This window comes from Perca fluviatilis, chromosome 15, assembly GCF_010015445.1.
Source record: "Perca fluviatilis chromosome 15, GENO_Pfluv_1.0, whole genome shotgun sequence".
NCBI lineage: Eukaryota > Metazoa > Chordata > Actinopteri > Perciformes > Percidae > Perca > Perca fluviatilis.
Window position 1 is genome coordinate 4474000 of NC_053126.1, and position 71041 is coordinate 4545040.

General features: G+C 41.4%; 5 protein-coding genes across 9 annotated transcripts in view; 2 read left to right on the top strand and 3 right to left on the bottom strand.

Moving 5' to 3' along the window:
• The first annotated feature begins 2168 nt into the window (after positions 1-2168).
• On the top strand, positions 2169-19547 carry zgc:65811 (uncharacterized protein LOC393524 homolog). Of its 2 annotated transcripts, none has more exons than XM_039824500.1 (9): positions 2169-2309; positions 2584-2696; positions 4364-4469; positions 4596-4693; positions 11704-11778; positions 11888-11989; positions 12394-12489; positions 12604-12687; positions 18265-19547. In XM_039824500.1, the coding sequence occupies exons 2-9, from the start codon at positions 2631-2633 to the stop codon at positions 18352-18354; spliced, it is 717 nt and encodes a 238-aa protein (XP_039680434.1). In that variant the 5' UTR covers positions 2169-2309; positions 2584-2630; the 3' UTR covers positions 18355-19547. The 2 variants fall into 2 exon arrangements, with proteins under 2 accessions (XP_039680434.1, XP_039680433.1); XM_039824499.1 differs by lacking the exon at positions 18265-19547 and adding an exon at positions 16668-17380.
• Positions 19548-19584: 37 nt separating this feature from the next.
• LOC120574253 lies at positions 19585-31528 on the bottom strand. 2 transcript variants are annotated; one of them, XM_039824497.1, is made up of 14 exons: positions 30984-31528; positions 29861-30124; positions 29284-29402; positions 27746-27929; positions 26950-27068; positions 24571-26386; positions 24200-24310; positions 23771-23946; positions 23489-23583; positions 22075-22205; positions 20954-21134; positions 20380-20533; positions 20086-20197; positions 19585-19635 (listed from the first exon to the last, which is right to left on the bottom strand). In XM_039824497.1, exons 1-13 carry the CDS (start codon positions 31471-31473, stop codon positions 20090-20092), a joined length of 3948 nt encoding a protein of 1315 aa, XP_039680431.1. In that variant the 5' UTR covers positions 31474-31528; the 3' UTR covers positions 19585-19635; positions 20086-20089. The 2 variants fall into 2 exon arrangements, with proteins under 2 accessions (XP_039680431.1, XP_039680432.1); XM_039824498.1 differs by having other exon boundaries at positions 19590-19635; positions 20128-20197.
• Positions 31529-44693: 13165 nt separating this feature from the next.
• LOC120575146 (epithelial membrane protein 2-like) lies at positions 44694-52267 on the top strand. The gene is made up of 5 exons (XM_039825794.1): positions 44694-44836; positions 46854-46941; positions 48149-48257; positions 49447-49587; positions 50804-52267. The coding sequence occupies exons 2-5, from the start codon at positions 46864-46866 to the stop codon at positions 50962-50964; spliced, it is 489 nt and encodes a 162-aa protein (XP_039681728.1). The 5' UTR covers positions 44694-44836; positions 46854-46863; the 3' UTR covers positions 50965-52267.
• Positions 52268-54452: 2185 nt separating this feature from the next.
• Positions 54453-65717, bottom strand: LOC120573943 (germ cell-specific gene 1-like protein). 2 transcript variants are annotated; one of them, XM_039823857.1, is made up of 6 exons: positions 65562-65717; positions 64645-64968; positions 58066-58113; positions 57780-57944; positions 57233-57344; positions 54453-55108 (listed from the first exon to the last, which is right to left on the bottom strand). In XM_039823857.1, exons 2-6 carry the CDS (start codon positions 64937-64939, stop codon positions 54643-54645), a joined length of 1086 nt encoding a protein of 361 aa, XP_039679791.1. In that variant the 5' UTR covers positions 64940-64968; positions 65562-65717; the 3' UTR covers positions 54453-54642. The 2 variants fall into 2 exon arrangements, with proteins under 2 accessions (XP_039679791.1, XP_039679792.1); XM_039823858.1 differs by lacking the exon at positions 65562-65717 and having other exon boundaries at positions 64645-65361.
• Positions 65718-68290: 2573 nt separating this feature from the next.
• tcf20 (transcription factor 20) overlaps positions 68291-71041 on the bottom strand; it is an 18155-nt gene continuing 15404 nt past the window's right edge. For both annotated transcript variants that reach the window (XM_039824328.1, XM_039824327.1), the window contains exon 6: positions 68291-69945. Coding sequence is in view for 1 of the 2 variants with exons in the window: in XM_039824327.1 (XP_039680261.1) it covers positions 69941-69945 (5 nt within the window). In the remaining variant the exon portion in view is untranslated. The remainder of the gene's footprint in view (positions 69946-71041) is intronic.

Consider the following 71041-nt stretch of genomic DNA (forward strand, 5'->3'; position numbering starts at 1 on the left):
GGAAGGTTTTTTTCACAGAACCGTATAAAAATTACGGAGCCCCCCTGGTCCCACTTTGTCAAAAAAATTAATTATAACTATCTTGTGGCCACGAGATACTATCTTGTGGCCTCAAGATAACTATCTTGTGGCCACGAGATAATTCTTCTTCATATTTTATAGCCTATATTTATACTTTTTACATGTATATATGTCACAAAGTGGAGCCAGGCAGCCACAGTTTTCTTATGTTGTATATAGTGTGGTGTTTCGGGTGTTTTATTTTGTATATAGTGTGGTGTTTTGGTTTGCCTGGCACAGAACGGAAGACTCCTCTCAGTGCACCTGAGGCAGATCTCATCAGGAGCATAGGCGCCGATACCGTGGGTGCTCTGGAGCTCGAGCACCCACGGAAAATACTGAGCACCCACGTGTGCCAGACTGCCAGTAGGCTACATTCATTTAAAATTAAACTTTGCAGTTGGTGCTTAGTGGATTGATTCTTAATTTCTGATCAGATTTTCTATTTTTGCCCAAATCGCACTCGCACAACGCCAACGCGCCGATCCTCCAAACATCCACAGCTGTCCTCCGGCTCCGGCTCCGCTGTCCTGCCCGTCTATCTGTGCTCCGTCCCCAACGTTTCTTTTTCGCTCTCTATCCGCTCCTCTTTCCTCCTTGTGTCTCAGCCATTCATAATACAAAATAAAACACCCGAAACACCACACTATATACAACATAAGAAAACTCTGGCTGCCTGGCTCCACTTTGTGACATATATACATGTAAAAAGTATAAATATAGGCTATAAAATATGAAGAAGAATTATCTCGTGGCCACGAGATAGTTATAATTAATTTTTTTTGACAAAGTGGGACCAGGGGGGCTCCGTAGTTTTCAGATAATAGGAAATAGAACAGAAATAAAGTACAATACACAATTTATTTCTTACAGCAACAAGTGCTCTACAGTAAATTCAATATGTTTCTACTTCTAATCTGGCCTGAAAAACAAAGTACACAGTTGCCATTCAATGTCTTTTTAAAGTATATCCATTTTCCAAATGAAAAGGCAGCGATTTGCAGAACAGGCAGCAAAGTGAGGTCTAGAGGGGGGGGGGGGGGGCCACCCCGGGCCCCCCCTCTAGACCCGCCCCTGGAGCAAAGTAGATAGAGGGGGAGGTAGAGATTGCACACATTTCCTGTCCTTTATTTCCTTTCTATGTTCTCAGGGTTTACGTTTCACATTGCCCAGGGTCTAAACTCTCCATTACTCTGTTGATACACTTCTTCAGGATAAAGAATGTGAATGGGCTACAATGTTGATTTGGCCCTGCATTTGTCTATGAATTCATTTGATATTTGCGTCACATCAAATCATCAAAAAAATCGTACTCAGCCTTTAACATTCCGTAGCTCTCATTTCCTTAAGTATTTTTTTTTTCATTATTCTTTACTGTATAATAGAGATACAATCAAAGCACAATGTGTTTGTACATTTGTCAAAAAAAGTGTTGACAGCTTTGAGGTAGAGACAATATATATAACAAAACATAACAAATAAACAGCTCCCTCACTCTGACATCTCTCCATTAGTGCATGTATAGGTTCTGAGCATGTGTGTGTAATTCAGACCTGTGTGTAATGTGTGTAATAACAACAGAGTGAAAACATTGGAATTTCCCCCTGCGGGATTAATAAAGTATAAATTATTATTATTATTATAAAGAAAATAAAGATACTGGGGGTCTTTTTTAGTCAAGTAGGGAATGTAAGTCCAACAAATAAAAGAGTCTCTTCGCGTTTTCCTTTGTCATGCATTGAAGAGATGTAGCAAAGCTCATTTTTCCAGCCGTTGATGTGGGGTGTGACCTTTAAATACTTCTGAACTATATGAATACAATGTTCAAGTTATTTATCAAGAACTCTAAATTCTTATCCTTTAAAAATATTCCAGCTTGAATTGACAGCAGTATACCTTGAGATTGAAGCCAGCGTTGAAAAGAGTCACTAATGGGGTCACCTCAGTTCCTTAAGTTTCATTCTTCCTTTCAAAAAAAAAAACCAAAAAACACAACCCCCCCCCCCCTTCCCCTCCCCCCTTTTTTCCCCCCCCCCCCTGGCCCCCCCGCCGCCTGCTCATAGGTGTTAGCTCATGTCAGTCACGCCTCTCAGCCAATGAAAGACCGAGCGAGGTCAAAGTGGCGGCCACGTGACGCACATTGTGGCTGTTAAAAGAGCACGCAGCAAACGTGTACCTGTAGATGTTTTTCTTCCCACTAGGAGCTTGAGGAGAGAGAGAGAGACCGCGAAAACCTTCAACAAATCCAGGTATTTCTTTTCGTTCGGAGTTAATGTCGTGTGTAGCATGGCTGCCATATTACTCAATGATTTAGGTCTATTTAAAAGAAGAGCGCTGTTAAGGTGTTTAAACGTATTACCAAATTGTTCAATACGACATTTACATATACTTATAACCCTAAGAAGTTTTAGTAGGCTACATGCGTTTGTATATGTATATATATTTTTACAATATCGCGTCAGAAATGATGAGGTAATTGTTTTTTTTTTTTTGTGTTTTTTTACCGTGTGCACACCTTTACAGACCTCCCCAAGTAACGTTACACGCAGCAAAACATCCCAGTTTTCATCATGGCGCTGGATGGATGTGGCCTCTTCTGCAAGTATACCCTCTTCATTTTCAACGCTATCTTTGCGGTAAGTCTGCCAAATCACCACATAGTTTGGAAACACACACACACACACACCTACATTCCTCCTTGTGTGTGCATATTGCGGGGGGTATTGTAAGTTCCCATGAAAAAAAAAAATAAAGGAAGATGGAGGTTTGTCTGTTGGCTCCTATTAGGTTTCGTTTCTGCTGAATACCAACTAAGGCTAGGGCCACTTTCATTTATTGGAATAAACAACACCTGTCAGTGCTTAAAGATTTACTTCCTACTTTCTAACAATACACTACCCTGTCTCTACGGTCTTAATAACCAACAAGATTTATTATTTTTATAAATAAATGTTTCTTTTTTTCCAGCCATCTGTAATCCACAACAATCAATGCACTAATAACAAGCAACAGACAAAACATAACATTGTTGCTTTTACTTCCACACACCAAACAAAAAATGAACAGACGAATCCGACCTGTGACGATTTCCTGCACGTCTCCCCCCCCCTCTCCCCTTTCTCACCTAGCTGTCCTGTCCATTAAAGATGGAAAAGCCCAAAAAATTATCTTAAAAACAAAACTGTGTGTGTATATGTGTGTGTGTGTGTGTGTGTGTGTGTGTGTGTGTGTGTGTGGTGTGTGTGTATATACTATACATATACACAATATATATATATATATATATATATATATATAATCTATCTCTAACTAACTAGAGTCCGGATCGGACTGAATTTTTCTGTCCGAGCCCGGCCCACGTCCGACAGGTATTAAGAAATTCGTGTCCTACCCCTCATACTAATGACACATGTAGACGCTGCGTTTTTGTGTGGAAAGCTTTTATTAAGCAACTGTAGGAAGGCATTCGGAAATGTCAACAGATGAGGGCATCAGCTCACACGGGGCAACAAGCCCATGTTAATAAACTGTTAAAATGTTCAACGTGTTAACCTCCCCTGCTCGCTTCGTTTCCGACCGTGATCAGAAAACCAGGGGAGACTCGTTACCTCCAGGGCCGACATTATAAAATTAATAACGTTGGGCAACGTGAGCAAAACTTCAACTTATTCCACCAACTCTGCTCTGGTCACATCTACAACACGTCTGCTTCCTCTCTCTCTCTCTCTCTCTTCTGCCCACTTTCCACACACACTGAGCTCTCTTAAAGGAGCCACAGCACCATTTTACAACAAATGCCTTATCACGCTGATGTGACCGAGCCCGACCCGAACCCGACCATAATTTCTAAATATCTGCCCGGCCCGTCGGGCTCGGGTCGGGTATCAATGCCATAATACATACATGCATACATACAAGAAACAAACGGGACCGAAAAGGTGGACCCTTTTTTAGATGAAAGGAAACCAAAAGAGAGATGGCATTTATTCACCCTCTGTTTTAACTTGCTCTTTTGTGCTTTTCATGTGCTGTCTTGTCAAGTGTTTCATTGTGTTTCAGTGTATTTTGGTTGTTTGCCAGGTGTTTACCTAAGTGTCCCACAGCTGGTTTCATTCTGTGACTTTGTTCTCTTAAAGGATATTTTTGTGCCCCGACATGCCCCCTGTGCTTATACACAGTGTGAATAAAAAGTCATGTTCAGCTGTCCGCCCCGAAAATATTACATCTGACCACAACCATGTACAGATTTGACGTGAAACCATGTTGTGAGAAATGTGGCTTCATTTTGATTTGTGTTTGTCAGTTGGTGGGCTTTGCCTTTTTGGGTCTCGGCTTGTGGCTGAGGCTCAGCGACAGCACCAGAGGCATCTTTCAAATCGAGGACTTCAACTCAAGTGCATTTGTTATCGGTCAGTACATAAGTTACGCACATTTGTGTCATTTCTCCCCAAAACAATGCATGAAGATTGGACTTGATTAATACATATTTCATCACAGATCTGTGTCTCTCTCTTCATTTTTATTTTATTTATCAGCTGTGACTGTACTGATTGCTCTGGGCTCAGTGATGCTGATTGTGGTGGTGTTTGGAGACTACGGTGCCTGCAATGAGAAAAGATGTGCTCTGCAAGTGGTAAGACCATCTACTTCTTTGTAGTTTCCTGTTGTGTAATTGCAATAGCCTGCCTTTCACAATGTACAGTACTGTCATTTAACGGAAGTGCAAATCTAACTTCGTGATTATCTGAAAAACCTTAAGCTAAAATCTTTGATTTGTGGAAATGGCTAATATTTAGTTTTGCCTGTTATGTCAAACAGCAAATGTGACATACTACCTCAGGATAACTTTGACATAATCACAGTGCGCCAGTGCTCTCTCAGTTCTGCGTAAGGCAACAAGGCCCATGCTTTTATTTAAGTTTTGTCGGCCTGCATGCATGCAAAGTCTGAAGAGTGGGGCTGTGTGATATGACAATATAGAAACCTTAATGTGAAATATTGCGTTATGGTAATGTTTACGTAACTTGGTTGACTTATTACATTCTGATTCTTGCACAGACATGAAAATCATTCACCTTTCGGCGAAATTCGCCGTTTTGAAACCAAAATAGGTGACCTACGTGAATTGTGTAGATTCGATGAGAAAATGTTTAAGGGGGGAGGGGGGGTAAAAGCTGATTTGTAAAAGCTATCTGAAGCCCAAACTGCCTTGACAAAGCTGTCTGTTTGGAATTAGCATGGCAGGTATTTAAACATAACAGCCTTGTCCCAGAGTCTAGACATCTAGCTATATGAAAAAATAAACAATGCTACATTTTTAATAAATGTAAATGAAGCAGCTAATATCAACATGGACAAAATCATGAATGTACTAATTCGCTTTTTTGATGATGACCTGGCACAAGTAGTAAAGTTTAGTTTTCACAATGATTCATTGTAGGATTATGATATTGCAATATGTAAATCCACATTGACAATTTATTCAACATATGGTTGGAAGAAGTAAAAATTGATCCAAAACTTTTTAGTTCTTAAAAATTATGACTTTTATTATTGTGTAATTTCAGAAGGACTTTAACTGTTTTGCCAGTCAAATTAACTTTAATGAGTGCATATTGAAATATTACACTGTTGGTTGGCAAAAAATACATCTCAAAATGCATCAGATTGATGCTTTAAAATGTGGAATATTTAAAATTTTCTTCCGGGGGAGCATGCCTCCGGACCCCCCTAGAGGGGTAATATCTTTCTCACCTTTTTCACCCCTGACCCATTTTCATGCCTGCTTGCAGGTTACCTTCATTTCACACAAGTTCTTAATAAAATGAGAAAATACTTATCGCTTTCTCATTTGTAGTATTTAAAGGTGCTCTAAGCGATGTCACTAATTTTTTTAGGCTACATGTTTTGTCACATACAGCAAACCTCTCCTGACTATCTGCTAGCTGCCTGTCCCCTGAACACACTGTTTAAAAAAAATAAAAAATAAAAAAAATAAACCCGCGGTCTCTGGCTCCACAAACCGCAATAAAAACAAACTGGCCAACCTGCACCACCAAACATAACAAACAATGTTCCAGCCAATAACTGACAAGAAGGATTTTGGGGTTTGGGGGGTTAGTGCAAGGAAGCACAGAAGGGAGGGGGAGGGGACTGTATGAGAAGGAGGGAGGGGCGAGCTAGCCTCCGTTTTTGTTTGAAAATACTTTGACCTTCAACAAGAAGTAACGTCACCCAACGTCGCTTAGAGCACCTTAATTCACACAGGAGTTAACGATATGGTTAATTCATATAGAATCTTTATTTATTAAATTACAAGAAAACATGCTGTATCGTTATCGAGATATGAAATGATGTATGTCGGGATAGAAGATTTTGGCCATATCACTTGACTGCTATTCTCACCCTGCCTCCTCACCAACAGACCGGTTAAATGTCAGACAGTCAAAGATTTATTAGTACGCATGTGAGGCTAAGATATGTAGCAGTGATTAATAGGCACTGGTCAGTGGAAGTGACGTGGGTGAGTTGATCAGCCCTGGGATGTTTACGGGCAGCTCAGAAGACCGAAACATGAAACCTGGCTGAAAGCAGACTGAGCACAACAAACCACACAAACCCATATGTGAATCCCTTTCTTTTAAAATCAAGAGCCAGGGAAAACCAAGAGCTGATAAGACTACTTCATCAAATGTGAACCTTAGATGGCTTTATCTTACAAAGATCGGACACAAACTCATTACAGGTCCTATATAAAGTTTTATGGTTGTTATTCAGAGAGATTATAACTTTTTCAAAGAACCCACAAGTAAACCATAAATAACTGAGGTGGAGCTCTTTTAAGAAGACGGTACACTGCTTTCTTTAAAAGTGGTTACACACCAACCAGACGGCCGACCCTCGGCAGAAAAGCCAGTGGAAATGATCAGTCGGGTCCCCGAGGTCCAAAAAACTGCCTCGGGACTGAGGCGACACCGACTTGAGAAACGTAATACGTCTCCATAGCAGCAGGCGGTGCTACTCTGTATTGTTGCCCAAGAAATGACAACCGGCAGCTGGTTGGACGAACGCGTCACATGGGTTTGTTTTCTCCGGAAAGTCAAAGCCAGACTGTCACGGCGGCTCGTTCAGAATACGATCTCATATTGTACTAAAATAGTTCACCGAAACGTGTTTCTGAAAACATTTTAAACGAGAAATAGGCCGTGCAGTTGCTGAATCGGTCTTCATTTCAGCTCAACAAAGGTCAGTTTAAAAGATTTTCGTCAGATTTTGAGAGACTCTAGTCACCTCATTCCGCTCCCCATTTCCGGGTGAGTCCCGACTGCCCTGCCTCCAACTGAACATGTCAGGTCGGCGGCCAAAATGAACGCCGACATCCCCCCAGACTGACGACGGCACGGGACACACCGAACAGACTCGAGTCACTGACCTCGCCACACTGTCCAACGGCCGATAATCGGCCCCGTGTGTCCCGGGCTTTAGAGACACAGGACTATTTTTCATTCAAGGCCAAGTGTTAAGAGTTATCTAATAGATAACACCAGCTGAACATCTGAACACACATTTCTGTTAGAAAGTGTCTGTTGCCTGTTGTAGTTTGTTGTGCTGAGAACACTTGTTTGCTTTTCCAACTTAAATTGATACTTAAACTTGACTGTAAACTAGAGATGCACCGATAGAGCGGCCGGTGACCGGAATTGGCCGGTTTTCGCGTACTCGGCCATGACCGGCGACCGGCAGGTCAGTCTGACATATGCCGATTTCATGCCGGTCAACGCTACAATTAACTGACAACAGAAGTTCTACGAGTTACAGTTCTCAAGGACGCAAGCACACACGGACGCCACAGCACAGTCACTTTTTCCTTTCTCTCAACTTTACCATTTGCAATATGCAACACCTGCAAGGAAAAAGTAGGGCGTGGAGGGACAACACCAAAAACCACAATCATTTTTAGTTGGACATTGGATGTGAAAAGAAGGAAATGGTTCTAACATTGCACTTTAGATGTATGTGAATTTCCCAAACCAGGAGTAATTTATATAGTTCTATTTTATAGTGATCCATTATCTGTTCAAAAAATTTTCTATGTTCTATTAAAGAAAAGATAGAAAATAAATATAAAATATTTGTGTGTGCTGTAAAGTGGTTAGAAAAAATGAAATGTGAATCGGCTAAAATCGGTATCGGCTGGCCTAACTCAAAGAAAATCGTAATCTGCCTAGAAAGTTGTAATCGGTGCATCTCTACTGTAAATACAAGGTTCAGTGCCCATGCTTTTTTTTCAGGCAAAGGGTTAAAGTAATATGAAGGTATTTTAATTGTTGTGGTACCACTTAATCGCTCTACTTTCTGCTTAAAGGGATATTTCACCGTTGGAAAGACGAATATATTTTTAAATTGGGTCACTTATGTAGTAGAAATGTGAAAAAATTATAGAAATTGGTTCCTTCTAGGCCGAGATAAGCCAGAAAATGTGTTTCTGGCTCATATGGATGAAAGACACCAAATCCCAGAATGCACTTGCTTCGCTGCTAGACTCCACCCCCAAGCCACGCCTACTGTTTACAGACAGTGAGGCAGCATTCAACTCAACTCAAGTGTGTTTTATTGTCATTTCAACCATATACACGAAACAACGTTTCACCATGGCTCAAGTGGTGTTACACATTTAAAATGTATAAAAACGACATTATATAAAAACGACTTACGAAACAGGCTACATTTAGTGCACACACATATGCTCTGTAAAGCATACCTGTCAAGTTTTGGATTTGAAAATAAGGGAAATTTTTCGGCGCCCACCGCGAGCAGTCCCACCACCCCAACCAGGCTCCAGTATCCCTTACATTTTAAGACCGGTGTACAAGCTAAAATCACCACTTGATGCAGAATGCTGAAAACATTTACAATTTATAACATTGCTTGTCTTTACATTTACATTTTATTTTCATTCCACACATTCTTTTCATTTCATATTGCTTTTCTTTTACAGTTTTTCTTTTCATTTCACATAACATTTCTTAATCTTTTAGTGAGTTATTGTACAAATTTGTTGCAGACTTTGCATTCTTTAAGACTGTTTTGGAAGGAGTGTATTTGTGGGCTGGGCCAGAGTGGTTCATTTTACATGAGAGTAGAGCACAGACAGTTCTGTGGTCTAACGTCATTCTCTGTAACAATCTTTTCGTACCATGCTAAACATCCTTTCTCAACTTACATTGCTATGGGGAATGCATAGTAAAGCCTTCAGAAGTTTTGGCAGCGCACCGTCCCTGTCGTAGCGTCCATCATCCGTCTGGTTTTTTTTCCCCGCGTTGTCACTCATCTGACCTCACACACTAACCTCACGACAAATGCCACCTACAGTACCTGTAGTAGGCTACTGCCTACTGCAGGTGGCAGTTATCGCGAGGCTAGTGACAGAGCTCAGATTGGGAATGTTTTTTTTTGTTTTTTTTACTCCGCTCGGGCCCGGGCTATTATTATTTTTTAATAACGCAGGTTAAAATACGGGAGATTTACGGGAAAATACTAATACGGGAGGACGGCGGGAAAGAAGGGTAAAATACGGGACTTTCCGGCCAAAACGGGATAATTGACAGGTATGCTGTAAAGTTCGGCTAACGCATACTAGTATTAGCACTTGGTGGACTGTAAACACGATTAATAAACACAGTCGTAAATTTGCGTGGAATTTAGAATGGTCGGCATTTAATAGGCCTGTAGCGATGCGTCAACGTCAAAATTTTGCATCAGCGCTTCGGAACAGCTCACCACACACACGTGGGAGACCAAAACATTGCAGAATGGAGAACGAAACAGCAACCTCCTCACATAATTCCCAACAAAGCCCTGCAAAAAGCCCCAATAAAAGAAAAAGTCCTAAAAAAACCGCTCGCCTAAATCATCGAAGGTATGGGAATACTTCAAATTTAGTCCCAAGCGTAAAAGGTGTCGTTATTTGCGCTCTTTGCCAAATGGAGTTGGCATACCACACCAGCACAACAGCAATGTAGGAGCATCTGAAACAGAGGCACCCCATTTTCACTCGTGAAGGAGACAATAACAAGTAATACTAACGTTCTCCGATCTGTACCAATGTATCCCGGTGGTACACATGTGCGGTAGTTTGAATGCACATAATTGTTGTAAAAGTTTTCTGTTGAAAAGACGGAGCCTGTTAGCGATGCTTCAAGATGGCTGACCCTCGTTTTGCCTCGGGAATACTCGGGGAAAGACGACAGTCCAACCCCCTATGGGCGGGTTGAAAGAATGTGGAAGTAGCTCCTAGTACTGGCTGTAGTCCATAGCCTCTGGGCAAAAAATCTTCCGATGACGCAAAAATCGTCGTTTTACGTCATCGGAAGATTTTTTTTCCAGACCCACAATACAGAGATCTCTCGTCTCAGGGGGACATGAGTGAGGGAAGCAAAAATACTACGGTGTTTCTACTGATACAAAGCTTAATGCTAAATCGGTGAAGTATCCCTTTAAAATGATTGCATTCTTGTGCTTTTAACATCACTATAACTTCACTTGCTAAAACCTGCAGACACATATTCTCCAGAATTGCAGCCACAAAGTATTGAAACTGTCTGTTTCCTGTTCCTGTCCACAGCACGTCGGGTCTGATTTGGCACTTGTTTTCATTCATTCGCCTTTCTGAAAATTGAAAAAACAAGATTTATGTTCGTATGTGCAAAGACTGAGTCTAGTGCGCAACATTGTATCCCCGACAATGTGGCTATAATAATCAATTAAGCAGTGGGGTTAAATTATGTTGCAAAATCAAACCCTCACACATAAGTATCTGTGATTATGTCCTCTGATCTCCTGATTCATGGTATTGTCCAGTTATACGTTTCAGGAGAAGACCCATGAAACGTTTATCTCCGTCTCATCGCAGTGTTCTTGTAGAAGAAGTTCAGAGGCCTTTTTAAGATCGCCACCAATCTTTTGTATTCAGATCAAATATTCAGACTGGTCTCATGAAGTGGCATATGTATGACACGCCAATTCGTATGCCATTATTGGCGTGTTATCAAGACGCATACTCACTTTTTAGCTTGTTTATCAACGCTGTTTGTTGGCCTCTATTGACTTACATTAGCTCACGATTGCGTGTGAATTTATGGAAGTAGTACGAAAGGGCGAAAATCTGGGAGGTTTGTCAGGATGGTGGATGGGTCAAACACAGGACTTACACCCAGGAGAACGGGGATCATGTCCTGCGTGTCACGTTTCCTAAACTCAACCGTTGCTTTCTTCTTTTAATAAAGCCAACCCATCTGCTGTATACGGCGCTCAAAATGTGTACAGATAACACGCCACTTGTCTTTAGAAAGTGGTGTGTATGTTTATGTCCGCTGTATGCAGCGTAGACAAACACGCGGATAGCTCAAAATGCATACAGATAAAACACCACTTGGCTTAAGAAAGTGGGCGTGTATGTTTACGCAAAGTCATGATGTCATGTTGAAAATATTTTATACGTATTTTTACAAATGTTCAGCATTCTTCCTACCGGTTGAAACAAAAACAAGCATTTGCACATCCTTGTTTAGATGCACATGCATAGTAGTTGGAGAAAAGTGTTATGTTTGCTAATTAGCTTTATTTACTTTTTTTTTTCTTCAGTTCTCCGCCCTTCTGACCATTCTGGCAATGGCTGAAATTGCTATTGGAGTGGTTGCTTATTCCAGTAAGGAACGGGTAAGAGGCAAATGGAAAAGAAGGGACACACAAACATATGATGAAAAAATAGTCAAATCATAAATCAGTAAATACCCTGTATTTATGATCATAACATTGTTTTATTAAGGTTGGACTGCACATTGTGGAGTTCTACGGTAGCCTGTATGCTCTGTATTTGAGTAGCGGAGACCCAGTCATTGGTGCCACTCTCACATTCATCCACAAAATGGTAATCACAAACTTTATTTCCTTACTTCCAGTTTGATAAAAAGCACAGTTCAACTATTAACTTTGTTTGTCTAAATGTCTTTTTGAACTTGGTGCTTTGCAACTTGTGTTGCCTCCTAACATGGACTCCTGAAGTGTTCAATGTTAAATAACTAAAAGACACTTAAGAAATCATGTGAATAAATTGTGTAAAATACAGTATTTAAATGAAGACACATTACTAGAGTAACTTGTATTATTTCCTATTGCTTTATTTATATATTTTAGACAATTTGACATAATTCATAGTATGTCATGATTACCAACTTTTAGGGCTCCACATTTATGATGTAATGTGAAATATCCAACATGAACATCGGTTGATTGGAGTGTTCCTAATTCTCCCTTCATCTCCGTCCTCTGTAGCTTCATTGCTGTGGAGTGACCGGCGTCGTGGTGATAGAGTTGGCCAAAAACACCTGTCCCAAAGCAGATGGGTTTTGGGAGCAGATCAAGCAGCCTGTGAGTTGGTGCCAAGAAAACTGAGCGGTTTGAATATACTTGTAGACTCTGGGTTAGCTCCAGTATAGAGGGCGCTAGCCGCTAACATCTTCTCCTGTCTTGGTCTTCCTACAGAATTGTCCTCTGATCATCGCAGATGTCTTTAACAGTAAAGCAGCACTGGTGATGGGCATCTTTGTCGGAACGGGAGTTCTTTTGGTAAGCAAATGAGTTGCATGCTGCACATTTCTACACTGAACCCTCGTGTTGTCTTCCCGTAGAACCTGTAACTTTTAGTTTTTCTGGGTCAAAATTTAAAGTTAAAACCTCCAGACACTTTTCCCAATCTATTTTTATGGACAATTTTGTTGTAGTTTTGACTTTTTTTTTTTTAAGCTTTCTCCAAAAATTTGTCACTTTTTGACGTTTTCTCACTTTTCCCAAAGTTCTTTGTCTTCTTTTTGCGTTTCCTTTGACTTTTTTTTTTTTTCAGTGTTCTTTAATGATGAAAGAATTCTTCAAATGTTATCAAATTAAACACCCAAATTCAAGGAAAATAGCGAACTGATCAGTTATTGAACTTGTGAAGAGCGTTATAGGGAACCATTCACATCATTTTTCTTCTTATATAGAAACTTTTTGAAAATGGGTCAAATTTGACCCCGAGGACAACAGGAGGGTTAAATGGTGTTAATATTTTGGCTGTAATAGGCTGGTGAACGAAAAACGAGTTTTCAAGATTATTGACCAAACAAAATAATGAATTTGCATACACCAATGGCTCATTGTTTTGGTTTTTTTTATAATAAAATCAAAGTGTTATATTAGTAATATTACAAAACAGTTAAATAGAACTAATACATATTAGGGCTGTCCCCAACGATTATTTGTCATTAATTAATCTAAAAAAAATTTTCCGTTAGTCGATTTATCCTAACGCTTAATTTGCAAATTATTGTAAAGATTTTTCATCTGAACTGAATCAGTATTTTTACTTAAGTACATAAAACTTCTAACTGCTATGACATGGATTTATTTCATCACTGGAGTAATGTGTAGTTGAGACAATCACTGGCAGATGTATTTTTGCATCACTCAGTACGTTTACATGCACACCAATATTCCACTATTATTCCAAATATGACAATATTCCAAATTTGATACAGGTCATGTAAACAGCATATTCCGGTTAGATATTACGAATAAAGCCTTTTTCCGAATATAGCATTTTCTGATTAAGACGTGGGAAATTCCGGTATTATTTGGGTTTTAGAGGCATTGTTTGGACATGTATACAGCGCATTCGGAATATGCATCTCAATCGGGGTTATCACTGCAGTTTACGGCCTCTGGCCTGTTTACGGTCAGCTCTGGTTGCTGTAAACAAACCAACCAGCCAAAAGTTTGCAAGGCTGGAGACTCGATAAGGAGAAACGCAGCTACTTTTACACATTATCAAAGACTTGGATATCAACAGGTTTTTGGATATGTGCAAACATCGCTACATCGACCTTTTCAAGAAGCTGGTTGAAGGAATGGAAGAGGGAGGCTGTGTTCACATGGTCCAACAAGTCCAACTATACTTAGAAAAAAAAATTGTATTTTGCACAGCTACATGTAAATGGGAATATTAGTAGAATTTTCACTTTTTCTAGCCATGTAAGCGGCTTTGTCGGAATATCGTCTTTTTCAGAACAATGGCAAAAACTGGGAATATTATGTTCATGTTAACGTACTGAGTGTGGGGCAAGGAAAGTAATTGAAATGCAGGGTTCCAGACTAACTTTATTTTTTACTAGGAGCACTGTAGTGTGCTGATTGTTAACTAGACTTAAAATTTCCAGCCATGGTAGCAGCTCTGTGAGGCTCTTTTTAGCTGTGCTTTGAACTACATGCTAACATTAGCATGTTAATATGGCCACAGTGACATTCAAGTGTTTAGCCAGCATAGTATTTGTCAGGCCTACTTACTTACTCTTAATTTCAACATGGCATCATGACTTTGCGTAAACATACACGCCACTTTCCTAAAGCCAGATGGCGTGTTATCGGTACGTATTTTGAGCTATCCACGTGTATGTCTACGCTGTATACAGTGGATGTAAAGATACACACCACGTGGCGTCTTATCATGAGAACGTGCCATACTAGCCCAACAAAAACGTCACACGCGTGTAAAAAAAAAAAAAGGGTTTGGTATAGGAAAAGAACATTGGGGAAAGGCTTTAGTAACACAACGACGTCACACGCTTAGGAAAACAAACGGTTGGGTTTAGGAAAGAAACATTGGGGAAGGCTTTAGAAAACACAGTTGACAAACTCCACACGCGAGACGCGATCGTGGCTCTCCTGGGTGAAAGTCCTGTGTTTGACTCATCCACCACCCCAACAACCTCCCTCCGCAGACTTGCGTCCTTTCATAATACTCGCTACGGCGAAGATTCACACGTAATGTAGGTCAATGGCGGCCGAACGGCGTTGATAAACACGCTAAAAAGCCATTTTGCATCTTGATAACACGCAAAAACGGGATACGAATTGGCGTGTCATACATACGCCACTTTATGAGATCAGTCTGCTTAGTTTAGTCTGTTAGCATGCTAAGACTGGATCCTAACATTTGTTTAATGGGTAGGTAGTCGATGATCAATTTTGCGATTGGAATATTCGTGTTTTTGAATATACGTGCATGCAGGCTGAAATCCACTGTGGTGTTTTGTAGGGACTAAGCTGCTAGCTAAATGTCCGTTTGTAGAGGTCTGTATGGTTCTACCGTAGCAGCCTGCTGTCGTTGTCAGGCATTGTCAGCATCCGTTCACAAACACTGCGTTGGTTTTCACTCGTCAGACAGTCCGGCAATAACGCAGGTCTTTTCCTTTTGTTTTGAATGCCTGCAGCAAAAAGTTGAGTCTGATTTTAACTTTTGGAGAGAAGCACCGACTTCAACCTGCGGTGGACAATCATGTAACATTAACCAGCTTTCAGACTCATCAGTCCGTATCGCGGCGTGCGAGTCCCGTAACATTACATCAACAGGGAACATCTCTGCCTCTATCGCTGCTACAAAGAAGTTTTAAACCCTACGAAGGTTTAAAAACAAAAAAAACACTAGCAGTAACTGCCCTGGAGTTTGTGTAACAAAGGGCAAAGAGGTAGGATCACATGCCCGTCCAGATGAAGCATTTTCGGAGGCACATGCAATGTGTTCTTAGAAATCTTTGTGAATCATCGGCAAGATGACGGCTAAAGCCGAAACACAAGACAAACCCACAAATGTCATTATTTTCTTTGTTGAAAAAGTTTTGAAATTATGATAACCATCATATCAGGTTTTCTTTTTAGATTATTTTTGGGGCATTTTCAGCCTTTATTTGAACAGGAAAGCTGAAGACACGAGAGGGGGAATGACATGCAGCAAAGGGCCGCAGGTCGGAGTTGAACCCGGCCCACTGCGTAAAGGAGTAAACCTCTTATATGGGCGCTCTACCAACTGAGCTATCCGGATTCGTATCATGTTGTTCTGATGTATTGAAATGAGACGTAAGAGCCGCTGGCCGGGTCAGTCGTGCAATACACTGAGATTCTGAGCCAGGCTAAAAGCCGTTAATGTCACTTTATTAAGTTAATATATTTTTCAGGCAAGAAAGTCACCATGTAGTTTCCCAATGTCTGCTTAGGTTATCCAAATAACTGGTTTAGAAATTTGTTGCAACGTTTTCAGAGACAAGGTGACGAATCAGAATCAAAAAACAAGGGGTAGGGGTAAAAATAAGAATCAAAAAACAAGGGGTAGGGGTAAAAATAAGAAATGGGATTGGGCCAATGTCAAACTATAGTCTGAGCCGTCTTCAGTACAAATCTTGCTGTTCATTGTAAAGTGCTTTAAAAAATGTCATGCCTAAAAACCCAAACTAATGAGCCTTAAAACATACTCTACACTGCATACAACAGTAAATAATGTACAACTATCCAGCATTGAATTAGCATCAAATAAGTCAAAACTGACTGATGTGGGGACAAGAAGGATAAGTGACTCAGTTTCCTGCTTAATATTGTGGTCTGTTCTTATTGTTCATAAAGTAAATGCCCGTTTTAATCCCTCTGCTCCCCTCTGTCTCTCTCAATCATTACTCCTCCCCCTTTGTTTTTAAAACATTTTTTCTTTTTCTTTCATTCTCCCCATGATTGGTTTTCCTTAGATCATAGCTCTGATTTGCAGCACAACGCTCAGTAGAAAGATCCGTCAGTCTGCCTCATCTCCTCCGTACATCATCCTGACTCACTCCACTTCTGTCGGGGCTAACCCTCAGCTGTCCCAGTGTGAATTTGTCTCCACCTCGTACTCCTACCCTGACCAGAACCCAGTCATCTTCACCCCTCTCTCTATGGCCAACGTCCCTGTGGCTCAGTCTTAGTGCGCTCTTCTTGGTTTTCACTCTTACTTTCATGCGGTCTTGATTTTATTCCACAATACTCATTTATTTACGTTTGTATCCATTCTCTCTTCTCTGCATGGTCACTGCACTGTCGTCTTCAGCTCCCTTATAGGCAAAATCCACCCTAAAAGACCTAAGGCAACATTTTAACATTACTGCATCTAATTAAATTGTGCTGCTGGTGTATATTTTCAGACTGCTCTCATAAAGTGGCGTATGTATGACACGGCAATTCGTATGCCGTTTTTGCGTGTAATCAAGACGCATAATGGCTTTTTAGTGTGTTTATCAACACCATTCGGCCGCCATTGACCTACATTACGTGTGAATTTTCGCTGTAGCGAGAAGTATGAAAAGACGCAAGTCAGTGGATGGGTCAAACACAGGACTTTCACCCAAGATGAGTTTAACAGTTTTTCTTTTTTAAAGCCTTCACATTACATGACATTTAGCTGACGCTTTTATCCAAATCGACTTACAATTGCTATATATGTCTATGTATACGTACGCCTCTGGAGCAACTGGGGGTTACACTGGTTGATGTATCGCAGTGGGAATCGAACCTGGGACTCCCACACCAAAGGCATGTGTCATATCCACTGCGCCATCACCACCCCTTCCCCAACGTTTCTTTCCTAAACCAAACAGTTTGGCTTCTATAACCTAAAGAGCCAGATGGTTTGTTACAAAGAACCCTTCTGTTAAGCAGTCATCGGAACTGGTTTGGTAAAGAGCAGGCAAAAAATACCTGGCAGGTGATTGAATGAGCAGTCAGTCTATCACGTCCAGAATTGTTGTTTTGAACAAACAGTCGCGGGCGCCACACACACGTAAACCACAGCCATAGCGGCAGGAAGCTCCTCGCCCGGCGCCAAACTCAACACAAACCACATTACTTGAAGCCCGACAATCTGGGTTTGCACGCATTTCCAGAGAATCTAGCTGCCGTGCAAGGTAATTGGCTTCTTATTAGAATAATACATTTGCACACAAAAAACCTGCATCACTTAGCTACATAAAAAAAAAATAAAAATTGATGTTTGTATTTTGCTGTCCCACCAGTGGCCGCTTCTGAGGTTCTCTTTTTTTCCCCAGAGATGCAGATATATAGACAGTTAAAGAAAACCTATCCAGGGTTGGATTTTACCTTAAGTGTCTACTTACTCCTCAATTAATTTCTTTTATTCTGCACAAGCTTCTCATTGTGTAGCTGCATACTAATGAGTAGCATGGGCTGTTAACTAAAATTCTGTGGGTGGTGTAAGCATGGAGATGAGATTTAGGAAGCAGGTGGATCACCCGCACTTCTTTGTCCCATCCCTGCCCTTTACTTCCCCTCCTCCCTGTGTCTGCATGACAGATCACAGCCCTGGTCTGCACCACTATCCTCCTGAAACAGACCAAGAGAAGCCAGCAGGAGGTCACTGCGTACTACACCACGGTGTACTAACAAGACGATTGGGTTTTCAACCCTTACCCTCCTCTGCCTCAACGAGGACCATCGCTGGAATTCAGGCTTAACCAGCAAACAAATGTTTACCGATTTGTTTTTTTAACCACTGAACTAGAATAGTGTTTAAGTGACTGTTTTTATCCTAAAACATCACACTGCTAATAATTTCACCCATTGTGAGCAGGGCTGTTGACAACCAATGTTTTATTGTGCTTTTGCTTTAATAACCATGCAGTAACTCTTGGTGAAACGGATGTTGTTTATAATTGGCTATTCATCTGCTGTCACAGCTAGACAGCCACTGTGGTTTCGCTGACAGGCCTCTACATCATTGTGGGCATGCGATAAGTAATCTGGGGATGAGAGCGACACGTCTGTTTAGTAACAAACTGTTAAAGGGACCTTTTGCTTAAAATGGAACTTCCACGTCTGTTACATTTTAGCAGTTTTGTACTGTAATGACACCGCTGCAGAAGTTTGGGTTTTTGTCTTCATGTGAAAGAGTTAAAACCTCACTGAGCCACTGGTAGATATATCAATGTTTGAACTAATATTCTATGTAGAAATGAAAAAGGGATAATTTTCTAGTCTTCATTTAAGCTCGTCCCATGTTTAAGGTGTGGCCCTGAATCATCACAGCAGCCTTAAGCATGTTGGGGAGAAATGACTCAACAGTTACCTCTTACTTCACTTTGTTGATGCCAATTTATTTTATGCTATAGGAGAAGTAATGGTACATTGGTAAATGAGTAATTTATCCTTTGCTGTAGCTTTGTATAAGTTGCATTCCAGTTAATTCCTTCTTTTTTATGATTGTCCAGAAGACCACAGAACTGGTCAGAAAACAAAGTCAAAGGCCTTCTTTAGTGTGACAAATATGCTGCAGGCTTTCCTCTGTCACTGTTGGGGTGGTTAAACTGACTTTTGCTGAGCTGTGAAGCCTTCCTGTTAACTGTTTGATGCAGAGGAAACACCGTGCCGGTAACAGACAGTTAACAGTTTTTCCATTCCCTTGTGTTCCTGCCAAAATCTCGTGTGACACTTAGTGAAGTACACTTAGTGGCCTGTTTTTGTATTGCTTGTTTTCATTCTCTGCACTCTGTAGCAGTAACTATTGCACTATGTTGTCTTTAAGTTCATATGTTTTTAAATAAATATTTCATAGGGATTTCCCCCTCTTTTTCCACAAAGACTTGTGTATGTTATTTCCATAAAACAAAACAAGAGTGCAGTTGTGTTAAAGTGTTTATTTCATTTCTCACACGTCACTGTTAGGACCTATGAGGACAAAAAAAAATAAATAAATAAAAAGGAGAAGTTATTGTTGTGATGTGAGATTCCTAAAGACATACAGAGCGGCTAAAGCTGATTTTTTTTTTTTTTTTACCCATTTGATTTTTCTGAAGCCTCGTGTGGCATATGGTGTTGTTGGCTTTTAGCAGAGGCATGCCAATTGTAAATATCTTTGGAATTATGCAAAGGGAAATATGACATAATTGGGTAATAGGGGAAGGACAATTATGTAGCCACAAAACATTTAGTGCATTCAAAGGAATCCATCTGTGCAGCCACTGTGTAGAAAATTCTCAGTGAATCACTGATTGTTGGTTGTGGCTATTTGTAGGGACAATAGTTTTCTGTTGCGTTAAACCTTTCAAGTCTTTAAATTGTAATGAATATATTTCTAATTGATGTACAGGAATCTTGTTAACATCCTGATATACTTGCCCACTCAGTTTCTCCTGTATGTTTCCGCGGTGTTAAACTCACTGGAGATGCAGCCGACAGCGCAGTCACCATCTGCAGCCAAGCACACTTCTGTCACGCACAAGAAATAGATCTGAGGAGAGGAATAAAAAAACAGGAAAAACAATGAGATGGTTTTACTACGCAATTACATATAGCCACCATTATGGATGGTCTTCAGAGTTTTAAGGCAGCCTGATCTTGAAAGCGCCACATGATAAGTCACTCAAGAAGCACCAACATTGTGTGAGCGTGTGTGTGTGAAGTGGAAGGTACCTCTGGGTCCTCCAGGTGAGCGTATCCTCCTTCAGCCATGTGGGAGGGACCTTCAGAGGGCAGGGGTGGGACGCCAGAGATTACGATCCTCCGGATGTGGTGGGGGTCAGAGTGTGGGGAAGCAAGTAGCCGTGAATCCCCCCGGCCGGGACAGCTGAACAACACGAGTGAAAGCACCGTTACAACTGAAAACCTCTACAGAAGAGATAACGGGCAAAAAGCAGCGTTTGCTCTTTTGGATTTACAGTTTGGACATATCAGTCCTTGAGATATTTTGTTACAAGGTTAAAAGGTGCTCCAAGTGATGGGATGAGTTTTTTTAGGCTACAACATTTGTTGTCACATACAGCAAACATCTCCTCACTATCCACGAGCAGACAGACAGATTTCCTGTTGACTACAGCAGCTGCATGTGAGAATCAAATAACATTCCCCATGGATAAAAACAAGCTCTAACATCAGATAGGAAATCAAAAGCTTGGTGTACAGTAACACACTCAACAATGCATATTATTAAGGCCTTATGTTATGTAGGCATAAGGCGCTACATATTTAACATGTCTGTATGACGTACCCATCGTAAACCAGCAGCCAGCTGTTGTACGGAGCTGGAATGTAAGCCAGGCAGGAGTGAACCAGCAGCACCAGGCCGGGCTCCGGGGCATCCAGCAGGCTCACCTCAACATAAACTGCCCGGTCTCGCATCAGGCTGAGAGGCAGGTGGGCCTCAGGGTGGAAGCTGGTGAAGGACTCATCTACACGGGAAAGAATGGAACATTAAAGAAACGCCGAGTCTGCTGCTCAGACATCAACTGGCTGATTTTGAACAGCAGATGAAAAATGTCCAAAGACATGATGTGCCATTTAAAAGAGACCATACGGGGGAAAACCAATCCTACTGTTGCCCTCATTACCAAGTAAGAAAAAGAATGTGCTGTCTTTGTCTAACAGGGTCAATTTAAAAAGGTGTTAAATTATCTCCCTACAAAAGGTACGTTTCTTTTTCTTATATTATCTATGCAACCTGGTTCCACCATTCTACTGTCACACACGCCTTTTTATTTCCTTCTTTTCTTTTAAATATTTATTTACCTATGTAGGAATAAGTGCTTTCTTATTTTTATGAATATTTTTTCTTATTTAAAAAGGGGGGGGAACAAGAATTAGAAAGTAGTATCGTGACCATGTTGGTTTCATGTGGGGGGGGGGGCATTAAAGCAACACTAGGTAACTTTTCCCACTTCGGTCCCCCTACAGGTTGGAAGTGGAATTGTCCATTACATTACCCAGTTCATTCCAACTACAGATCCACTACCCCATCAAACTTAGATAATGTAATGTAAAACTCTGCTTCCAACCTGTAGGGGGGCCGAAGCAGGAAAAGTTCTCCAGTGTTGCTATAAGTCCGACTCAGTGGGGAGTGAAACCGGAGCAGAGGGACAGATCCAGAGCTGTAGCCGAGCCAAAATAGAACACTTTTTAAATCATTAACTTTATCGGTTATCAGGCAAATACAACGCCGACACAGATAATATGCAAACTGCCCAAAAAAAAAAAAAAAAAAACCTGCCCGAAAATCGGCCAGGGAAGATAAATCGGTCTATCCCTATATCCACCAACAAGAAGAAAGAACTGGAAATGTCACGCATGTATGCAATTACAAAAATAAATAAATAATGTGTAGAAGACACTCACCTGTGGCAATTCTCAGCTGCACAGTGATAGTGGCTGGTGTAGAGTGAAGGGGGGGTGGAGGAGGGGGATCCATCACACTGAGCCTGACTTCACCTGGACACCCCGGGGAGGATCGACACTCCACCATCAACCTACGGAGCAACACAGGCAGCGGGCGGACCCAAGATGGTCGCTGATCAGACGACATCTTAACAAACGGAGCGGGTCAACATCCCAAACTACACTGAGCATCTCTGACACTAGGGCCCGACCGATGAAGGATTTTTAAGGCCGATAGATAAATATTTGGAGATATAAAAATCCCATATATCGGCAGATATACATTTAAAAATAAAAAAAAAAAATCCAGAAAACGTGCAACAAAAACAGATTTCCCTAACAGTTATTTGTACATATTTATGAGTCCTCACTAAAATGATGCATATGATAATGCAGTTTAAAAATAGTTTGTTGTATTGTCCCAACAGAACAGAGGAACATCAAAATATATTTAAGTTCTGATAAATAAAATGTATAAAAATACAAAGTTAAGATAGGAAACGTAAAGGGTTAAAGACGGGGACGTTGTAGAGCGCCCTCTGGTGGACAATTATGCAACGCCAACACTCATAACATGGTTGAAGTTTTTTTTTGTCCATTTTCATTTTTTAAATATTCATTTATCAGCCATTATAAATGCTGATACCGATGGTTTGGAAAATGCCTAATATCGGCCGGCTGATATATCGGTCGGCCGTGAATTCGGGACAATTGCGCACATCTGTAAATACCGGTTACAGTTAACCGTAACAGGAGAGGTACCACACATTATAGGGATTGGTTTTTTTTGTGCAATTTAATTTTTCTTCCATTTTGTGTTTTGCGAAATGAAAATAAAATTAGCCCCGGTTGGAATCGAGGTCAGAGTATCAACTCCACCTCCCGGCCAAATGCCATTTGAAAGTTTGAAAATTCCTGCGATCTCCAGATTCACAAATGTTATTTTGTTGCTTTTGACTGACATTAAGCCTAGCTTCAGTAGTCTACAGTAGCCTGTAGATACTTTGTGGAAGTCCTTAGCTGTGGATTTTTGGGTGTTCTGGGTGAGAAAAGAAATACCTAAAAAGCAGTAGAAATAATTTACACCCAACAACAGAAAAATAAGCCAGCCTGTAAAAGACACTTGCAAATTACCGACACGGTTTCTAACCAAATCTAACTCCTACAGCGGAGGGCGAACCACATGCCGGCCACTAGTCAAATGTTTGCAATGCAAATGTTGGACTTCATAGCTGAACGAGAGAAAACAAAACATGCCCAAAAAAAATAGATTGTGGCTAATGATGCCCTTTTAAAATAAAAGTTTATATCTTACCCTGAATTTATAAATGATAAAAAAAAGTTCATTTATTTTATAGAAACAGTAATGCCTTACCTGACAGGAGAGTTCTCATGCACAGAACTGGGGCCTCGTTGAAGAGAAGAGAGACCGTGGACTTCCAACAGATGAACCACTGTCTGACCAAACACCTTACAAGAATATAATATTGGAAACATGATTTACATCGTTTCACAGAGCCAACAACAACGTGATGCATGTGCCTCCAGTTAACTGCGAGGGATCAGAAGTGAGCTCAGTCCAAGCACCGCTCCATTTGGCCACAATGAACCAAGCGTGGTCACAGGCTCTACATTATGTGGTAGACTTATTGCTTACATGTTTCTTTACTCCACAGCCATCCAGAGGGACAGCGTAGATGTCGGGGTCTGAGGTCAGCTTCTGCAGTGTGCAGGACACATTACGGAGCTCAGAGGGATGAGCAGGGGGGGGCACTGTGGGCTCCAACACAGAGTCAGGCACCGGAAAGATGAAATGCTGTCCCATTGTACAGTCTGCTGACACACACACACAACACACAAACAAGTCATTCCTGAGCTGCTTTGATCTTGACCACAGTGAAATAAATTATTTTTGTCTACACTTTAATACTAAGGCTTGATTTGAAAACTAAGTATTTTTTTGGCACTGGCTTCTAGCCTGAAAGCCCACACAATCAATCACACATTCAACTTTCTGATTTTATTCATTGTCAATTGATTTTTGTCAAGCCGTGTGTTGACGGGATCCATTTTGGGAGAGACTCACCCTTCACAGAGTATGAGCAGCAGCCCAAAGAGGCACTGCAGTCAAAATCTGACACATGGCCAAGGGCACAGGGCGCGGCCGAGAGAGCGGACGGGTTGGCCCCGAGGTGATCTGAGCGCAGAGAGGAAACAAAGACAGGAAAGCCGGTTTTACTTGAATGCTTCTATTCAGAAGCATAAGAGAGGACAGACTCATACATTCAGAATTGGTTTTCCATATAGGTGTCTAGTTACAGGCTGTGGATGATGTTCCGCCCCCTTGTGGCGATCTGAAGCCAAGACACAAACGCTAAAAGCTACGTCTCAAAAATACATACACTTTATACATAAGCACCACAAGATTCGATAGCTGCCGGAACTTCTAAAAATCACCTCTCATTTCACGATCCAGCCTCTCTTCTGCTTCTTCTCCACCAGGATGCCCAAAAAGATCATACAGATGTTGTTGAGTGATAGAATGGGAATCGAGGCTATGAGAGGGGCTGTGCAGTGGCTGAGGGATGCTGGGATATCCTGCTTCAGCGGCACGAACATGCCAATCCACCCAGCTGTGGTGAGAGTCTGAAGGGAGCAGAGACTCTGCTTTTGATGAGTCTCCTCCAGAGGTCATGGTGCCTGCAGGATGTAGTTCCTGGCTGTGTGCAGACACTTGGGGCTGGTGGTAGTGGGGGTAATAATAATAGTAGTAAGGGTGGACGGGGCCACTGTGAACGTCAGGCATCGACTTTGTGGGTAAAGTAGTGGTTCGAGGTTTGCGATAGGACGGATGCTGTGGCGGGGAGGAAGATGCTTGGAGCAGTGGGTCCAAAGCTTCTTTGGATAAAGGTGGAGACGCGTGACTGTCGGGTCCATAACACATCTGATAGTAGGGATTAGATGGGTGGTAGTAGCAGTAGTAGTAGTAGTAGTACGGGTGAGGAGGAAGATTGTGGTTGGGTGATGGCGTGGGGAAAGAGGGCGGATCAGAAGCAGGAACTAGAGCAGCGTCTGGTCCAGGAGGGGGAGCGGGAGGGAGGGGAGGCAGGACGGCTGGACTCACCGGGACAGAGGGACTATTTTTGTCATCCAGCTCTGCTTTTACAGCATCGTTATTAATGTCATCGTTTTCAGATAAAAGTGGAGGTTTGATCCCTTCTGGGCCATCTCTTAGAAAGTTAATACTACTCTCTGGCTGATCGTGCTGAACCTGTGATGAGCCAGGAAGCGGCTGATGACCAAACGTGCTCGGCTTTGCGTTTTGATCGTCAGACAAACGTGTTTCTGGAGATGCGTCGGGTTCGAAAGGAGCAAATGTTTTGACCTCGCCCGGAGCAACGTGTGGAAAGTAGTAGAAGTAGTGGTAGGGAGAGGGCTGTGGAGGATGAGGTGTAGAAGGTGCAGAGGTTTTGGGAGGACTCGTTGGAAGGGTGCGAGGGTGAGCGGCAGCCTCGGTCCTGGGCTGAAGGAACTGGTGCGCGTCAACTCTGCGGAGAGCCTCAGACTGCGGCACGTTGGGCGGCAACGCAGGATATTCGGGGTTATGGGGATTATTTAGAGAGGGTTCTCTAGGCACCTCAGGGTCTTCAGGTGGGCCAGGAAGAGGGATTTTAGGGTGATGGTAGTAGTGATAGTATGGATTGAAGGCATGGCTGGGGGGCTGGAGAGGAGGTTCAACTTGAATCGGAAAGCCTGTATCTGAGGAGGGAGAACGTGCAGCACTCTCAGAGACGCCTAGGGGGGAAGTTTCTCGCTTTCGTTGCAGCTCTGGATACACCCGACTTGAATCCTCCGTATCATCTGTTAATGAAAGAGAGCCGTGGACACTCCCGAAATGTTTATAAGACTCCCTCACAGGAATGTGGTGGGGGTAGTGGTCAATAAGAGGGAGAGGCTGTGGAACAAATGTAGGGGGAGGAGTCGGAGATGAGGGAGTAGGAGGGTTATTTGGATCGTGTCCATCAGAGCGAGGATACTTGCGGCGAGATGTAGGGTGGGGATAGTAAGGCGGGGCCAGGTAGAAAGGAGGAGCCCAGGGAAAAGGCTCCACAGGATCCGGCACATGCTCGGTTGGCCCTCTGGTTAGAGGAGGGGGAGGGGGGCTGTCGACCTGAGGCTGAGGGGTCAGTGGGAGTTCTTCAGGGGGAGAGACAGGACAGGCCAGTGTGAAGGTCTTCTCTCCTACCTGAAGAGAAAGTGTGTATTTTCCATCCTGAAAAAAATAAATAAAATAAAAAAGATGAGGTTTTCTGTTTGAGACTGAATAGAAAATAACCACACATAAGTTGTTTACGACTGGAAAGGAAATGTCTGAACTCCGTATTTAGACACGCTGCAAACATATATTCATTATAGAATTATAATATTACATTTCTATATCTATCTAAACTCCTATTGGAGAGATAGATCACAGTGCCAGACGATTGCCTGGGGGAGGGGTCTGGCACGATCGATCGATAGATCGATAGATCGATAACAATTGTAAATTGATTAGTGGCTATATTTGATTTATGGCATTATATTAATATTTGTATTAATTGCTGATGGATTCCCTCAGATGTTTTACTTCCTCCATCAACAAGTTTACATAAATACAAACATTTTTAAATATCAAGCGACAGACATGCTATTGGCAGCTGTGACGTAATTGCTGAGTGAGTCATTAGTGTTGATTAACAAACGTTTCAACAGATCTTAGGAGAAAAGCGCTACGGGACACTGTGCTTGTTCACGTACTTTTTTTTTTTTCTTAAATCGTGACTTTCTGAAATTCACCTTTACTGTGACGCCACATGTAATGAATGGAGCAGTGATAACGATCTCTGCATCCCGTCTGTCCAGAGTGTAGCCACACCGCTCAGCCAACACCACCAAAGGGGTCCATTCTCCTCTCACTGTAGGGAAAAGGAAAAAAAATATACATTCATATTTATTAAAAAAAAAAAAAAAAAGTCTAGAAAACCATTAGAGTGAATTGAGTGCTAATCAGGGTTGTTATAGTTAACTAAACTGAAAATAAGCAGTGAGAAATATATAAAATTAAACTAAAAAACTAAATTAGAAATGCAGATAATTTGGAAAATGCCTAATATCGGTCGATAATATCGGCCCGCGTTGGCTCAGTGGGTAGAGCAGGCGCACATATATTTAGGAGGTTTATGCCTCTTTCTCACCTGTCCTGTCCATTAAAAAAGGCGGAAACGCTCAAAAAAATAAAAATAAAGAAATTAAAAAATATCGACCCGCCGATATTTCGGTCGGGCTCTACTACACAGCAACAAGGTTCTTATTTTGTTTCTGTTCTTTTCCCAGCAGGTCTAGACCGACCCCCTCCTCCCCCCATGTAGGAGTGCCTTGGTCTATGCCATCTGTAGTGAGGTCTATATGTCAAAATTTGTGCTCATATGTGTTCTGTTTTTTTTTTGCTGCAACCTACTTTCACAATAAACAAACTAACTAAAGGATTGAAAAGTCAAAACTGAAATAAAAGTTTAGTGTAAAAACAATAAATAAGAATTGTACAACCTTGGCGCAAATGAAATGAAGAGTGAAATGTTGATTTTGTATTTACCGTTTACCCTCAGATCCTCTGCAGCATGGAGTCCCTGCACTCTGACAGTCATAGCGAGCGGGGAGCAGCAGAGGGAGGACGGGCCCGGGCCCAGGCCCACCCCCACGGGCTGGAGCCGAGAGGCTGGGCACGACATCTTGACCGGAGTCCCCATCCACAGCAGAGGCAACACAAAACTGTCATCCTGAACACATGTTGTAAACAGCATTCTTTTACAGCTGTTGGCGAAAACCTCTTACATCCATTAGATAGGAGAAGACAGACAGTATCTATAATTAAGAAACAAGCTTTTCAATAAGCATTCAAATCATACGTCAACAATCCAGCTGAGACTCATGAAAGTCCCTGGTCATCTTGTCTAGCTGACATAAGAGTGTACCGAGTCATTTCAGCTGAAATGTATGATGCATCTTAACCCGGTTACTAACTACAATTACCGCCATGCGGTTGTATGCCTCCGCCAACCAGGCAAGTTGCAGTTTACATTAATAAACAGGTATTAAATGCATTTTTTGGCAAAACATGGATGCTTCTTTAACCCAGCAGCACAGAAGACCAATACAATCACCGCAGTTTTAAGATTAGTTTCACCAATTCAGTATCCGACTAGAGCTGCACAATTAATCACAATTTTATCAAAATCGCAATATGGACTACTGCAATATCCAAATCACAGGGGGCGCAATATTAGTGAATAAAATAATCACACTATAATCATTTTAATTTCTTTCAATGTTAATTTTCAATGAAAATGACAATAATGATACAAAAACGATCATTCCTTCCAATATTGTGAAGCATATTGCAATATCAGTCAAAATAATCAAAATTAGATATTTTCCTCATATCGTGCAGTCCTATATCTGACCAAGTGTGAAATATGGTCACAATCTCCCCTTCTGTTCCTGAGTTATGGCATTGAATAATGGCCAGAAAAGCAACTTTGCAGAACATTATGATGTCACAGTGAAGTTGACCTTTGCGATATTTAAAAAAAGAAAGAAAAATAAATAAATCACTTCATCCTTTTAGACCTCTGTGTGAAATGTTGCCAAAATTAGAGCAGGAATTTTGGCCCAAAATGTGTTTTGTGAGGTCACAGTAACACTTGACCACCAAAATCTAAATCAGTTCATGCTTGTGCCAAATTTGAAGAAATTCCCTCAAGGGGGTCCTGAGAAATCACATTCACAAGAATGAACAGAAAACCCCGAAAACATAATGCCACCGATGGCGCAGAGGCATAAAAAAAAACAAAAAAAAAAAATATATAAAGATTGCATTTGGTGCAAGGGAACAATTGTTCTCACTGTTAAGACCGGGATCAACAACGGGCTGGGATTAGAAATCAGCCATATGAACATCAGAAACAAAAGCTAAAACTAGTCCAGATTCAGAGTCAGATTTCCAACAACTTGTGATCCTCAAAATGCGCCTGAGCCAGTAACCATAACAACAATAACTTTTATTTATATAGTGCCTTTCACAGTACCAGTACAAGCTAGTACTAGCTAAAATATATTGTGTGGATCCCATACCTCCTGTGTGACATGGCAGGCATCATACTGAGCCATCAGACTGAGGTCTCTCCATGTGGTCTGAACCGAGTAGCCACACTGTGGCGGCAGCCGGGACAGGGTCACGGATGACTCATTCACTGAGACACAGAAAGACACCAAACCAAAACCTTCATTTCAGTCTTGTGACAAAAGCAATGGGAACATAGATTCCAGCTGCTACTATACTGTGTGGTATATATAGGGCTGGGATGAGGTTTTTGTCCCGATACGATTCTTTCGCGATACATGGGTGCCGAGTGTTTGAATTGCAATTTCCTTTCTACGGGGGCCGACGGGGGCAAAACGCACCGCAACTAAATGAATCGCACGCAAATAGACAAAACACAAGCAAATTAAGAAAACCTCTTCATTAAATTGACAACACACGCGCAGCATTTAGCAAACGCGCCAACTGATTCGCTTCAGTTCAATAGCAGCATCTAAATATTGCACCTTCTACGCTCACGTTAAATAAAGTAATAAAAAAAAATGGACAAATGTCACTATCCCAGACATTGAGCTGGAGTATGTGTAAGAGGAGAAGCTGTGGCCTCACCTCTGTCCAGCTGGAGTTGTACAGCTCGTCTCCTCCTGACAGTGAGGGTCATGGCGGCGTCTCCACACTCCACCAGGGGTTGCAGCCTCTGCCAGCACTCCTGGGAGTCGCGGAGCCGCTGACCTCTGGTCCTCTCCTGGCCTCTGGTCCTCTCCTGGCCTCTGGTCCTCTCCTGGCCTCTGGTCCTCTCCTGGCCTCTGGTCCTCTCCTGGCCTCTGGTCCTCTCCTGGCCTCTGGTCCTCTCCTGGCCTCCCTGAGCCAGACCTGGTGGACAAACAAACCACCTCAGAGCTCACGACAGAGAACACAGAGTTAGTGTCTTTATATCTGTGGAATATGAAGCAATAGTTGGGTCTCCCATAGGGCTGCTCGATTATGTAAAAAAATATAATAAGATTATTTCGTTCAATATTGAAATCACGATTATTTAACACGATTGCTCGTTGACTTCTGAAAAGATGTTGCAATTACTGAACTTAAAAAAAGTGGAAAGTTAAATAAATCAACATTATAAACACATACAGCTGTGAAATTTGCCTTAATACTTTTCCTATTTAAACTTTATTTTTTCATTCAGAACACAAGAGAAAATAAGAGTTTACCTGCAAAACGTAATGAGCTAAATTTTCTCAATTATTCTGTTTTTGTGATCATTTGGAGCCAAAATCATAATCACCATTACATTTTGATTAATTGCACAGCCCTAGTCTCCCAGTAAAGGAAGTTCTCACTGCAACTTTGATTTCAGATTCAGTGGAAGAATATGCAAGGATGTAGGCTACTGTTGAAACTTTCTACCCTGATGACATGTTTTTAGATTTCTGTGATAGGCCTACAGGGTCTTTGCTCCATTTTCTTTCCTTCTATGGAGGCTTGACATTTGAATGGCATACGGTCAGCTGTCAACAATTATCTCAAGGCCATACAAAAAGAAATTATGAGTTAAAATAAAAAAAACATTTGTTTGTAGGCCTATTCACATTGGACAGACATGTTTCGCTATTTTCTTACATCGATTAATCGAGTAAATAATCGGCAGATTAGTTGCAGCCATACAGTTGATGGTGGAAAGATGGATTCGGTGTTTGCTTAGGACTACAAACGTCAAAGAAGAGGACCATACCTGAAACGGCAGACTCTGCTTGGTAACCCACATCAGGGTTGGTTTCCAGTTGACCAGTAACATAAAACTTGCCGGGGAGGACTTGCTCCATTTCCCCTTTGCTACAGTCTTCATTTGGAGCGTTAAGCGAAGCAAGCATCCACTTGTCACGGTTTTGGAAGCTTTCGTCAGTTAAAGTAGACGCCATATTTGGTTGGAGTGTCTGTTTAGGCCCTCCCGAGGTTTCAGTCGGTGTCCCGTACCGGTTTTCTGAGATGTGAAAGCCCGGGGGATTTCTCGACTCTTCTCCCGCCTTTGAGTCGAAGCGTGGCCGCTTTGTGCTCTCTCGGTGAGAGCTGGGAGCGAGGCCTTTGGTCGTTAAAACGCTGCTCCCGTCATTGCGAAGTGAATGGGAGTTTGGCTGGGAGGAACCCACTGGCGTTACATTCGTTATGGTGATGGTGTACATGAGAAGGACACCGAAGCTGTATCCTTTTGGTTTCAAACGCATCTCAAACAAGAGTTTCTTTGAGCGCCAAAACACTGGGACAGAGGAAACAGCAGCAGTGTTTTTTTTGTAGACTTCCTGTCGACACACCTGCTCACTAATTGGCCTTAATGAGGCAGGTGGCACATGCGCAGGAGTGGATTAGTAGTACCTACAACTGCTGAAATTCCACACGTTAAAATGTATTATTATATAACTTTATTTTACAGACTCAAGGTCCAGATAGAAAAGGTACACATAGCATATTACAAGAGGGGTAGCCTACATACAAACACATAAACATAAATACATACAGACATACTGACTACCACATATTACATAAAGGGAACATACATACAGACATACATACAAATAGCTATGCACAATAATTAAGACAGGTACAGATGTGTGTTCCAGTGTTTCCAGAGTTGGGAGGTATATATCTGGTATCACTAAGTGCAGGGTTGGTTAAGGCAGTTAAAATTGTATTCTTTGACTCTGTTAATCGGCACATAACATATTACAAGAGGGGTACATACAATCACACAAACATAAATACATACAGACATACTGACTACCACATATTACATAAAGGGAACATACATACACACAAATAGCTATGCACAATAATTAAGACAGGTACAGATGTGTGTTTCCAGTGTTGGGAGGTATATATCTGGTATCACTAAGTGCAGGGTTAGTTAAGGCAGTTACAATTGTATTCTTTGACTCTGTTAATCGGCACATGAATCTGTACATAAAATTCCTCAGCACAGCATGGAAGGTGGGAACATTACTCATCACAAACAAATGGCTAGCACTGGTCCATCTTGGACACTTCAACACTTTACTTTTAAGTTGAATGTTTAAAATGATCAGCGGTGGAAGGTGACTGAACTGCATTTACTCAAGTCCTGTATTTAAGAAGCCTACAATTTTGAGTCCCTTTAATTGAGTATTTTACATTTTCTCTTACTTTACAGGCCTACTTCTAATATTAAATTAGTTTATTTTTACCCCAAGTACATGTATCTGGCAGATGTAGTTAATTCTTTACAGGTAGGCCTAATAATGTAATAATTTTTACATGAAAAAGAAACAAACACAGTGCATTGCAGATTAAACCAGTGGTTACAAACCTTTTTTGGCTCGTGACTCTTCACAAAAAAGTAAAAAGTGTGTAGTTGGGGCCCCTTTTCTTGTTTCAAATCAATCTGTGAGCTGTTAGCAGATCCTCCAAAGACAGATGTCCCTTCTAAACTTCCGAGGGATTTATTCAAATAGCTGCGGAAAAAATTATAGAAAGTGTAACAAAAAAAGCAAAAATTAGAGAAATGATGTTGTCGACCCCTCAGATTTGTAAATATGTTCATTTGATTCATCAGAATTAACAATCAAATAATGTAATGTATAATATATATAATAAATTATCTGTCACAAAGGCCAATTTTCTGCATAATAAGAACTTTTACTTGAGTAGTATTTCGAAACATGTCTACTTTGAGTATAGCCTGGCTCCGCTCTCCTACGTACTTCTGTTCAATTTTGATTTTCCTTTGTACAAATGAAATGTACGAGAGTCTGGTAGGGCCAGGCTACTTGGATTATGGCCTATTCAAAAACTTTGAATACAATCTACTTTTCTGTCCACTAGAGGGCGGTACTACATTGCACTTAGTCAGCAGAGTATCATTTTCACTGATACATTCATCTACGTAGACCTATCTACACACACACATTCAAGAAATATTAATAATGAAAATAACTTGTTTGCCATCTGTTTCATTCAACTGACCATATTGAATAGTTGATTTCTTGTATTTAGACATACATTTACTGAAATCCATATCTGGCCTTCTGACAGCGCTAATGCTACTGTGACATTCAGGTTCTTTGACCTTTGCCCTCTTTTCAAATAATCTCCTCTCTGTTTTGTCAAATTGAACCCATCATCTGATTTATAGAAATAAGTCACACCGCCTAACTCCTGCATACCATTTACATACATTTGCATTTCATTGTTTGGTTTTTTTATACACTTTATTAATAGTGAAATCTCTATTGCCAGTGTTTTTCCCAACTGCCATCTGGCCGGAAGATAAATTAAGTTTAATAAACTCTGGATGTTCCATCTATTCATGAAAAAAAACAGATATTGTCTGTAAACTACTGTATGTAACCAAACCACAGAGAAACAAGACCGCTGTTAGTTTGCTGCCAACTCCACCATCTGACAATTGGTGACTCTGCCAAGCTGTGATCAGTCATCACATTGTGGTCATGATGTTATCAACTAAGGGCAGACCGGTAATGTTCTCACAGTTTCTCACTTATAAGGGCTGTCTCTCCACCTCCACCGCAACGCTAGTTAGAAGACAGCGGGGAGGAATTAGATGAACCAACAACGTGCCGCACATTTAATAAAAAAAAAAGTGTGTGTGTATGTGTGTGTCAATGGGGTGGGGGGTTGATCAGTTGATGATGGGCGCGGCAGTAAGATGACTCATATTTGGAGTTGCCTAGCTACAGCAAAGAGTTGTTTTCTTTAGACTCAGAGCGAGAGTACAGTGTGTGTGTGTGTGTGTGTGTGTGTGTGTGTGTGTGTGTGTGTGTGTCTGGGTTTCATTGAAGAGCAGAGCATTGTGGGGGCGACTTAAACACAAGGGTGGCACTGAGCAGGAAACAGGAGGAGCAGAAACGTTCCCAAAGAGAAGAAGAAATCACGTGAGGAGAAACTGGAGTTAACTGTAGTAAATCTAAGCGAGGGAGTGTGAGTAAAAAAGAGAGTGAGGTCTGCAAAAAAAAAAGAGCGCTCAGGGTGAGGAAGTGAATCAAGATTAAAAAAAAAAAAAAGAAAAATGCCCTGGCCAGTAACCATGGAAACATGCCGGCTCGACTAAATAGGAGGAATTCTTTTTTATTGAATGTAAACGTTGGCTTAGGCACCACGGCTGACACACACAATGTTCGCTCCACTGGAAGCTGTGCTGCAGCCTTCAAAAAGTTGAGTGGCTCTCATTTACTTCTCAATATCCACCACGTCTGGTTTATTATAGACTCCTGAAGCTGCTCCTGTCTGATTTTTATTCAAACCACAGGCACGCAGGCAGCCAATAGGACACATGCAAATGCTTGAAGAGAAAATAACTTAGCCGCATGTTTAGCATATTCTTTGATGTCTTAATTTGATTTTGATTGCCCATTCACTCAAAGGCTACCTCCTACATAGTTTTTTTTTGCCTGTACTACATCATGTAGTTTCTTCTCTAGTTCCAACATTTTACCCTCAGGACAAACAGAAATGCAGAGTTTTGCACAACAATTCAAATGCAATTCAGCAGTATATGTAAGAAACAGGATGTTGTTTTGATAATAATAATAATTATAATGCTAATACAATATAGCACCTGTCACACAAATGCAGCTCAAAGTTCTTGACATCAAATTGTATATATAAAAACATTTGAAACAGTGGCAAACAAAAGAATACAATAGGGTGGAACAGGGTGGAATACTATTCAATTCAATTCAATTTAATTTATAGTATCAAATCATAACAGAGTTATCTCGAGACACTTTACAGTTAGAGTAGGTCTAGACCACACTCTATAAATTCCAAAACCCCAACAATTACAGTAATTCCCTCAAGAGCAAGCATTAGCAGTGGCTATTGCGACAGTGGCAAGGAAAAACTCCCTTTTAGGAAGAAACCTCGGCAGACCCAGACTCTTGGTAGGTGGTGTCTGACGGGCCGGTTGGGGGTGTGATGAATAGTCACATTAAAGATAATGGAACAGTGACTTCGAAGGTCATCGTGGAAGTTCATGTCATGTCGGATGCGGCGGACGCAGCAGGACGCAGCAGGATGCAGCAGGATGCAGCCTTAAGAAGAAACATAAGGACTCCGGGGAGTAAACTCCCCAGAGCTAGGTTAGTAACAAGCATTTCTGGGACAGGAGGCATACAAAAGGAAACAAGTAGAGATGAGAGAGCAGCTCAGTGTGTCACAGGAAGGAAGGAACTTCTCCGGCAGTCTAGAATTATAATAGCATAACTAAGAGAGGCAGGTTAAAGAGAGGTGCCTGGTCGGGATAGAACTCTCCCCAACCGGGTCGGGCTGTACTGGCCTGCCTCCCTCTACTCTCTCATCTATTATTGATTATATAATAAATAAAACTGATGACTACGAAGAGGAGCAGATGGGCCGGTTAGGCGGACGCTGCGACTCCTCACTCCTTAACTATAAGCTTTATCAAAGAGGAGGGTTTTCAGTTTACTCTTAAATGTGGTGACGGTGTCTGCCCCTCGAACCCAAAGTGGGAGCTGGTTCCACAGGAGCGGAGCCTGGTAGCTGAAGGCTCTGGCCCCAGTCTACTTTTAGAGACTCTAGGAACCACAAGTAGCTCTGCATTCTGGGAGCGTAGTGCTCTACTTGGACAATAAGGTACTAGGAGCTCTTCCAGATATGATGGTGCTTGACCATTTAGAGCTTTGTAGGTCAGGAGGAGGATTTTAAATTTGATCCTAGATATTACAGGACGCCAGTGCAGAGAAGCCAATACAGGAGAAATGTGATCTCTTCTCTTAGTTCTCGTCAGAACACGTGCTGCAGCATTCTGGATCAGCTGGAGAGTCTTAAGGGAGTTATTTGAGCAACCTGATAGTAAGGAATTGCAGTAGTCTATTCTAGAAGTAACGAATGCATGGACTAGTTTTTCAGCATCGTTTTGAGACAGGATATTCCTAATTTTGGCAATGTTACGAAGATGGAAAAAGGCTGTTCTTGAGGTTTGTTTTAAGTGGGCGTTGAAGGATATATCCTGATCAAAAATAACTCCTAAATTTCTGACATTTGTGCTGGAGGCCAGGGCAATACCATCCAGAGTAGCTATATCTTTAGATAATGAAGTTCCGAGGTGCGTTGGTCCCATCACAATAACTTCAGTTTTGTTTGAGTTTAACATCAGGAAATTGTGGGTCATCCAGTATTTTATATCTTTAATTGTTATAATTTAATCATTAAAGAAGCTCATGAAGTCATCATTACTCAGAGCTAGAGGAATAGATGGCTCAGTAGAGTAGATCTGTAGTAGATCTGTCAGCCTGGCTACAGTGCTGAAAAGAAACCTTAGTTTCTTCTATTAGTGATGAGTAATAGTCTGATCTGGCCTTTCTTAGGGCCTTCCTATAGGTTTTGAGACTTTCTTGCCAATCCAAACGAGATTCTTCCACTTTGGTGGAACGCCACTTACTTTCGATGTTTCGCGAGATTTGTTTTAATTTGCGAGTTTGGGAGTTATACCAAGGTGCTAGTTTCCTTTTCTTCATCATCTTCTTTTTGAGGGGAGCAACGGAGTCTAAAGTCGTCCTTAGGCAGGTCGTAGCACCGTCTACAAATGTATCAATTTGAGAGGGACTGAGGTTAACATAAAGGTCCTCTGTTATGTTAAGGCATGACAAAGAGTCAAATGCTGTTGGAATCTCTTCCTTAAATTTAGCTATAGCACTGTCAGATAAGCATCTAGTGTAGAAGCTTTTATCTAATTTAGTATAGTCAGGTAGTAAGAATTCGAAAGTAATTAAAGAATGATCTGATAATACCAGAGACTATTTGATAATACCGAATTCTGCGGAAATATTATTAAATCCTCAATTTCAATACATTATGCCAGCACAAGGTCGAGTGTGGTTAATCCAATAATGAGTTGAAAGCAGTGCTAAGGCTATCATTGTCAACGTCCACATGGATATTAAAATCACTTACAATAAATACTTTGTCTGATTTAAGGACTAAACATGATAAAAACTCTGAGAATTCAGATAAAAATTCAGAATACGGACCTGGAGCCCTGTAAATAACAACGAATATAATTGGCTGTAATGTTTTCCATTTTGGATGTTGAATATTAAGAATAAGACTCTCAAACGAGTTATAATTTAGTTTAGGTTTAGGATTAATTAACAGGCTTGACATTTAAGAGAAGATTACATTTAAATAAAAAATAAACTCCCAATACGATTCAATAAACAAGGATAAAGACTACATTAAACAAAAATAGGTTAAACAGTTAAACTTTTGGGATGATCAAAATCAGCTTTATTGGCCAAGTATGTGTTCACATACAAGTAATTTCACTTTTTAAATTGCTCACAATGTTCTTACACACAGACCAATTTACTGAAAGATAAAATAGATATACAGAAATAGACATACAGCTGATAACAAGGACAACAAAGCTGAACAAAGATATACATACAGTGTATAATTGTTTTTGTAAATTGTAAACAAATAAAATAAACATGAAGTAGTTTCTTACAGGATATGCATGCATGCATTTACAGTATTTACAGGGTGCAGTGTGTATTTTAAATATATCATTTTATATTTGTAAGTGAATGTTTAGTGTTGCAGGGTTATGGTAAGCATAGTTATGGCCTTTGGAAAGAAACTCTTCTTGTAACTGGTTGTTTTGGCGTACAGTGATCTATTGCACCTACCTCGGGTAAAGTAGTGTCGTCTGCATAGCTATCAAAATGTACACTGTGTTGATGTTTAATTTAGAGTGAAAGCATATATAATTTAAAAAGGAGCGGACCAAGTATTGAACCCTGTGGAACACCATTTAGAATGTAATGGCTATTTTAATTACACGCATACCAATACTTACAAAAAACTGTGGGTCATTATAATCCCAAATTGAACCTGCACTTTTTTGCCCACCCAGTGGTTAGCTTGACTGAACAACTTTTTGAATATGCATGTTTAAAAAAAAAAGGCCTTTCTTTTATCACTGATGGACTGAGGCTGAGGTTGCCTTTAAATAACAAGTTATTGTCGGGCAAAACGCCACAACATGGACACACACTTGGGAGGTGACCATTACTGGAAAATTAAACTGATAATTATCTCTCTCCTGTGAGGACAGTGGGAAAGGAAGTTCTGTGTGTGTGTGTGTGTGTGTGTGTGTGTGTGTGTGTGTGTGCGTGTGTGTGTTTGTCTGTGTGTGTTGTTGTTTCTCCAGTGCCTGTGGCAATGTGTCACTCCCTTAGAGGATGATGAGTATGCAGTATGTATGTACAATATGCGTTTGTTTTTTTCTCTACCAGAAACTGGGGCCATGTTTCACTTCTGTTGGAGATAGATGAGGTTTTAACTATGTAGGTATGCGTGTTAGTATGTATTTGAGTATGCGTGTGAGTGTGAGTGACATGCCTGTGCAGTATCTTATCATCCAAACCAGCTCTGTGACACTGGAAACAGGGGCAATGGTTAAAATTTCAAATTAATCAATAGCCTTGGGTGAGGTGACAGCTGCAACAAAAGAAACAACTGACACAGGCCCTTATTGTGTTTGCTCTGCCTCGTTCAAAAGAACACACACACATACCAAAGTCTATAAAATTACCCCTGCAAATCCTGTGTAAATACACACTCTGGCTGTTTTTCTAATAAGAGTTTAGAAATCTCAGAGCAGTCTGCGACATTGTGTAAGAAGGAGAAGGAATGAACAGAGTGAGACAGTCAACCACAGACAGAGAGCTTTACTATTGTGTAAAGCGGCAGTGACTTGGCTGTGGTCAGGCTCCCTCCCATGGCATGTAGGCACCACTCTGCTGGCTTTGTTTCACACAATCGTGTTGAAATACTCCCTCACTGAGACTCTTTACAAACACCTAATCAAAGGATTTTGATATTCAACAGCGACAAATAGCAATCTGTCTTGCTGTGGGCCTTGTTTGTCGATTTAAAACTAATTTATATTTTTGGCATTTCGCTGATGCTCTTTTTCAGGGTAATTTAACACGTGTCAAAGAGATGAATGTCTAACACTGCCAACTTTACAAACAACCAGTAATTAAGAATGCAAGACTCAGTGCCACAGCTTTGATACTACGATAGAGGAGTGCATGTTGAGGCTGTTGGAAAAGTTACAGTAATTGCCCTCTTGACAGGCCACACAATTCATTTTCCACAATGTAAAATGTCAAAGTGTATTTCAGTCATTTTTGAATAGCAGCCGTGCATTCAGCTCCTTAATGACCCTGCAGTGTGTCGTAAACTGCACACTTGAACTAATAGAACCACCCTGAGAAAGTATTTATCATTAATACTTTTGCACACAACTCTTCAGATCAGACAATATCACAACTGTTCTGAGTGATCATTTAGGACTCTGGTTTTTCCAGTACTGATCATCAATGGCAGCATGAGAAAGGGCTGATTGTTGAGCAAGCCCTCCCATTGGATTTCTTCAGGAGTTACACAGGCATGTGATTTGTCAACTTGTATTTGGATCTAAAAAACATGTTGTGGCTAAGCTACTGATACACACAGCAGTTTTTACTCTAAAAAAATGATATGACTGACTGATCAATGACTCATGGCGTTTCCTCTCCCAAAAACACACCACAAACTAAATAAAAAAAGGCATTTTTCTTGCATAACTCAAGTCCACAGGCATGTATATGGGTTTCACTCAATAATTCTCAAGTTCTGCTGTGTGGAACAGGCAGGAGGGAGTGCCATATCGCACTGTTCGGTACTAACAAACCTCGGTTTACCTCAGCTGCAAGGTTGGGTCGACACGCCCAGAGCAGATTCAGGTCCGACTACATTCTCCATTCTCACTTCTCTGTTTTTCTCAGTTAATGTCTCTAACGTTAACGCTCTGTATCACTCTCACATTGTGTCTCAAAAGCGGTTGTACATTACATTCATTTAGCTGTCGCCTTTATCCAAAGCGACTTACAAGTGAGGTGAATGATACCCCAAAATTACAAAGAGTTGTAGTTGAAGATGCATCAGTTGTTTTATAATCTAATGTAGGGCTGGGCGATATATGCCGATATATATCTTCAAAACAACATAAAAATGTCTATCTATATATTCTTCTATATTGTTTCCATCAGCAGCTGACCTGCGTTAGGGCAATATTTATGTCATTTATGTCACTCTTTGCGTTGTGATCCTCGCATGTTATGTTTATTTTGCAAGATAAAAGACTTTGGCCGTATCGCCCTAATCTAAATCAGATTGTCAATTTCCTGAAACAATCACATGCATCTTTTGCTCGCATGCATGCATGTGTGGAGTTGTCTGTCAGCCCGGGTGGAGCTGTGTCGGTACGTGTAGTAGACGTAATGTGTGATTTTGACAAGATTAGGCAACTATATTCCAAACCGGAATTGCAAAATTTCCATTGGCTGACATTCTTTCCCACAGTGTTTTGGGTGGGACGCTTTGGACGTTAAGTAGTATGATCAAGGTGTGGTGTGTAAAAACTCTGACTGTTGAAGCTGAACGGATGGATCATACTCATTCAGCCTTCTTAAATAGTAAAATACATTTTTTTTACTGTGGCTCCTATGGAATGTGATAGTGTTGTCATGGAAATCCGTTTCATCCATTAAAAAGGGCGCAGAAACCTGAAGTGTTACCATGGCAGAGGCATTGTTTAGTTTAACATTTCAGCGCTGGTTATGTTTAGCATTCCAGCTTTCTGAGTCCCTCTGACTACATATGAAAAAGGTTATTTCCCATGACAACCACATTAAAATACATACTTTTCATTTTAGTTTTCACAAAAGGAGAAGAGCCTTGGTTTGATTCCTAATGAAGACAGACGCCAGGCGATAGTGGTTTTTTCTATGTATGTGTGCATGTCCTCAGGGGAGTAGCACAAAATTGTGGGCCCTGTAGAGAGGCATTCTCTATGGGGCCCCTACCCACATCCACAGCTATTCCGTTCTAGCATATTTTTGGGCCCTCTTCACATGAGGGCCCTGGGTACTCGGTCCCCTTTCCACCCCCCAGTCCAACACCCTTACGTGTCCTCAAAAAAGCCTGAAGCAAACTAAAAGATCCATCTCACCCCGGACACTCTGTGTCTGAACACGTTTCAGGACTATTGAAACACGGACAAACACACTCAGAAAAAGGTTTTATCTAAAAAACAATAACTGCCACCCCTGATTCTTGGACCCCCCCCCCCAAAAAAAAAATTAAGTCCATTTTGATTTTTTTCTCTCTGTCTGTCTCGTTCCCTTTCTTTCTTTGATCTCTCTTTCCAGTGCCCTTAACCCAAGAAAACAAGCTACATGTGCATACACTCACTCACTCACTTGCTCACGCACACACACACACACACACACACACACACACACACACACACACACACACACACACACACACACACACACACACACACACACCCACGAGTATTACAATAAGATAGCCGAAGCTAAACATTATGCCCCCATCTTTTGATATTGGTCTTTTGTGTGCTATTTAGTTTTCTTTATTTGTCTGTTTGGTTTAGTCTAGTTTACACCTTTGTCATGTATTCCTTCGTATGTGTTTTCATGTTGATCACTTGTATTGCACTATAAGCAAATAATAATAAAAAATACTGCACTTAACTCTACTTGATTATTAGGGATGAATCGTGCTGTAAATGTCTTTTTTTTTTACAATCTTCTGTCTCTTTTTATGTATTTTTATAGTGACTTTTAGAGGCTGTTTTATACATATTTATTCACCTGTCTTGCATTTTTGCGGATGTTTGCACTGATAGGACTGCGTCCAATTTCGTTGTACGCGTACAATGAGAACGTTTGTGTGACCCCAGCAGAATGTAGCCACACAAGTAGCCGTGGTATAAACTCTGCAGGCTCTGCTGCCTTTTAAGATCACTGACTGTATTGGCAGGTAAATTATGTCTGAAGAAGCCTGTTATTATCCTGCTGCGTCATACCTGAGGCCGAGGCAGCCTGACATGATACTGACCAGGTACTCTGCTGAGCCTTTGACTCACACGTCTATTTCTGTATCTGCATATTTCTATGCTCACCAGAAGCAAACAAGTTGGACCTCAGTCCCCCAGTTCCACACCAGAAGTGCATTTGTCCCTCTCTATCTACTTGTGTGTATCTGACTTTCCTGCGTGACTTTTATTAGTGGTCTCGCATTCATATTCTCATATTTATATCCTCATTGTTTTTATTTAACTACCATTTCAACTTCTTTCAGTATATCGCATTTCAACTGCCACTTTTCACATTTTCTTTTTCAGTTTGTTCCAGTTTCCACTTATTTATGGTCTCTACTTAACAGATGTCCCCGCCCAAAACTTTAACAACAGTTTTAAAATCAAACCACTTCGTAAAACTATGTAACCTGATTACACTAAAAGCTGTTTTGTTGTGCTTTTACTGTACTGTGTTGTAGGGCTGGGCGATGTGGGCAAAATCTTCTATCCCAATAAAGCTCATTTCATATCTCAAAACAAATAAATATCACGGTATAGCATGTTTTTGATTCTGAATAAATAGTCTATATGAAATAACCACACGAGATGATACAATACTATTACTCCTGTGTGAATTAAACATTTAACAAATGAAAGCACTGAGTATTTTCTTCAGGGGCGATTCTAGGATCAGACCTTTAGGGGAGCTCACGCGTGGATGTATTAAGAGAACGGGTAGCGGCAGTTTACTGCGGCGCAGCTATGACGACCAGCCACGCTGAGGCCGTACTAAAATCTGCAATGGAAAATGGACGCACAGTACGTCGAGTCGAGTAGAGTCGAGGCGAGTTGAGCAGGTACCATGTAAAGGAAAAACGCCGAAACAACGCCGGAAAAAATCGATACAGCATAGGATCGCGATATTTTCCGTGGCAATACTGTATCGATCTTTTATGATATATGTGTTGTCGGTCTGTCTGCTTGACAATCCCATTTTGCAGCAATAAAATTGAAGTGAGATGAACAGACAGAGAAATGTATCTTTTTAGATAAATACAGATGTTGATAAAGTTTCCTTTTGGGGACATCATTTGAAATTGGGAAAAATTTGAAGTTGGAAAAAAGGTAAATATATTGCAGTTTATCGTGGAATATTGCAATATGTTTAAATCGCAATAATATCTGCCCAAAAAAAAAACTTTAGTGCAAAATGAACATAACGTGCAAGGACCACAACCTAAAGGGTTGTCCAAATGACGTAAATATTGACGTAGCGCAGGTCCGGTGATGGTTTTTTGACATCGCGATAAATACAATATCAAAAACATATAGACATTTTTATATGATTTTGATGATATATATAGTCATACCACTCAGCCCTGCTGTGTTGTTGAAGTAGTTTTAAAAATTCTGGATGTGTACAACATGCCTAATGTAAGACACTATACTCTTTGGCCTAGTTCTCTGAGGACAAAAGTAGCGTGTCTGATGCTTTTTGGAAACCTTTTGTGATATATTAGATATGGTTAGCGATGATAAGGACATTTACCCTGTGCCCCATTGATGTCAGTGATTTGCCACAGAGGGCACAATTTGTAATCATTGAGCTCTATGATGAACAAGCCAATGTTATGTGATATTATTTATCTCAGGGCTGTTAAAAGAGTCTCCTTCAAACTAAACTAACACATGTGATCTGTTCTAGAAGCAGATGACTTGTTTGGACTCCACTGGAATCATTGGGACAATATCAATCAACACCAGCTATGAAACAGTGCTGGGGAGTAATAAGTAATGAACTTGCAGCAGTGTGAAATGTTCTTTAACACCCTGTTTTAAATTCCTCTCTCATTGCCTTCCTGTCTTCCTCCCCTCCTTTCCCATCCCCTCCCTCTTCTTCCCTCCGTCTCGCTCACTCAAGCTAGGACTTGCACTCATTTTGCCCCCACCTCTTTCTTCATCTGAACCAACGACATTCCTTCATCCAGAAACTCCTTCCTCTGTCACAAAAGCGGGGGGAAAAAAAAAAGGAGGGCGGTGATTCCGAAGAAACGCTACACTCATGATTGTGCTTATTATGTGCTGTGTTTACCCGGGTTTGACTGTTTGGTGATATACAACAGCAACGGCAGGATTGTGATTAGGCCGGGGCTGCAGTCTGTCGCCATGGCAGCATGTGGACAATCACTGTCAATAGTATTCAATGTTATGGGAGTTCCCCCCCCCCCCACCCCCCTCAAACATTAGTGTCATAGTGAGTCATCAGCTGCCCTCCCTGACAAATTCACCACCACGGGGCTGAGTGACAGAGACGTGAGACACCGAACACAAAGGGAAAATAAATATCGCCTGCCCACAAAAGTTGTGGAAATAGTGTCTGGCTGGAGCTTTTGCATGTGTGTAAAGTAGACAGAAAAAAAGAGAGGGTGGGACATGGAGCAAAGAGTAGAGTAGAGGGGGGGGTTATGTGATCTAGCAAGGCAGAGGCTTGTCTGGGGTGTGGACTTAAAAAGAGGGCTGGGTAAAAGTGGGCGGACGGGTAGTTCCTAGTGTTTGTGCATTTAGACTCCGAGTCTGAAATTAGTGATCTTGAGAGCAGAAGGAATTAGACCTGAAAAGAGACACACAGCCTTCAAACAGTAAGTCTTCAGTAACTTCTTGTGCTTTTTGAATCCTTCTGTATGTTTAATTTCTCTATAGATGCTTGAGAATGATAGAAAGGTGGTATTTTAATAGGAGTTCTGCAGGTTTGTTTCAGTATTTTTTATTTAAGAAAAACAAATGAGGCACAGAGTAAAGGCAGGTGTGTGTGAATGTGAGTGTGTGTGTGTGTGTGTGTGTGTGAGTGTGTGTGTGTGTGTGTGTGAGAGTGTGTGTGTGTGTGTGTACCTCCCGTATATATACCTGTTCACCTTTACAGGCAACTTTGCTATTGAATTACAGTAACTCCACCTTAACTGGCCAGGTGAGGCAGCTTTCCAGATGTGCCCGGTTCCTGGAGCAGTGCTAAAGTCACTTGTTTGAATGTATATATATATATATTTTTCTTTTCTTTAAAAGACACAGGACTACTTTCCAGCTTGCTTTTTTGGGGGGGGATTTTTAGCATTCTAAAACCTAGAGTAGCCTTAGCCACATGTATTCCATTTTGCGCAATGGAAAATGTGCCAAAGCCAGGCCAGACCTAAAAAATCCCAGCAGCAACAGTTTGGACGTCTTGTGTCAGGCAAGAATTTGTGAGACGTCTGATCAAAGTATTTCACAAACGTGTTTTATATCAATGCAACTGCTGAGCTTTTTTCTTTTTAACTTGTTATATTTTCTGACCAGAAGTTGTTCATTAAAGTTTGCCCGTCTAGCAGAAGACAACATAAGTCGGCGTTTGAGCTCTCTGAGCTTCAGGTGGAAATTATACAAATATTTAAAAGCTGAATCTATCACTTCACTGTCGCCGTTTGAAGCAGATGCGTCAGGCGTGATCACATATGCACCAGTGTTACCCTTGGTTGCTCCGTTGTTTGTGTATGTGTGTGGTTGCGTGTGAGTGAGCTGGCGAGCATGCATAAGTGTGTGTGTGGACCCAGCCCTTGACCACTCCTTCACTGTAGAAAGAGCCAGCACATTCCAGATGTGCCTCTTAGCGCCCAGTGCGGCCTCAGTACTGGATGCAGCCGCGCGTAGTTCACACACTATTAAGAATGTCATGAACAAAACAAAAAGGGTTTAAATGTGTGACGTGAGGGCAGAGCCACTTGTGCAGGGACCAGGGAGGTAGAACTATTGCAGTTACAGTAGCCTAGAGGGGCCTGAGGGACAGTGGAGAGGTTTGTTAGCTTACATGTGTAATAGTGTGTGTAATAATGTGTAACCAGCGGGATGGGCCAGCTAGGCTGCTAGGATAGCAGGTATTATCTACAGTTATTTTAAGGCGGGGTTCTCCGAGCACAAGACAAGCCCAAACTCGCTATCATCATCATCAGCTTCCCTCCTTAACAAACACACACACACACACTCTCTCACAGTCTTGATTTTGTGTACTGATCTATACATAGAGTGTGTTATAGAGTGTGTTCTAGACCTGCTCTATCTGTAAAGTGTCCTGAGATAACTTCTGTTATGATGTGACACTATGAATACAATTTGAATTTAATTCATTGAAAATTGAATCTGTCTGCACAAATATACGACACCCCTGCATTTGTGTCACCCCCCCTCTCGACAAGAACATTATCCCGACGTCTATTTGCAGGCATTTCACTCGGAGTGGCGTAGCTGTAACTCAAAGTAATTAGAAGTTGTGAAGCCACACCCTGAGCGGATGCCAGGTTTTGGCCTTGCTTTGTTGCTCCGAGTGCGTTCATGATGATATGTACTGTGTGTGTGTGTGTGTGTGTGTGTGTGTGTGTGTGTGTTTGGTGGCTTTCTGAAACCCGGCAGGAAGTGTGCAGCCATTGTTATTGGCCATAGGCCTATTTGATTCTTTCTGCTCATAGTAGCTGCTAAACTACTCCGTTTGGGTTTTTGTGTTTGTGTTATTAGCTTGGGTGACAGTTAGCCCTCCAGTTATATTCATACCATATAATAAAAAAGTGGAAAGTGGTTTAACAAGTTTCCTCTTGTGTGCCTCTCTCTGTGTCTCTCTCTCTCTCTCTGCAGCATCGTCATCATGCTGATTCTCCTCGCTGGCATCTTTCTCCTTCACATTATAGGCATCGTCCTCCTCCTGGTGGCCACCATTGACAATGTAAGCACACCTTGGCTTTGTTTTTAACTGCCGGGCGTTTTATTACGACACACCTGTCACAGTGCGGCACTCTTAACACTTCATCACAGCCCCAAGGGATAATTGTCCCCCCCCTGCGTAATCCCTAACTTCCCCATAGTTTGAGCGTTAGAATGGCAGAGCTGAAGAGTTATGAGCCTCTCGTATGAGCACGCTGACGGACAGCAAAGAGTCAAGACGTAGAAGTGATTGGCTGCTCGCCTCTCGGCCATCGCTCGAGGCCGCCATTCCTTTTGTACGGTATGTCAGTGGTCCGCTGTCTTCTCAGGGCCACATGTTTGACATGTCCGGGTGACAGATGAGCCGGCCACGCCACGGTGTCGTCACCCGGTGTCGTCACCCGGTGTCATCGAGTGCATCTGTGTGTGTGCATTTAAACTGCAGCCAAGGTGGCATTCAGACGGTGCGCACGCACACACACACACACACACACACACACACACACACACACACACACACACACACACACACACACACACACACACACACACACACACACACACACTAGCTTTTTGGGGACCGTCATTGACATAATGCATTCCCTAGTCCCTTACCCTAACCTTAACCACCACAACTGAATGCATAACCTTAACCCTTACCCTTACCCTAACCATAACCATAACCATAACCATAACCATAACATAATTCTAACCCTAATCCTAAAACCAAGTCTTAACCCTCTAACAGCCCTTTAACCTTGTGGGGTCCAACATTTTGGGCCCTACAAGGCTGTGCAGACCCCACAAGTATACTGTATTCCCCGTTTTTTGAACCCCACGAATATAGTAAAACAAGCCTCTCCCACACACACACACACACACGTAAACATGTCAGATTCTGGCCTGTGTTGTCGTAAATGTTGCATACCAGAGAGCTGTGGAATGCCACAGTGACAGTCGGATGTGCATTCCTCCGTCTGATTGTTGTCCCTTTGCCTGCAGCCTCCCCTCAATACATGCCAGAACACAGGGTGAACACACACGCTGGCTCTGCAGCTTTGTGTGCACGCACTCCTGCTTTGAATTCTCCACATTTCTCTCTCTCTCTCTCTCTCTCTCTCTCTCCTTTTATTGATTCATAAATTTTCCTTGTTGCATGTAGGAAGGTTGTCCATATCAAAAACATGATCTCAGGTATAAAATGCTGTCGCTCTGCCCTTTCCCCTCAGGCCTGGTGGGTGACTGAAACGGTGTCCACTGATGTGTGGGCCCGGTGGCTACTTCAAAACGGAGTGTGGAACTACACCGCCCTTCCCACAGGTTCATTCTACCCAGAGGGTAAGCCAGACACAACGGCCACGCTGCAAAGAAGCAATTATTTCCATGCCTACAACACTGAAACACTCAAAGTCACATTTAGTTCATAGTCAGCGTTTGCCGACAATGTTTGATTGATTTTCTGACTCACTGTGCTGCCTTAATGCTACACCAGTGGCTATAATAATTGAATTTCATTAAAGGCCCTGACAATCGGTCTTCTTTAACTTTTTAAGCATTTCTCTAAAACTAAATATTTATGCTTTAATGACCAAGATTAAAATGAAAAAAAGATATCTTTTGGTATCATTTATTGAGAGTTAAATGCTAAAAAAATGGCTTTGTCAGGTCTGTGCGGGTATCGCTCGTTGTAAACCAACCAATCAGCGCGCAGCTTATCTAAATATTCATGAGCATAACGATAAGGGAGAAAATCTCTTAGTTTCAGTCTGGGGCTGTTTGACAGGGTTGCATTAGTGCTCATAGAACAGCACCCAGGCCATTTTCAGCCCAACCAATGTTACATACCCTATTCTCAAAAATGGCTTTATCAGGCCTGTGTGGGTGTGGTTTGGTCAGATTTGATTACACCTGATTTGATTCAAATATTGTTCAATCCTGATTGGTGCCTGACTTTACCTTTTTTTACCTACACATTAAATTAAAAAAGTGTATCTTGTACAAACATGTAGCTAGAATCTCATTTTATAGTATTTATTTCTTCTGACATCTACCCAGAACATGTGCACGTAGATGGATTGGGGACACACAATGGGTTTGCAGTTATCCAAATTATTATTTTCGCACTGAAAATTAAGACCAGAATAGCTCTAAAATGATGCTTCCATATAACAAAGAGATCAAGATTGTGTAGCAAAAACTGAAAGTAATGACTTGTGTTTATCTCCTGAGCCTTATGTGTGTTGATGCATAGTGATGGGGTACACGGTAGTTTTGCTTCTACTTTGATAGAACTTTTGGACCTTCAAAACATACAAAGCCATTGTTTGTCTTTCCATGGTGTCATGATCAGCGTGTTTTAAAATCCTTGCGGTGTGTGAACGTAACATTCCTGCCATTGAGCAACTATCTATACAGAGTCACTGCGGCATGTCCTGGGTGTATCAAGTATGATGTTTAGCACATATTTAGGATAGCCCCCCCCCATCACATCACATCATTGTGTTGGTCTCTCTGTCTCCCCCTGCAGATTACCTCCAGGCAGTGCAGGCCAGCTCAGTGCTGGCGTGTATATTCTCCGGCCTGGGCATCTTTGTGTTCCTGGCTCAGCTCTTCACCCTCCAGAAAGGACAGAGGTTCACCATCTCCGGCGTCTTTCAGCTCCTCGCCTGTGAGTATCTTTGTTTTGTTGTTTATTTCCCTCTCTCTTCCCTCTTTCCAGAGTTTCTGCGGGTTTCACCAAGTCATTTTTTAGACCTTTTTAAGACCATTATGAATGAAATTTAAGACATTTAGTCACAACGTCAACTAAGCCCTAAATACAGTTTTTTCAAGCCAAGTATCGCTAAACTTGCACTTCCCCATACCTGAATAAAAACATCCGTTTCATACTCATTTGAGTTATTCTATAGTTGACTAAAAAGAGGAATACAAAAATCATCTTTTGGAAATAGATCTTAATGCCTTAATTAAAAAAAATGAGGAAAAATCCAACGTTTAAGGACACACATTTTCTTTGTGAATGAATAATGTATCGTAAATAAATAAATAATCAAACCAGCAATTGGGCTACCTGAAATAAAACCATGCCAATCTCTAGGTATGGTGAAGGGTATGTGATGATGTTAATGTTTAATTCCAAAGGCCAAGGGAACTTTATCAGGATGCATAGTATCCTGGATCCATGAAATAACTGGCCTTTCAAAATAAAAATCTGCCTGCCTCTATGGGAATTTAACATAGGGGTGTGTATATTTATGCCCCCTGTATTTTAAGGAAGAACATTTATTTATTTACGATACATTATTCATTCACAAAGAAAATTGGTGTCCTTAAAGGTTGGATTTTCCTAATTTTTTTTAATTAAGGCATTAAAATCAATTTCCAAAAGATGATTTTTAATTCCTCTTTTTAGTCAGCTTTAGCATGGTTTTCCTTAACTCATGAGCAGCACTGTATGTCCGTGGTACAAGCCGAAAGACACTACCGCCAATAATACGAAAGCTGATTGGCTGCAATATAAGTTGCATGTTGGTCTCATTTGTAGTCGTAATACAGCGACATTATATTCGAACTAGCAAAAAAAGAACGACAACAAATAAAAATATAAAATATATATAAATAAAAAAAAAAGAGCATTAAAGGTAGCGTTGCATGGACGTTGGAAAATAAAGACCTGTTTAAAATTATTTAAGACCTATAACACAAAACGTCAGCGAATTTAAGACTTTTTAAGGCCAAACATTTGCATTATGAAATTTTAGACTTTTTAAGACCCCGCGGAAACCCTGTCTTTCTTCCCTGTCTTCCCTTTGTATCCTCACAACTCTTGATTTTGTCTCCTTCTCTACCCCCTCACTGATGTTTCCTTGTCTCCTCTCCTCCAGGTCTGTGCATCATGATCGCAGCCTCCATCTACACAGACCGCTTTCACCTCGACGAGAGTTCTGGCTGGTATGGTCACTGCTACATCCTGGCGTGGACCTCCTTCGCTATTACGTTCATCTCCTCCATCATTTACTTTGTGCTACGCAAGAAGACAGCGTGAGACGGACACTAGAGCTATCCAAACCAGCCCCAAACCCTTTGGCTGGATCTACTCTTTCAGCTGAAATCTGGTTTTTAGTCACGGATGGCGTAAACAGTGTTTATACCATACCAGATTTGTGCTGCTAGTGTATATTCAGCTACAGATAGAACCTGTTGATCCTCTCAAATATGTACCAGTGTTTGATTGAGTCTGCTGTCAGATAGTCAGGGTTTCACACTTTTAGGCTATGTTCATTCTTGGCGTCTTTTTTTAAAAGGTGCCAGCGTCTGTTTTACATTTGAATCCTACGGAGTAAACTGTGTTTTCAAAAAAGTCCTGAGTGCTTTTTTAAACGCCACTGTTGACTTTTTTTCTACAGCTCAGGGCATCTTTTGGAAGTTGAAAAAAAAAAAAAACTACGTCAAGCGCTTTTTTGACAGCCGACCAATGACAAGCGGAGTAGCCAGACCAAGAAAAAATGGAGTCGGAGCACAGCGAGTTATATGATATGACCGGGTGCTCCCTGTACAGGGAACTCGCTTTGTTTTATCTAACGTCAGTAGCACCGCTCTCTCTCTCTCTCTCTCTCTCTCTCTCTCTCTCTGTTCTTTCTCTAGCTCGCTCCGCCACTTTGTTTATCTAACGTTAGCACCGCTCCACATAGCGCTCTAAGATACGTTAGCAGTAGCTGTTGTTAAAGCAACAAAAGACACACACACTTTTTGGAACCAAAATGCTGCCAGCTTCTTTTTTTCAAAAAAGACGCTAAGTGTGAACATAGCTTAGGAGTGTTTGGGATATTTCGGCAGTAAAAGGCAAGCTCAATCAATCACAGTTGTATTTGAGTGTATTTTCAACCCAGAGTTTGGGCTGGATTTCCAAGGATTAAGAATATTTTTGTTATTAACTGAACAGATTTTGCCTGACGATATAAAATGCTCTGATAAATTAAGATCTATCAATATTTCCGCTATTTTAACAGTAAAATCTGTGGCCTTTTTTTCTTTTGTAATGTACATTTACATATGGATATTTAGTGTTGGATAAAATGGGCAGAGTTTATGATTTTAGTTTATTTTTTTATTTTTTGTCCTTGTTATTTTATTCATGGATTTTATTTGATGTATCTGCTCTGGTTTTAACATCTTTTAATGCACCGCTAATCAAACAGAGTGTCACTACAATGTGATGGCATCGATCGGCAAAGCTGTGCAAGTTTAAAGTCTTAAAAAAAAAACATTCATATGTCAGCTGTTACAGATTTGTGTGTGATCTAATGAGAATATGTGATGACGTAAAATATAAAATCAGTAAAATAATACAGCGTGAGTTTGTTTTGTAATTATTTGTGAGTAGGAAGACATCAAACTCGAGTTAGCGCGGAAGTGGAAAAGCCAAATCATATAGGAACTCCTACACTACAATACAGAGCTTTTTTTTCTTCCAAATATGTCCGAGTAATGAACCCCAAAGAAGTAGTAGGACTTAACATCATTTTCTTTTCGGTCCATTCTTAATGCAGCAAACACAATATTTTAGAGATTTTGAGTTCCATTAACCGAGAATGTATCAAACTTGCCATTTTACCTAAATCCACTACTCACTAGGGGTGCACAATTCAGAAAATGTCACGATTCGATATCGATTTTTAGGCTCAAGACTCGATTCAATATCGATTTTCGATTAAAAAAACGATTCTTGATTAAAAAAAACGATTCACAGTATGTCAATGTAGTTACTTTTCCCATGTGATTGCAGTAGACATACAATTAAAAAAAATATATATATATGAATCGATTTTTGGAATTCTATGAATCGATTTTGAATCGGTAGAGCTTCAATCGCGATTCGAATGACAATCGATTTTTTTGCACACCCCTACTAATCCCATCTCTTGTCTGACTGTTAATCCAGTAATGTCAGCTCTGTGTGACAGAACGGCAACTGCCTTGACTCTTAAAGCGTGAGATATAGTAGGACTATGTAAATATGTACTGTTTCCCATAATTCATCTGTATGTCTAACGCGGTTTTGTATTTTGCATTTCTTCTTTCCCTGTTATCGATGACAGTGACAATGATTTTTTTCAATATTAAAACTAGTTATAAAAAGAAGTTTTTTTGGTTTCATCTCCATTTGTCATGATTAGGAGTAAGGATAGTTGTAAATGTGTTTAATTATGATCTATTGGCTAATTTGTTAGAGTGATTCTTTTTTTATTTGAGACTTGCAGACAAAAAGCAGTGAAATGTTTCAAACAGCCAGCGGTCTGATGATCACATTTATTACAATTATGTGCATTAGCCAAAAGAAGATATCGGCAGTTTAAACTATGACAATTGAAAATAGTTTTAGTAAGATTTGTTTCTAAATAATACAGTTTATAAAGCAGTACGTTCAGTTTGTAAAACAATGGTTGTTACACTTTCCGGTAACACTTTACTTGAAGGTATCTACATAAGAGTGACATGACACTGTCATGAACACATGACACTGTCATGACACTGTCATTAACCCTAATGGCCGTTTTACAGCAGCCGCAGCAAAGCTAGCGCGCGCCATTGTGACGTCAAAATGACGTAGATCTTGCCGGCGCGCCCAGATTTATAGCGCACCACTCTTTTGTTTTTCAGCAGCGCGCGACAAAGCGGAAACAGGAAGCATGGACGAGCTCCTGGGCAACCGGATGCCAGGAATCTCAGAGTGACTACAAGTCTCTCTTGTAAACTTCCTGGGTTAAGATGAGTTCTTTTATGGCGAATGAAAGGCTTGATCCGATGAAGTAGGTCATCGAATCAAATCGAAACATTGACGTCAATGCTGCTGCCAGTTCTGCCGTTGTTTACCTTTTTCTTCTTCGGCTACTGTATAAGACCCTTAAAGGTCCCATGGCATGCAAATTTCACTTTATGAGGTTTTTTTAACATTAATATGCATTCTCCCAGCCTGCCTATGGTCCCCCAGTGGCTAGAAATGGTGATAGGTGTAAACCGAGCCCTGGGTATCCTGCTCTGCCTTTGAGAAAATGAAAGCTCAGATGGGCCGATCTGGAATCTTCTCCTTATGAGGTCATAAGGAGCAAGGTTACCTCCCCTTTCTCTGCTTTGCCCGCCCAGAGAATTTGGTCCACCCATGAGAGAGAGACATCATGGCTTTCAAACAAGCAAAGTGGCAGTTGGTCAAGGCCACGCCCCCCCCCCCCTCTCCTCCTCAATAGCTACAGAAACAGAAATGGCACATCCTAAGGAAAGCTCATTGTGGGACTGGCTCTAGTGGCTGTAATTCTGCACCAAGGCTGAATTTCGGGAAAGAGACTTCAGATACAGTATTAGGGGACCACTAAGGTCTATATAAAAGAGACTTCAGATACAGTATTAGGGGACCACTAAGGTCTATATAAAAGCATCCAAAGAGCACCATGTCATGGGACCTTTAACTCTAACCCTAACTCTAACTTGTCATGACAAAAACCGAATGACACCTTCTAAAAGAAGCGTTATGTCAAGAACGTTGTGACTTGTATATAATGTTTATGACACTTTCATGACAGTGTCACAGTAAAGTGTAACCCACTGTCCTTCTCTATTTGAACTGAGTGGTTGTTATCACAGCTGATTACCTGGATTCATTGGGTCACTGGACTGCTGACCATTTTTAATTCAGACTAAAGCAAACATTACACCAGACTCCGCTGGTTCACAGTGGGCTGTAGTCCTCCGGCTCGTAACTGCTCTCCTGGTGTCCCGGCAGGCTCAGGTGGACGGAGACGGACGGGGTGTGTGACGTAGACGGCGAGGGGAGCGAGAGGCGGTGGAACGGGGATGCAGGTGCAGGGTGGGAGGGGGGAGGAGGGAAGGAGTTGGAGTGGGGGAGAGGAAGGGAGTGGGAGTGCATGCGCCTCAGACCGGAGGCCGGTGACGCTGCTGTCGGGGGCTCGTAGTAGGGAGACAAGTGGGAGATCCGGGGGGGAGACGGGGGACAGGCCAGGGTGAGGCCCGGGTTGGCAGGGGTGTAATGGGGTGGCAGGAGCCCCATGAAGTTAAAGCTGCAGGCGTTGAGGCTGGAGCCGCGTCTGGGCCCCACCATCAGGACCTTCTTGGTGTAGTTGTTCAGGGTTGAGACACCGGCAGACATGCAGACAGTGAAGGCAAACCAGGCCATGCTGACGGAGACAGAGAGAAACAGGAAGCAGGCGGTTCGCTTGTGGTTCTGTGTTGACATATACTCGGTCCATTTAGACTTTGACTTGAGGGGAAAACTTGAAGAGCATCATTTTCTCCTTTTTCAAGAAAAAGAGACAAGCACAGCTCCCAGCGGAGAGATATGTGCCACTTTGTCGCTTTTTCGGTTAGATACGGTGGCAAATTGTGGGAAAAAATTGTTTCTTTCATGTACGTTAACCGAAATAAAATGATTCATCATCATCATCAAAAAACCATGATCTTTTTCTTAACTTAACTTAGTAGTTTTGGTGCTTAAACCTAACCAAAGTGCGACCGTTTCAACACGAACAACGTGTTTAAAACCGCGAGCGTTACGTTCTCTGGTTTAGATACGAGGACGAAAAACGATCCTGTAGGTCACATGAGAGGGTAGGAATACACAACCTATATCGTCGTATGGCTTGTTGGACTCGGTGCAGTTTCAGTCAGGCACCATGTGTGTGTGTGCTTAAGGGCCCTATTTTAACGATCTAAGAGCACGGTGTGAAGCGCCTGGCGCAGGTGCGTTTAAGGCGTGTCCAAATCCACTTTTGCTAGTTTGACGGCGGAAAAAAGGGTCCGTGCGCCGGGCGCATGGTTCTAAAGGGTTGTACTTAGTGTCTTCATTAATCAGAGGTGTGTTGTGGGCGTAACATGCAATCAACCAATCAGAGATCATCTCCCATTCCCTTCAAAAGCCAGGCGCGTTTGGACCTTGGAGCATTGCTGTTATGATTGATTGATTTGCACCGTAATATTTTTATTTGTAATCTTCTGCATGTGTGTGTGCTGCTGTGCGTCCCTGTGTGTGTAACAAGCATAGTGTCCTAGGAGCATTTTACTAATGCTCTGTTAAAATAACAATGAAATGCTGCGTTATTGACTTTAGACCAGGTTTTTGTTGGTCAATGGCGCCATCACTTCCCGCTGCCTCAAGATAGCAATACGCCCAGAATGCACTTGAACACACCTCCCTGTAAGACCAGCACGCGCATGGGCGCACAGATGGGCGCAGGTGCATTTGTTATTTAAACGACGCGGGTGCAAGACTGGTAACTCACAACTGCGTCGGTCTTAAAGTGATGGTTCGGAGTAATTTCACCCTAGGGTCCTTTGCACCATGACCTCGAGCCAAACACCTCCCCAGAAGCTTTTTTCACCTGGGTCTAACATTGGGCGAGTTAGCGTAGAGTAGCGTTATCAGCTGAATAGCTTAGCGCAGGGGCTAATGGACCCACGTTTGTATCTTGTAAGTTACCCCACTAATAATGCCCGAAATGATACCAAACGTCTACAAGTAGTACAAATAGGTTATGCTCTCATAAAACGATGGATTGGAAAGTTTGTAAGTACACCAGAAGTTTATGAACACTTGCCTGCTCTCTTCTGCTCTCTGCTGCTGCTGCTACCTGCAGTTAGACGAGTGCTTAGGGACGTCTACAAATTACTACACCGAAAAGAGATACAAAAAAAATACTTATTCATTTAATGATTAAATAAGGTAATGTCTCCAAACTTACCTCAATTATTACTTGTCTCCTGCTAGTTATACTACAGCACTTACTTAAAAAAAAAGTTAAATTAAAAAATATTTTTGTTGCATCTCTTTTCGGTGTTGTAATTTGTAGACGTCCCTAAGTACTCGTCTCACAGCAGCAACAACAACAGCAGAGAGCAGAAGCCAGCAGGCAAGTGTTATTTACATAAACTTCTGGTGTACTTACAAACTTTCCAATCCGTCGTTTTATGAGTGCATAACCTATTTGTACTACTGTAGAAGTTTGGTATAATTTCGGGCATTATTAGTAACTTACGAGATACAAACGTGGGTCCATTAGCCCCTGCGCTAAGCTATTCAGCTGATAACGCTACTCTACGCTAACTCTCCCAATGTTAGACCCAGGTGAAAAAAGCTTCTGGGGGGGGTGTTTGGCTCGAGGTCATGGTGCAAAGGACCCTAGGGTGAATTACTCCGAACCATCACTTTAAACTAGCAAAGACACTTGGTTCGGACTTTGTGCCGCGCTGCGCCGGGTTAAAGATAGGGCCCTAAGTGTTCAGTAGAGTGTGTTTAATGAACTCACTAGAACGCCCAGGAGTAGCCGTAGCTGTGAGGTTTGAAGTCTTCTGGTCCCATTGAGGCGGTGGTCTGAAACACCTGCATGAACATCATGTGACCCACCATCCCAAGCAGACCTGGGAACACAGACAGAGGAATAGATACCAAACTGGTTGGTTACATCATTTAAAGGTTTCATCTACATTTCAGTACAAGCAAGGAAACCAACAAGAACTAAATATTCAGCAAGCATATCTTTCAAGATTATTGTAAATGATTCAAATAAGGATTTTCGTGTTCAAAAAGGAGTAGGTAGTAAGTTTTTCTGGCCCTACCCCCTTTTTCTACTTTTCAACTTTAGTTTTATACAAACAATTTGTATGTATACTTACACATACATGCACATATACCTACTTACATGCACATATACACATGCATACACATACTGTACATATACACATTACTTTTTCATTTTTCTATTCCAGCTATCAGCTAAAGGAAACACTGGTCGATCTCTGTCTATTATTAAAGTCTTATTCAACTACTGTATGTATCCAAAGTAAAAGCTGTACCTCCCAGGACTGTGAAGACGGCAGCGAAAGCGTTGAGCAGCTGGCCCCAGCGCTGCGTGGAGGGGCAACAGGTCCGGATACACAACTGCACGGACAGCAGCGTGCAGCTGATTAACAGCAGGCCGACATACATGATCTCCAGTGATATAGACAGCCATAGCATTGCTGTGGAGGGAAGAGAAGAGGCTGAGCACAAACAATGGCAAAGGTTTGGATTTTTTACAGTCAAGCAAGAGCAAAGTGCCCACAAAAAAACCCCGCAAGAGAATGTAATGAATCGGTTTACCTTTTTCTGATCCTGGGGTCAAAACATAAAACCCTCGACACTTCTCCTCTAGGAATCAAAGAACAAATGTAAATGTACAGTAGAAATGAACTCAAACATGCACAATAAATTAAATTTGAAAACCAAGAAGATGGCTGCTGCTGCTGGAGAACAGCGGTCTTTGGAATCGGCTTTGGCCACGACTCTGGAAGACTTGGAGTTCAGCTTTTCTTTGAGAAAAGAACAAAGAGCGGCTCTGAAGTCCTTCTTAAAAAAGGAAGATGTGTTCAGAGTTTTGCCGACCGGATACAGCAAAAGTTGAATCTATCAACTAGCGTTGCTCTGGTTGGTTGTAGCGCTATCCTTTTGCGTGCAGAGGGAATCTGAAAGACAACCGTTTATCCCGCCCCTCAGATCGAGCCCTGCCAATGGTGAGTTCCCAGACCCAACATCTTGATGCGGGTCTGCCTTGTCAGGATATAGAATTCCTCTTAGGGGAGACAGAAACTACGCACTACAGCTTTAAGGGGACCCGTGTTTTAATCTAAAGCACAATCTGTTTTTCTAATCTTAACTAGTCGTTTTGGTGCCTAAACTCAACTGCAACGGCCTCTGAAATGTCCAGCACCTCACGGTGCTCTGTACCCGGCTCACAGTAACCTTCTTCTCAGCTAAATCTAACTGTAAAGACAGCTACACTTAACTGTAATGTGACCAGCCAGGCTGCCGCCTAATTTCCTAGGATATCATACGAATTTGTATGTCAGAATGCATTGGCTTGTGGCAAAAGTAACCACTGTGACGGTGATATTTGTATAGTCACCATTGCTTCTCCATGTCCAAGAGGAACTGAGCCTGTGCATATAGTTGTTGTGCATTTAAATGAACCCAATGGGATCCAATTACTGTGTGAATGAACCAGAAGTGTTTACATGGCCCGCAGTAATCGGATGGGATGAGATTATGAGATTTGTTTGGTATAAATCTGGAAGGATGGGGCCTATGGGAACAATCTTAGCAGCAGCACAAAATGAGACTTTGTCAGTGTGTCTTGTCTTTCATTTCACTTATTAATTTCAACATGAATGTTTTTTGTTTTCACCCTAAAAACTAAAATGTGTTCTCACCAGCACTGCAAGCAAGGTCGTTAAATGAGAAGCAAACGGGGAAAAAAAAAATAGAAGCAACCTGTTTTTGTTTCTGCAGGCAGTTAATCTTCTTTGTGGCTTGTTTACCAATGGGTTACATGACAGCTGCAATAATCAGCGTACCGTATTTAGCTCTATGCTATGGTGGCCCTGAAAGCTCGACACACAAGAAAACAGATGCAAACAGACAAAGCGAAAGGAAATGAACATTTTCAACCACTTGACAACACGGGTGCAGCATTTCGAGAGAAAACACTGCAAAGTGAGAAAACTACCAATGTCACGTTGGTGAAAAGGTTTTCTTCATTTGCTTGTGCTTTGGTTGGGTTTTCTAACTTTGCAGTTTTTTTTTCTTCTAAATGCTGTGAATGTGTTGTCAAATTGGTCCGATTGGGGTAACAGTTGCCATAATGTTTAAATGCTTTGAAGTAATAATGATAGGAGATCATAGGATTTTGTTTGGTGTAAATCTGGAGGGATGGAGTTCACAGGGAAACACTCAGGAGCAGCACAAGATGAGACTCAGTCAGTGTGTCTACTGTAGATTTTTTTGTAGTGGCGATTTTTCCTCAGACTAAACAAAATCAAACTCAAAAATCAAACAGCCACTGAGGCACCGAAGGAATGAATCTTATGGAGGGAATAAAAACGTTCATTTTCCAGGCAAGGGTGGCGTTTTGTGAGGTTTGTTTCTCCCATTTTGGCACATAAACAATTCAAGAAAGAACAATCTCTCTCTTATTTAATTTTAATTTAATTTAATTTATACTGTTTATTGATCCCTAGTGGGGAAATTACAATTTACACTCTGTTTTTGAAATCACTACACACAGGCCTGAAATACACACACACACACACACTCAGGACCTATTCATGCACAAATGGAGAGATGTCAGAGTGAATGTCCAGCTACCAATCCACACTCTGTACTTTGGTCCGTACTGGGACTTGAACCGGCAACCCAACCCAACTCCGTACGGACTGAGCTACTGCCCCCCCCTGTTATGCCCTGGCAAAATAAAAACATAAGCCCTCCCTATGTCTACCTGGTACTATCCCTGCTCACCCATATACAGTATGTAACTTCACCTGCTGGCTCAGACTCACTACCTTCAAAACAAAAGCACAAACAGGTACTCAAAAGTTACTAAAATAATAGTCTATATCCTCAACGTTCTACTTCCGGGACTGCTACGGTGCCACCGGAAATTCCACCAGGTGTCCTTCTTTTCGGCCAGATGTCCATTACCTTCCTCTTTCTTTGTGTTGGCGTTCTAACCTCCGGTGGATTTGTGAGGACTATGGTTAACTGCTCCTCAGATCTCTGCAGGGTAAATCCAGACAGCTAGCTAGACTATCTGTCCAATTCCCATTTTTCTTGACATTGGTTGTGTCTGTTCACTTTGGGGGTGTTTTCTTCATTTCCTTGTGCTTTGTCTGTTTGCATCTGTTTTCCAAGTCACAGTTTGTTGAGCTTACGGGCCGCTGCAATTTAGAGCCAAATCGGGTATCGTGATTATTGCAGCTGGCATGTAAACACATTGGTAAAGAAGCCACAAAGAAGATTAACTGACTGCAGAAACAGGTTGCATTCCTTTTTATTTTAATGGAATTGCTAGAAGTGGAGGGGGGAAAGACCCATTTTGGGGATGAAAACAAAAAGCTTTTATGTTGAAATTTATATAAAATCACCAAAATTAAAAAATGGAGCTATTCAATGTTTTGTTATATTTAATAGTTATATATTTACTGATTTATTTTGTTTCTGTTTTGTTTGAATTATAGGGCTGAATAAGTTTAATTATGACATCAGTATCTTTATTTTAGTAATCTCGCTTTGCAAGACCTTCCTCAACAGCGCTGGGAAGGAGGGTCTGGCTAGTCCACACAGCATTCCAGGATGGGAGAAAAATGTGCTCTGGCTTATTGGCATTTCTTTAAACCAATCACAATCGTCTTGGGCGCCGCTAAGCCCCAAACGGAGCCATGGTGCCTCTGCTAAACAGCCTCGGGAAGGAACTTGTTTTGGTGGAACGTGTAAGTTCAAAAGTTGTTTTAGTCGTGCAACAGAAAACTCAGATTGGACAGATAGTCTAGCTAGCTGTCTAGATTTACCCTGCAGAGATCTGAGGAGCAGTTAACCATAGTCCTCACAAATCCACCGGAGGTTAGAACGCCAACACAAAGAAAGAGGAAGGAAACGGACATCCGGCCAAAAAGGGTGAAATCCGGTGGAATTTCTGACGGCACTGGTACAATCCCGGAAGTGGAACGTTGTGGATATGGACTAGCTAGTCGCTAACTTATCGGTCTGCAGTTGTTCACTGAAAACTGGTGAAAGTAAACCAAAAATTTTGGTCCAACAATATTGGGAATTCTACGAAACAAAATACCTTCATTAATACAACAAGAAGAACATTTAGGCAGTGTTGGGAAAGTTCACTTTCTACATGAACTAGTTCAAAGTTCAGTTCACAAATTTTAAAATGAACTACTTCAGTTCATAGTTCATACTTCAACATTTTGAACGAAGTTCACAGTTCCAAAATTTAACTAGTTCATAGTTCTTTTTTTCCATATGTTGCTGCAAGCTATTATTTTTCCAAATTGAAAGGTTAGCCGGGTGCTTCAGTTCAACGGGCCGTTCCAGCTCTGCTGTGGATGGGACTGAAGTGCGGATTTTCTGTTTGAAAGCCAGGGGCAAAGTTTGCACAGAAATGTCAGATTTTTCCCATCCTCACGACGAGTTCACAGTAACGTTCATCAGGCAGTAATACGGTACGTTCAGTTCACGTTTGCCCAAAATACGAACGAGTTCATGAACTATCGTTCAATGACTGCATTCAGGCACAACACTGCATTTAGGTATAGCTTTTGTAGCAGAGGCACATAAGGAGGATTGGTGTTTGCTTTCATCACTGCCAACCATTACCAAACTAACCTATTAAAAGGTCCCATGGCATGAAAATTTCACTTTATGAGGTTTTTTAACATTAATATGAGTTCCCCCAGCCTGCCTATGGTCCCCCAGTGGCTAGAAATGGTGATAGGTGTAAACCGAGCCCTGGGTATCCTGCTCTGCCTTTGAGAAAATGAAAGCTCAGATGGGCCGATCTGGAATCTTCTCCTTATGAGGTCATAAGGAGCAAGGTTACCTCCCCTTTCTCTGCTTTGCCCGCCCAGAGAATTTGGCCCACCCATGAGAAAGAGAGAGACCTCATGGCTTGCAAACAAGCAAAGTGGCAGTTGGTCAAGGCCACACCATCCACCTTGCCCCCCCTCTCATCTTCAATAGCATTTAAAGCTACAGACACCGAGATGGCACATACTAAGGAAAGCTCATTGTGGGACTGGCTCTAGTGGCTGTAATTCTGCACCAAGGCTGGGGACCACTGAGGCCTATATAAAAAGCATCCAAACAGCAGCATGTCATGGGACCTTCAACGCCGAAACGCTGATTGATTGACTGATTTTATATACTGGTATTTGACCACATAAGTCCGTTGAAATTTGTGGCTGAAATTCCAACTCAATCCTTACAATCTGTTGCAAATCAGCCACAAATGAGACTGTGAAACCCAGCTGATGTTTGGGAATCCTATTAACCTTTCTCTCTCTGGGTTTCTAATCCATAATTGAGTCATGCTGTTGTAGTCTAAATCTCTGTGAGCAGAACACACACTGATAATAATCCTCTTTGGGCCGAGCACGTACCCACACACACACACACACACAAATACACTCGGTCAGCCACACACACATACTGTATACAAAATACAAATTAACACACCAGTGGCCTTAATTCATATCATGGCCTTGGCTCGCCTCTCCTCCTGTGACCTACTTCATTGTCTGTCGCACTAGTGCCACAGTTAGTTTGTTTCACTTCCTGTTTCTGTGCCAATCCTGATCTCACCTCAGGAATAGAATATCCTCTACTACACACAACCTGATCAGCAGCGGTGGAAGAAGTATTCAGTTCCTTTACTTAAGTAAAAGTAATAATACCACCCTGTAAAAATACTCTACTAGTACTCTACTAGTTTATTAGTAATACAATTACTACTAAACTACTAAAATTATGCAAATATCTGGAAAATGTACTTAAAGTATTAAAAGTAAAAGTGCTCAATGCAGAAAATGACTCACATTTTAGAAACTGGAAATTATGAAAACAATTCTGTCAATCAACTAAGTGTTTAATCATCTAATCACCAGCATGAATATTGTAGGGTCATTCAATTCCATTTATAATAAAACATTTTTTTTTATAAACTACATGTGTTTTGTGTTCAAAAATCTTACTTTGTAAAGTAACTAAAGCTGTCAGATGAATGTAGGGGAGTAAAAAGTCCAATATTTCTCTCTGTAATGTAGCAGAGTAGAAGTAGAAGTAGAAAGTGCCATGAAAAGAAAAGACTCAAGTACAGTACAAGTACCTCAACCTTTGTACTTAAGTACAGTACTTGAGTAAATGCAGTTACATATGGAATGTACTTAGTTACAATCCATCACTGCTGATCAGCACATTATGCTTATGAAATCCCTTACAGTGATACTGATTGTTTTCTATGAACATGGCTACATGTATAACCGAGGTCTGTCAGTGCTTCGCTGTAGATTTCTTCGCACAAATCCTGTGTTCTCTCATTTATTAATATCCTCCACCTGCTTAATCCTTTTCAGGGTCACTAGTGTGACACATCTGGGCTCCCCCCCCCCCTGTTTGAAAGAACCCGAGCAACTTTAACATCACTTCCTTAAAATCAAGTCATTTTGTGCCTTTTGGACAATATAGAAATCTGGTTTTAAACCTCCAAACTTCTACTTGTAATTGCTTTACATAATTTCACCTTCTTTCGGCATCCATCCAATTATCCTTCTTCATTTATCAAATGTCAATATCAGTTTTTGTAATTGGACTCGATGTCATTGTGAATGACGGCCGCCCATCAATGATCTCTCCAGTGTAAATAAAGGTTGAATGAATGACTTTTGACCTTCCTTTGAGAGCGGGTTTGCGTTTTCATTTCAGCTGACTGGACAGGGGATTTATTTCCCGTCACATCGTCACCTTTTCGGACACATTTCCTCCAGTGGTGTAGTCGACGTGATACGCAGGTATACCCAGTATACCCACTAAGAAAGATCCAGGATTTCCATATACCCACTTAAAAATGCTCAATGACACGCAACAACATACTTTCCATTATAATTTTGATAAATTTAAAATTGTCATCTGTTTTTTTCTTCTTCGCAAAGGCCTAAAAGTGTATCGGAATACAGGAAATAAAGTTGATGATGCTCAAAAGGCAGGTTCTGGCCAATATACAGTACAGTATACCTACTACAATACTTAGACTACGCCACTGATTTCCTCTTTTGTTTTCTCAAGCAGTCGTACATAAATCAAGAATATGTTTCTATATTTCTACCTATGTTCCTCTCTTACCCCACACGTCTGTGTAGATGTTCTCCTCGCAGATGAGAAACAGGCCGGTGTGGAAGCTGGGGAAGACGAAGCGGTCGTCCCCCGTCTCCCAGGAGAAATGGATGGTGGAGGAGTTGGTGACGCCGGGAACGGGGATGCATTTGCTCTGCTTGATGGGCGAGCAGAGTGGCTTGGGCACTTTCTGTTTACCCACGCACCAGTAGGAGGACATGAGGGCAACGCCCCCCGTGATGAGAGACACAACGGTCTGGATGAAGGAGAGGCGAGGGGAGCGCATCTGCTGCAGGAACGCCATCGCGCGGGGTTTTTAAACGGGGGCTTGGGCTGGTGGAGGAACGGTAGGGATGGAGACAGAGATGGTCAAATATTCAAAACATTGTCAAAAAATAGCACGTCAGCAGTGTATGTTAAATGTCTGACAAGGGAATATTGGAAAATAATTTTTGTTCTACTTGACTTATGGTACTACGGAAGAGGATTAGGGCCACATGTGAAAAATGTCATAAGAAAGTCAGAATTCTGCGAAAAAATAAAAGAGGCCCTAACCCTCCATATGGTACACCTCGATTCTTGCATGTCACTAAAAATATCACCAGCATGTTCCTAGTTTCCAAGGAGAAGCAGCTCTGCCCATTTGCCTGAGATGATTGGCGAAGGTGTTTGAAAGAGAAGGTGCGGGGGAGCCATTGGTTTTACATGACTAATCACATTAAAAGAATAAAAAAAAAAAAGACGGTGACAGAAAATCAGCACAGTAATTGGTGGGAAGACAGATGGCGGAATCAAGAGGAAAATAGGTGAAAATTGCTGTCGCCATGGAACCTCTCCAGGCGACAGACACTCGAACCGATACCTCTCAGCACTCGACGTCAAGGCAGTGAACTCAATTTGATGCGAGGAGAAGAGAAAGCACTCACCTCCTTCAGCCTCTCTTACTTGGTACTTTGTCCCCAGTTCCCTCACCGGGTTCAGCGTCGAAGGTGAAAGAAACATCCGTCCGTGCTCCCTTTCGCTCTTCATTAGATGGTGAGAGTGATGGAGGACTTTGGCCGTCACACTGACCTCTGCAACTGTCAGTCAGACACAACTGAGAAACCCCCCCCCCCCACACACACACTTCTTTAATCCATCTGTATAAATCCAAACGAGATAACTCTGTTCCATCTGTTTTCATTAGGATTCCTAGACTCAATTTGATCCATTTCATCCATCTCTTCTCCTCCTCCTCTCATCTGCCCTCTTCCAATTCTATCCAGCCTGTAAAAGCATGCAGCACCCACTGTTTTGATGTGATGTGTGATCAACATGAATTTGAAATGGTGAATAAATATGTCAGATAAACACTATTACTGGGATAGCATTGGTTTACAATACCATATGTATGCACCAATTTTAAGTGACAACTTTGTGACCCTTAACCAATATACATTGAAACACAGAGGGGCATCTCTTTGGAGCAATCTAACCGATGTAAGACTTCGGTAACACTTTACTGGAAGGTATCTACATAAGAGTGACATGACACTGTCATGACACATGAACCCTAACTCGTCATGACTAAAACCGAATGACACTGTCTGACAGAAGCGTTATGTCATAAGTTTACATTGATGACTTGTTTATAATGTTTATGACACGTTCATGACAGTGTCATGTCACTCTTATGTAGATACCTTCAAGTAAAGTGTAACCAAGACTTCTCTACTCCTACTCTGTAGTAACGTCTGCACAAGTAGCCCTGGTTGGAAATCACTGTCCTACTGTAAGCAGAGTTCAACGGTGAGAAAAAAAAAATCTCAGAAAAAAACGTCATAAAAAAACATTTTTAAAAATGTTTAAAACTTCTAAAATAAAAACATCAAAAGGTGTTAAAAAATACATCAAAAGCGTCAAAAAGAACACTGGAAAAATGCTGAAAAAAGTAACACAAACGTAAAAACAAAAGCGTAAAAGAAATGTTGAAAAAAAAAATGTCAAAAGTGACTAATATGGCTCCGGTGTCTTAACGACCGTTATCTACCGGACCAAATAGCAACATGGATTTCGGTGCCTTAGGTGCCACTTAAATGCCTGCGCTTCTCTCTGATGATCTGAAAACGGACGTTAGAGGGAACTGAAACATCGCCGCACGGGACGCTAGTTAACACTACACTCGACAGCAGGTAACGTTAGCCTACCGTTAGCTAGTTAACACTACACTCGACAGCAGGTAACGTTAGCCTACCGTTAGCTAGTTAACACTACACTCGACAGCAGGTAACGTTAGCCTACTGTTAGCTAGCAGCTGGAGTAAACACGGTTAAAATGCTGACAGCTAAACGGTGTAAAAGTGTGTCTGTATTTCACTGGAGAGGATTCTAACCGTTCTCTTAATACATCCATGATTCTAACACCAGACTGTAGCTGCCGTTGTCTGAAAAACACCTTTTTCAGCCCTTCTGAGTTTGCAGGTATGACTTTAATATAACATTATTATAGTCATTATGGCCTTTAGAACATTTTTTTTTGTGGAGGTGGGGTAGTGCACTATAGGTCCCTGTGGGGTGGGCTAAGCTTTCGTCCTTAATGGCATTTTCCCCCCCTTAAATTACTTTTATACTTTAAGTAGTTTTGAAACCAGTACTTTTAGCTTTTTAGCTTGAGTTGATACTTCAACTTCTACAGAAGTCTTTTCAAACCCTAGTATCTATACTTCTACTTGAGTAATGAATGTGAATACTTTTGACACCTCTGCTAGCGGCTACCTAACGTTAGCTAGCTGATACTAGCGATTTCTAGTCTGCGACATATTTTGGGCTTCATTTAATAAACAGTCTGTAGTAGTACACAATCGTATGTGTATTGTTTTGATTACAATGTGCTGAATTACTTTAAGTTGCCTATTTATGTCTATTAATCACCGGTGTCTGTACAGCATCAACAGGGGTTACCTTTGTTGTTCATGTGTGTGTGACGTCAAAAACTGTAACTGGGAGTACAACCATCTGGTACCAGTTCACGGGGAGTAAGTTATGGGTTTGACTGCCGTTCCAGGACACTTTCACGGGCAGAAGGTTGTGAAAACAAAGGGTTACAGGTTGCCTGGAACACGCCATTATTTTTGGACCCTGAGTAAGCCATTGCAGCAGAATATATTAAATCTTGGTTCATAATACGGTGCCAACAGCAGTTTCATTTATGACAAAGAGAAAACTGAGCAAACGCACAAACTCCACCCAATCATATAATAAATGCCACTATGTTTAAAATTTGGAAAATCTGCTTTCATATTCCATGACCATTGCATTTTAACATGTAAATTATTTCAACTTTTACCTCCGCAGACATTTTAGTTTTCTATTTTTTTTACATTGAAGCAGCTCGTTTCCTTAAGTAAAATGTTTCAGTGTGACACTGACAGGAACACAGAATAGACCTGGTACAACATGTTCTAGACTCGAGAGTGCATTCATAAGCGCTCTTCTAAAGACAGAATGGTTATGAGTTATGCACTCCCCTCAGACTGAAAAGGCAGAAAGAAGTAAAGTGGTGAACGAGGTCAAGAAAACGGGGCAAAGAAATGTCAGGTGAAAACTAAAACAGGTGGTTTTATCAGTACAACCAAGGTAACCAAAAAATAGTTTTAGAAATAAGAAGAGGAGCGTACTTGAATCATTTTTTTAAGTGTATTCATAATTCATATACATATTGACAGGTTTCTAATACAGCATGGTTTTAGTGTAACTGTCTTCTCAGCTTGACTTTTTTTTTTTTTTTTTACAAGAATAACAATAAAAAATGATAAAGACAACACCATGTACGACTCACTTTTTAAATTTTATGGCAATGCTTCTTTTTGAATGGATTTTGCATCTCCCGATCAAATCGCTGCTGTACCACTATAAAGAATGAAATCATTCAGAAGTACTTGGTAAGGCTTACTCCCCATTGGCCAGTAGGGTCGGCCAATCACAGCTGTTCATATGACACCCTCTCCAAAAGGTTCCAGTTCCAAAAATAAAATAAAAATGCTTTCATCACTGAACGAGGGACTGACACCTGTCAGTCAAAAGCGACTTCCTATGTAGCACAGGTGCACACAGTACACAGTTCAACAAACGATGAAAACGCTGCAGTGTCCTGTCCATCTTTTCCCTGTCAGCACGGTTAAAGGTGGTGGACACGCATTAGTTCATAGTGTTATCTCCTCCTCTTACAAGGCTCGGCCCTTCTTTTTGCACATTACGAACATTTGTACTTAAAAAATAAGCTTGTGTCCACTGGATTTCTCATGAATACTATCTGTACCGTAAAAACCCCGTGATGAAAAATAAGAACACTTTTCAAAAAGGACCAAAAATGGAATCAAAGACCCAGATATCGGCATTTTTTTTCAGTTTCTCTTTCTTTCTCTCTCACTCACTCACTCTCTCTCTCTCTCTCACACACACACATACACACACTCACTTATCACCAATACACGTGACTTTTGAAAGGCAACAGATGTCCGTTCTCCAAGGCAATAATGTCTTTGTGGCAAACTCGACCCTGACATTCCAGACATCACTCTGGCTCCTCCCTCTCCAGGAATGAAAGAAAAAAAATAAAAATAATAATCAAATCCAATTCATGGGTTGACTGAATATAAAGTGAGATACATCCATTTCATTTTCATGAGTAAATACGGATGACGATACAAAATAATAATGAGGACTAAAATAAGAACTGTGGTCATCCTTATATCATAAAATAAAAAAATACTGCTTGTGAGAGGATACAAAATTCTCTCCTTGTTCTATTTTGTCTGGGTTCGACGACCCAACTTGCTCCCAATACGCCTCTTCAAAGCAACCAAAAGAACACCTAAAAACAAACACAGGTAAATGATAATACAGAGGATGATAAGCAAGAGTTTTACACGTTAAGGGTGTCGGAGGAAAATCAAAGTAAGCCTAGAGAGGAAGTTTGTTCTTTTGTTCTCTACGGAAAAGTTCCTTTAGTTCCTCCATCAGTTCTGACGTCTCATTTGATCCCACATCGGTCTTTGTTGTTTTTTTTTCTTTTACCTGTAGCTCCGTTCCTCTATGTTGCATGTCCATGTTTTCTTTTTCTGCTTTTAAGTAAAGAGCAACAATTCTCTTAGGAAAGAAAAAAAAAAAAAGGGTTTCTTTTTCTCCATTGTCTTTAATGTAAATAATGCTGATTCCTGTTGAGAAATTGTACATTCCCTTTTGTTGTTCTCCGTCACGGTCCTGTCCTTTCACATTTGGGGCTGCTTCGCAAACAAGTCTCCTTTCTCAGTCTTCTGTTGTCCAAACTAACCTAGGAGAGGGAGAACACAAACAGGTGGAGGTTAGGATTAGGGGCGGGAATCTTCACTGGGATCAACGATTCAATATCACGAAGTGTCACCTCCTCCACAGACTGATCTCATGAAGTGGCGTATGTATCAAGACGCATACTCGCTTTTTAGCGTGTTTATCAAGGCCGTACGGCCGCCATTGACCTACAGGACGTGTGAATTTTCACAGTAGCGAGTAGTATGAAAGGATGGAAGTCCGCGGAGGGAGGTTGTTTGGGGTGGTGGATGGGTAAAACACAGGACTTTCACCCAGGAGAGCCTTCCCCAGCGTTTCTTTCCTAAACCCAACCCTTTATTGTTTTCCTAAGCGTGTCACGTTGGTCACCATCGTGTTTGTCATTTTTTTGTTTACTAAACCCTTTCCCAATGTTTTATTTATTTTTTTACACGTGTGTGATGTTGTTCTCGCGATAGTACGCCACATTCTCGCGATAACGCACCACGTGGCGTTGCCATGCCGTATGTTTACATCTGCTGTATACAGCTTGACATACACGTGGATAGCTCAAAATGCGTACAGATAACACGCCAATTGGCTTTAGGAAAGTGGCGTGTATGTTTACGCAAAGTCATGATGCCATGTTGTCCTCCATATTATTATATATGGTGTAGGAGCCACATATTGTATGTTGTTTATGGTCTCATTTAGATTATTTATTGATTATTATATTGTGCACTTATGTTGTAGGTGGTGAGCGTTTTCATCGCCGTTTGTGAGGAAGTGATGACATATTTGTTTGCCTAACATGTTCACATGGGTTTTTGGGGCATTGACAGAGAGGGGGATGAGCCTGGGAGAGAACCCTTTCTGTTGAGCGCCGCACTAACGCACTTATTTCGACTCTCAAAGTAACTTTACATTTGGTTATTGCAGTGCTAGTTGTATTTGACGTGTGGAGGAATAAATCATTGCAATACAATCTCAAGCGCTTCTCAGGGTTTAGTCCCTCGCGGCAGCACGTTGTTGGACTGCTTACAGCCGCAACATCTGGCAACACATGGTTAACATTGACAAATTCAAGCAGTCCGAATATCTGTTCTTAAAGCCTCTGAACA

Coding starts and splice junctions, on each gene's coding strand:
- zgc:65811 (XM_039824499.1), top strand. CDS start 2,631: ATGGCGCTGGATGGATGTGGCCTCTTCTGCAAGTATACCCTCTTCATT. Junction 4,470..4,595: donor CTCAAGTGCATTTGTTATCG/GTCAGTACATAA, acceptor TTTATTTATCAG/CTGTGACTGTACTGATTGCT. Junction 12,490..12,603: donor GGGAGCAGATCAAGCAGCCT/GTGAGTTGGTGC, acceptor GTCTTCCTACAG/AATTGTCCTCTGATCATCGC.
- LOC120574253 (XM_039824497.1), bottom strand. CDS start 31,473: ATGCGTTTGAAACCAAAAGGATACAGCTTCGGTGTCCTTCTCATGTAC. Junction 29,403..29,860: donor ACAACTCCAGCTGGACAGAG/GTGAGGCCACAG, acceptor TCTGTGTCTCAG/TGAATGAGTCATCCGTGACC. Junction 24,311..24,570: donor GCTGGATCGTGAAATGAGAG/GTGATTTTTAGA, acceptor CTCTGCGCTCAG/ATCACCTCGGGGCCAACCCG.
- LOC120575146 (XM_039825794.1), top strand. CDS start 46,864: ATGCTGATTCTCCTCGCTGGCATCTTTCTCCTTCACATTATAGGCATC. Junction 46,942..48,148: donor TGGTGGCCACCATTGACAAT/GTAAGCACACCT, acceptor CTTTCCCCTCAG/GCCTGGTGGGTGACTGAAAC. Junction 49,588..50,803: donor CGTCTTTCAGCTCCTCGCCT/GTGAGTATCTTT, acceptor CCTCTCCTCCAG/GTCTGTGCATCATGATCGCA.
- LOC120573943 (XM_039823857.1), bottom strand. CDS start 64,939: ATGGCGTTCCTGCAGCAGATGCGCTCCCCTCGCCTCTCCTTCATCCAG. Junction 57,945..58,065: donor GACCCCAGGATCAGAAAAAG/GTAAACCGATTC, acceptor TTCCCTCCACAG/CAATGCTATGGCTGTCTATA. Junction 57,345..57,779: donor CGTCTTCACAGTCCTGGGAG/GTACAGCTTTTA, acceptor CTGTGTTCCCAG/GTCTGCTTGGGATGGTGGGT.